Source organism: Gobio gobio (genome assembly GCF_949357685.1).
Source record: "Gobio gobio genome assembly, chromosome: 18".
In the NCBI taxonomy this organism is placed as follows: Eukaryota; Metazoa; Chordata; class Actinopteri; order Cypriniformes; family Gobionidae; genus Gobio; species Gobio gobio.
The window spans coordinates 32731796-32803884 of NC_137111.1; the positions used below are offsets into that span (position 1 = coordinate 32731796).

The 72089-nt window shown below is 38.6% G+C and overlaps 3 protein-coding genes across 18 annotated transcripts in view; 1 reads left to right on the top strand and 2 right to left on the bottom strand.

Moving 5' to 3' along the window:
• The first annotated feature begins 212 nt into the window (after window positions 1–212).
• Window positions 213–24967, top strand: mmrn2a (multimerin 2a). 2 transcript variants are annotated; one of them, XM_079842795.1, is made up of 8 exons: window positions 213–642; window positions 11454–11576; window positions 13226–13332; window positions 13705–13788; window positions 14456–14638; window positions 18757–19193; window positions 19271–20783; window positions 22752–24967. In XM_079842795.1, exons 1-8 carry the CDS (start codon window positions 317–319, stop codon window positions 23153–23155), a joined length of 3177 nt encoding a protein of 1058 aa, XP_079698921.1. In that variant the 5' UTR covers window positions 213–316; the 3' UTR covers window positions 23156–24967. The 2 variants fall into 2 exon arrangements, with proteins under 2 accessions (XP_079698921.1, XP_079698922.1); XM_079842796.1 differs by having other exon boundaries at window positions 13711–13788.
• On the bottom strand, window positions 23453–43532 carry bmpr1aa (bone morphogenetic protein receptor, type IAa). 2 transcript variants are annotated; one of them, XM_079842813.1, is made up of 11 exons: window positions 43261–43532; window positions 29772–29937; window positions 29555–29657; window positions 29357–29453; window positions 28730–28820; window positions 28079–28217; window positions 27806–27998; window positions 27422–27719; window positions 26600–26775; window positions 25746–25876; window positions 23453–25599 (listed from the first exon to the last, which is right to left on the bottom strand). In XM_079842813.1, the coding sequence occupies exons 1-11, from the start codon at window positions 43328–43330 to the stop codon at window positions 25474–25476; spliced, it is 1590 nt and encodes a 529-aa protein (XP_079698939.1). In that variant the 5' UTR covers window positions 43331–43532; the 3' UTR covers window positions 23453–25473. The 2 variants fall into 2 exon arrangements, with proteins under 2 accessions (XP_079698939.1, XP_079698940.1); XM_079842814.1 differs by lacking the exon at window positions 43261–43532 and adding an exon at window positions 37106–37148 and having other exon boundaries at window positions 29772–29934.
• Window positions 43533–58945: 15413 nt separating this feature from the next.
• Window positions 58946–72089, bottom strand: part of ldb3a (LIM domain binding 3a) — a 55160-nt gene continuing 42016 nt past the window's right edge. For 7 of the 14 annotated variants that reach the window (XM_079842808.1, XM_079842803.1, XM_079842809.1 and 4 more), the window contains 8 exons: window positions 68407–68565; window positions 66114–66170; window positions 63336–63616; window positions 62857–63229; window positions 61718–61898; window positions 61495–61615; window positions 61308–61423; window positions 58946–61211 (listed from right to left, as the gene is read on the bottom strand). In XM_079842808.1, the coding sequence (XP_079698934.1) occupies window positions 61122–61211; window positions 61308–61423; window positions 61495–61615; window positions 61718–61898; window positions 62857–63229; window positions 63336–63616; window positions 66114–66170; window positions 68407–68565 (1378 nt within the window). In that variant the 3' untranslated portion in view covers window positions 58946–61121. The remainder of the gene's footprint in view (window positions 61212–61307; window positions 61424–61494; window positions 61616–61717; window positions 61899–62856; window positions 63230–63335; window positions 63617–66113; window positions 66171–68406; window positions 68566–72089) is intronic. The other 7 variants (XM_079842798.1, XM_079842799.1, XM_079842810.1 and 4 more) reach the window with 3 other exon arrangements.

Sequence of the window (72089 nt, forward strand, 5' to 3'; positions counted from 1 at the left end):
CTGAGAGCTGACGGGCCTCATTGTTTCAGGCTCAGCGACCTTTCCACGGGGAGTTAGCTGGATGTGGGTGGGGGGTTCATTTCCGAGGATTGTTGGAGGTCTTTGAAACTATTAAGAGGAGGGAGAGGAAGAGCGAGGTCAGGGGGGGGGGGGGGGTGGACTCTGAGGAGCGCCTGACAGGAGGAGGGAGGGAGAGGATCATTTTCGAGATGGGGGGCGGAGAGTTTCTATACGGCACCACCGAGCAACGCCTTCACAACATCTTGTTCTCTTGTGCTTTGTGCCAGTTCCTGAGCGTTTTGAGACACATACAGATATGGTGGTGCTGAGGTTGGCCGTATTACTCCAGGGGCTGCTTCTCGCAGCACGATGTGAGGTCAGAGCCAGAGACCCGGAGGTAGAGGAGGAGGACGAGCTGAAGGACATGTCGGATGGAGATGGATGGGACCATGGAGTTCCACTGGTAGGGTTTGGAGCACCTCATCACGGTGAAGGACTAAACAGGCAGAACCCTGATGTCTACGGAGCTGTCCACCATCCTCTGGGTCATGGACACCAAGATCCCAGCAGTGGACATCTTTCTCCGGATGTGCCTGAGGGAACAGCTACAACCGAGACCAGGGGCTCTCTACCACGCACTGGGTAAGTGTTGCTGTTCCTCATTCATTCATCATGCTCCATTTGATTCAAACACATAATCACAGTCATTTCTTGAGGTTTTTGTTGAAAAGGGGGTCGTCCACCAGGGTAATTCTGCCATAATCTGGCTCATTACAACCATGCCATAAAAAAACGTGCATGGTTTAATTGGTTTTAGAGCTCATTATTTATCCTGGAGAGCCACCCAGGTTGAAGCAGAGCAGCTTGTGAAGCAATGGCTGTAAAAACAAAGTGAAGTTGGGTTCCTCTCTATCACTTCCTCAAGTTCCTTCTCATCAAAGCAAATGTTTGTAACAATGCCTTTATTATCACATTTGATCAATTCAATACATCTTTGCTGAATGAAAGAATTTCTTTAAAAAATGTACGGCAGTGTATATGGCACATGAGGTCGAAGCAGAGAAGCCTGTGAAGGGCTGTAAAAACATAGTAAAGTTGTGTTCCTCTCCATCACTTCCTCAAGTTTCTTATCTTCCCCATCTCTGTTACAATCAACGTTTAACTGATGTGGAAACAAAACAGGAAAAGTGTTTCAGCAAACATTTGGAAGTACCTGTGTTCACAATTCTGTACTTAAAGGTCTCCACTGACAAATGTCAAGAGTGCCCATATGTTTTCTTTTAACTCTGGCTAATCCATAGTAATTCAGCCTAATTACCTGGAACACATAGGAGCCAAATGTTTCCTGCGCTTTGAGATCAGCCTCAGTTTAATCTTTGCAAAAGAGCTGGGTCGCTCTTTACCTCAACCCAAATACATACAGCAGCAGGCTTGAGTCTCTGATAACACCCTCCCTACAGTGTTTTTATTTAACATGTTGTAATTCATGTTGTGATTAAAGGAAGAACATCTGGTTTGGGTCTGATTAATGGTACAAAGGGGTCTGCCTCTTTCCAAATTGAATTGAATACCTCTTCAACTAAATGTGATTTGAGGTAACAAATATTGTACAGTAATTTATCAATTACACAATTTGTAACAAAAGGAATTCAAGGAATGAAATTCAAAGAAGTTGCACTTCTGTAGGTGTCGTTTTGAATAAAAAATTTTTTTTTTTCAGAATTAAGTAGCAATAAACTTCATCATGATCCGACACATGGGGTATTTACAGAAACATTAGATGATATTAATAATCAATTACTTTAATGCCACACAGAACTCAATTTAAATCACTTCTGTAGGTGTAGTTTTTAATAAAATATGTAATGAATTAACAATAAACATTATCATACATAAAACATACGGGGAACATTAGATGATATTAATAATAATTTGTTTACTATAAATTTGTATGAAATAATTTTCAATTTTATAGCAGAAATTCATTTCCCAAGCTATAATTTAATGCAATATTTTTGTATTTTGTTATTGTAACCTATATCATTTATATTTAATCTTTTATCATTAAAGCCTACATTAGGTTAAACATAAAAGGCTTGTTAAATAACAGGTGGTCCTTAGGGGAGGTGTGAGTCTGTGGATGAAAGAAAAGATCCTTTTTTTTTAGTGATGTGATGTCTTGGCATGCATGGGCAACTCTGAAAAGCTAGAAAGAAAGGAGGAGAGACAAAGAGAGAGTTTGATGCCCAGGTGCAGAGAATCCCAAGGGAGCTTGGGTACTTATGGACAGGGAGGAAAAATATCAAAGGCGACTTTTTGTACTTTTGTAGAAATTAAAATTGACGGAAATAATTTAAATAGAAATTTCACTTCACAAAGTCAAGCTTTCCGAACAGAAACAGCTGTTGGAATATAACAGCAATTCGAATGTCAAAACAAATGACATGTTCTCGTGAAATTAAACCTTGTTTTGCCAAAGTCAAATAATCAAGACAATTGTATTTTATTATCGAAATCCTCTGTATTCATCCATTCATTGTGGATGTTGTGACCTGTGTATGTGGTTTCTATATTTCACATCCTCTCACACACTCTGTTGTGGTTTGAGTTAATCTGCTTTCATCCTGTGTCCGTCTCAGGAAGCTGCTCTAGCTTACGTTCTGGCCCTAAAAAAGTTTTTTTTGCATACAGTTTATTTCTTGGGTCTCAACCAATCTCAACAGAGGTCCCGTCCGTCGAAAGCCTTGTTTCCTTTTGTGCTCAAGTCAATATAAACTCACCACTTCACTAGCTTATAATGTGCTTTATTTCTTGGACAAGAATCAAAAGCATGACATGGATGGGGAGAGTTTTTATCTATTGCAGCTGTTGTACAACAGTGAGAGGCAACGAGAAGCCTGTATAAAGGATCCAAAGTCAAACAAAACCCTCCATTAAAATTCAGCCTTAATATTTCAGCTCTGTGTACAGTAGGATAAATTTCTGCTGATAAAAACATCAAAGCAACTTTTCAAAGCTCTTTGATTTGTCACATGCTAGTATACATGTTCTCTAACATGTACAAGAAAAATAGACTTCATTCAAGATACACTACTACTATTTTGTATCAAAAATGTATCACGGTTTTCACAGAAATATTGAGCAACACAGTTGTTTTTCAACATCATCAAGGAATAAATGACATTTTAAAATAATAATCAAATAGAAAAAGTTACACTGTGCATTTTAGTCTCACAAAATATCTGTTCATGGGTCAAAATTACCCGGAGCATGAAAATGGCTCTTCTATCTTTTTTTTGTTTTTTTGTCAAGAAACCCTATATCGTTTAATTTAAGAATCTTTTTTACTTTCCTCTAAATTACTAGATTTAAACAATAGTTTGTATATAAAATAAGCCCATTATTACATTTAAGTTCAATATTACTTTTAATAATTGTAAAAAATATTTCACAATATTACAGTTCTTACTGTATTTTTATCAGCCTTGGTGAGTAGTGCATTCTCTAAAAATAAGTGATATCTTGTGCATTTTGGCTTCTTAAATAAATATATCTTATCTTAGGGATGTTTAGATGTTTTTATTAAAAACGAGACCAAAAAAAAAAAAAACTGATTAAGAAAATTACTCTGGAAATTCACATGAACAGAGTAAACTATGATACGAAGGGGCTTAAGTTTAGAGGTCAGTCTGTATGCGTGGACGTCCGTGGGTATCTTCGTTGGGTAAGGATCCCAGGATGAGGGAAGTTTGCAGGAGGGAGAGAGCGTCATACACTTCCTTCCTGCGAGGGGACATTAATCGAGAGAAAGCAGGAAGAAAAGCAATGTGCTTACAGAGATGTCCATCCATAGAACTATATGTCCGGAAGTGACATAAAACAAGTCTGATTTATACAGCATATATAATAAACTTTTAGCACTTAAGTCTATATGTTATATGTGTTTAATGTACAAAAGATTTATGACTTATCACAAGCAGTCCGGAATACCCGGTTGTGTACATCACTTTTTTTATATAGTGAAATTGTAGTTCACTCACTCAATGGGTGTGCTGTGTATCTGAAGAAACTGGACTGTGCATACAGTAAATGGAATGGACTGACAAACAAACTTCCTAATTTTTTAAATCAAGGGTGCCAGAATGGCGTTCCAGATAACTCCAGTCCAATTTAACCCCTTCTTGGGGTTACAGAAGACAACGTAAGCCCGAGACGTATAGGCAGATGAGAAGGAAGCCTTGTGCCCCATCCTTTAATCCTTTAATCCCAGTCTGCCCCAGAATGAAGCAAAATCACAGGCTTGTAAACTATAAAGATTCACATGCTTCACAAGTAACTTGTCTTGAGATCTTAAATCCCTTTACCTTCAGATCCTATTAATCAATGATCACATTACAGGCAGCTTAGTGATCAAGACCAAGCAATGCTTGAAATACCCATCCACTCAAAAAGACAACAACAGAGACAAATGCCTTTTACAACTGCAAAACAAGTCCCCTCTGTTTGACATGTTCAGGTTGCATTACCAGAAAAATCATTGTGTTGCACAAGAATGACCACATGTTTTTCCTTATTCTGACACGTTGTATACTGAAAATGTGAGTTGTTTTTTGTCACAGTTTATTCTATTTGGAAACAAGCACTAAAGCTGTTTATTTAAGACTAACTGTGGCATACATGGTATACAATTGTATTTTGTTTCAGCTCAGACCTCGTGTAAAGCTCTGTAGGATAAGTCGTGATGTAAGATCTATGGCCTAAAATGCACTAAGTATTACTAATTGTCCATAAACAGTGCTGTTACTTGTAACCATTGTTAGAACCAATAGTGTTGGAACCATTGTTCTGTTGTGTTTTGACGTCTTTGCTTAACTGATTCATCTGGCTTTGTTGGATATGTCATGGCCTGTGGGTTTAAAACCACACGATACGTTACACAAATTGGGAACTCAACCTGGCCTATTCCCAGTCATTTAGTCATCAAAATTCTTTCAAAAAGTACCGATCCCGTTGACCTGATCTGCCCTACATTCGCGTTTGATTAATGGCGAGAATATTACAGGGTTTCTCATTCTGAAACTCATACCGAGCGCATTAACCATTGACCAAAGACTGAACAATTACACCCCAAACAATTCACAACTCTGCAGTGAATGTGAGGGATTTGGCCGGGAGAGTTTGACCCGTGTTACTTAGTGGACTATGAATCATACATCAAGAGGATTGAGCAAGTTAAAACGACCAATAGCAGGCTGATGTTCCTCCTCAAAGGACCATTTCCAAATACATCTGCCCACAAAGCCTTATCTGTCCAGCCTTTAACTTCAACAAACCTATGATCTCTGGTCGTTCCCATGTTCATTGTTAACGGTTTACTCATAATCAGCAACAAAGACTCGTGTCAAAGATCAGCTCTAATGATGTAAAATAACTGCAGCTCATCATCATCAGCTCTGCCGTGACCTCAGGAAAAGGACCTCACAGCTGGACCCAATGAAATATCAGCTCTCTGTTTTGTCTTTCTGGTCAACCACCTTTGGCCAGTGTATGTAACCAACCTTTCTAAACCTGTGACGTGGTATGGACCTTCTCTGGCCTTTGTGTAAAGCAGTGACCCTTCTGTTTTATATCTGGAGATCCTAATTTCTATGCAGCAGATTGAAGCAGGAAAATGGTGTTTGGACTTGCCCAGGTCAGAAGGGGCTCTATTATTTACAGCATTGTAATCGATGGAGAACCTTCCATCTCCCTCACTGCCAAACAGATCAAGGATGCCATGCTCTATAGCACTATTAACAATGAGTCATGGCCGTTGGCACCCAGATACCTATTCTTTGGTTCCTGGTTTGAAAGGAACTTTTTCATACCTAATGCTGCCTTTCCACTGTTCCTGACATTCTCATACCCTTGCGATAGTCACACAGACTTTAAAATTAGTTGTGAAGAAGCTGTCACTCTCTGCATATTAGAAATGGCAAACTGAAAGAAAAACATGGCTAACCAATGTAAATAAACATTTTACAATTATAAGATAATTATTTAGAGAAAAAAAATAGTCATAACCACCCATTTAGAGACATAGTCGCATATGGTCTTGCGGCAAAAGTTCAAATATTCCAACGCACCTGAAGCTCAAATTGCATCCAAAAATTCGGCATGCATGTATGATCTGAACTCCACTCAGCTCCTGTATTACTTTCCATTGAAAATGAATTACTTCAAGTCTGTTGTTTGTTAGAGATAGTGGAAAGGTGGATTAAGAATACCCTTGACCTGTGGTAGTCATCTCATGGCTTTTCACTCTGGGTTAAGCAATGTTTCACACTTGTCATTTTAAATGGAGGTTAGCACCACTTTTAACCCTTAACCCTCTGGTGCTCTTCGGTCGTTTCCGACCGGAAAATTTTGTTTTGAAATTTAAGATCACTGCTTCATCGGAATGATATGAAACTTGTTGACTTTTCTAGCATTAGGTATGTAAACGCATAAAAAAATGGAGGGCATGATTCGAGCATGCTAAGTGGTCGTAAAAAAAAACGGTCTCTTTGACTCTTGCAAAAATACAAATTCACAGAAAAAAAAATCTATATTTCTATAAAAAAAAATATCTACAACTTTATAATAAATAGTCTTTGAGATTTTTTTAAATATATATATATTCAAATCCATCATCAACAACAACAAAAAAAAAATCATTAAATGCCACCATCGTGATGCCACGCCCCCGTTGCGAGTGCGACACACACTTATCCGCTTCTATAGTATTAGTTAAACTAAAAACTTAGCAGGGATTGCTCTGTAAATTAAATTGAGAATGTAACTAATGCAGATATGCTATTTTAAATACTGTAGCAGTGTTTCCCCTATAATTTTTTCCAGCAGCGGTGCTGTTACGTGCTGGAGGTTGTTACCAAGCCGCGCGTCGGGGGGTCCGGGGACATGCACCTCCGGAAGAAATAAAATAAAAAATAACCCCTTAAACCATGACTTCTGGCAAGTTTTGTGGATAGAAATAGACATTTTGAACATTAAAATCCAAATTGAGCTTTTCATTAGTTTAAAAGTTGACTAGCTTATAGCCTATTTTATTTCAATAACCTGCAGGGACGTTCAAAAAGTTCCTAAGGAGCAAGGGCTCAAATTGTAAGAAAGGGGGCAATATGTAAAAATAAAAAAGTGTTTGGATACTATTTTATGTTTTTGCAAAAAGTCGCATGCTTATCAAGACTGCATTTATTTAATAAAAAATACAGAGAAAAAAAACCCCAGCCTAATATTGTGAAATATAACTACATGATGTTTTTTTATTAATCAAATATATATATATATGTATACACATATCACATATCATACAAGAGCTGCAAGTAATTTTCTCTTTGCCTTTTGTTGTTTGATTCACATTAATGGCTCAATCGTCACCAGGTTTATTAGATGCTGCCCCTTTAAGACACAGATCTAATATTAATTATTTTTAATTTCTCCCAACTATTAATTTCTCCCATTAATTTCTCCCAACTATTTACGCCCATTTAAGCTAAACTGTGTTTAAGTGAATACTCTCCAAGCCTGTCATTTTGAGATATAGGCTATTTTGTTGTGTATTTGATGGTTTAGTCGCGCACATGAAGCATATGTGCGAGTCGGTCCGTTTCGCAGCGTGCGTACACACACACACACACACACACCTTGAACTTGGAAACAGCGCGGATTATTGTGCTTTTCATTTAATCAAACACGTTCTGCAATTTAGCCAAAGTGGAGTGTGCATTTGACAACAATCACGGATTGTGCTGAATCTGACGTTAAATGCATGTTTGGGGAGAAATGACAGCGCGCGGTATGAAGGGAAGGAAGTTGTGCTAGACGATGCGCGAGCATAGTTTATAATAGTTTTACCTCATATCTTCTTTTTTTAATCCTTGGAAGCGAAAATAAAATAAGATTAATATCACAGCCCTGTGATATTGTGTAAGTGTGTAACGGAGGGATTCCACTGGAGGCAAGTTGAAGGACCCAAGTGCAGTTTATTTACAATAAAACATAAATCTCAACATAAAACAAAGACTTGACTAGATCCAAACATAAAACAAAGACTTGACAATAACGAAACTCACCAACAGCGGGTTACAACATTCAATACTTGACAAAGACACATGGCAAACATGAGGGCTTAAATACACACACAGACTAATGACAAGACAAGTGACACCTGTGAACAGTGATGAGACAATGAACCAATGACAGGACAAGACACAAGATCACATGAGGGCATGGGAGTCACATGACAAGACCAGGAAGTGCATGACAAGACTGTGAACATGACAAACTCAAACATAACATGATAAACTAAATGTAACCAAGAACAATGAACAATGAACATGAACCAACACCAAAACACCCTGTGACAAAGTGTAAGCAGACTACATTTTTGTTTAGTTCTCTGGCCATCGTCAATCTCTCTCTCTCTCCTTTACAGTGTGTAAGTGAATGTCGTGATATTACTGATCATGTGAAGATTTTGCAGTGGCGCTGAAAATCCAGCGGCGGAGCTGCGCCGTTGTGAATACATTGTAGGGGAAACACTGCTGTAGTCTATGCCAGATATATATATAGCCTACATTTTTAAATCATTTGAGGCTGAAACATCCATAAGCATGAGTGTTTATTTTAGCACTTCCGTCAGGTCAGTGAAACAACACAGCCTATAAAACATTTAAACGATTTTCAGTAAATAATGGTTACCTCAAGAATATAACAAAATTAAATATTAGTTAGAAAAATATTTGATCCATACTATTTCCCCGCAAAGATGCGTCATAGGCTATACCGCTCTGCGCTTTGAGAGGAATGGGACACAAGCTGAATAGACCTTCTCGAATATCTTCATCTTCATGTTTATTGTGATATTTATATGTGATATTGCAAGGCAACACTGTTTGTAAAATGTCTGAAGAGCGGATTTTATCTTCCACAAGGTCAAGACATTTAGGCATTGTTTGATTATTCACTGCCAGAGAAAACGAAACTAAAATCACCGGCGTGTGTGTGAAATGCGCTATTCAAATAAACCAAACTTGACGCGCCTTACTAAGTTTAATAACAAGAACAAACTGTGTTAAATACAATTTGAAGTAAAAAAAAATTTAAGTTTTGTTATACATTCCCACAGTAAAGGATGTGAATAGTTATAATAGACTTAATTATAAGCAAACGAAAGGAAGAAACGTTTATAATCCCCTGCGAACATGGGTGCGACGTGAGTGAAGATTTGGGAAAAGAAACCAGATGTCCATGTCCATTGGGATAAAATGGACTAGGCCTATTGTTATAATTCAAGGAAAATCGATTGACCAGATCCAGATCACAAAACAGAATGATAAAGTGCTATCTGACCATTATTTCCTTTCTAGGCTAAACAAAGCTTTGTGCTTCACTCCTGTGGTAATATTCACGTGAAACAGCATTCACATACAAAACACTGGGTTAGTAAAATAACGAAATTAATTTTTAAAAGTAGAAAATAGTATTTATGTAAAAAGATATATTAAAATATAAAAAGCTCAACTCTTAAGTGGAAGGAAGATATTTCCCCCTCACGTGCAACCTAGCGGATGAGTAATTACTTGGGTTAGTAAAAATTACGAAATTATCGTTTTAAAGGTGAATTATGTAGGATTTTTGCAGTAAAATATCCAGAAACCACTAGGCCAGTATATTTTGTTCAGTTGAGTACTTAGAATATCCCAAATGTTTCCAACTATTTGTAAATCGTGAGAAATTGCTATTTTAACCAAGGAACCAGGACATGTGAGCTAATTTAATATTTAAAAAAAAAAAATTTTTACATGTGAGCTATGCGTGTGAGGGAGTCGCCTGTCGATTGCGTCATATCTGCGTCACCCTCGGTTTCCGGTTTTATTCAGTGAAACACTTTACTCTCACTGTAGTGTGAACAAGTGTCATAGCAGCCGCCGAGCGGCTCAACACACTCAGATATATCTAATACGCGTTACCTCATACTCATGACTGGAAAAGAGGAAGTGGCGCCGGCAACTGTGTCATAATAAAAGTCCCGCCGGCGACTATGCCATAATAACAGTCCCGCTCTTCAATTGCTCCTGCGGCCTTGCTCAGCTCCACAACACTCGGTCCCGCTCTGCTTCATACTACAGTAACGTTAATAATCGCATCCATGAACATGATTTCTGCCCGAGTCCTATCCTGACTGTTTTCCACCGGCTGTGAGGTGAAGACCACATGTCCCAAGATTCTGCGCTCAAACGTGGCGTCATCACACTACGCCTTTGTTTTGAACAGGCGACCTCTAGTGGACGGAAAAGTTACATAGTGTAGCTTTAAGTAGAAAATAGTATTAATGTAAAGAGATATAGTATATTATCTACCTATTTACCTAATTACCCCCCCCCCCCAAAAAAAAATATTTTGAAGGCCTAGTCTCTATTTTAACCTGAAATACTGCAATAATAATAATAAAAAAATTACAAAAAAATATTTTTGTATAATTTTCAATGGCAAAAATAGACCATAATTATTGCATAAATATTAAAAAATACCATCAAATCATCTCAAAATACAAAATTAAAAGGAAAACATATTATTGAAGAAAAATAAATTGCATCGGTTTTACTGGGGTGGAGGAAGTATAATTTTAAGGTGTTACTTGATGTACATAGAGCCGGTGCAGGAATTTCACAGTATTTACTCTTAATGTTGCTGTAAAGCCTGGTGAGCCTGGTTTCTCCCAAGGTTTATTTTTCTCCATTAGGTCACCTAATGGGGTTTTGGTTTCCTTGCCACTGTTGCCTCTGGCTTGGCGTGCTCAGTTGGGGACACTAAATTTTTCAACTAAACATCGAAATACATCTAAATAATAAACTAAATTAACCATTTAAACTAAATTACTGATCAAATTATTGATCTAAAGCCCACACTGTCACTGTATGATACTTGAAATTTTTCCAGAATGGCTATACAGCTGAATAAAATTATGCTGCATTATTTTCATGTTTAACACTGTAAAGCTGCTTTGAAACAATCTACATTGTTAAAAGCGCTATATAAATAAAGTTGACTTGACTTGACTTGACTGTAAACTGCATTTATTCCAAGAAATTTGAGGAAAACATCCGGCCATTGGTTCATCAAACTAATTTGAGATTACCATGGATGCAGTCCAAGAAATACATTACAGGGCTTAATGTGTCATTTGTAGGTTAATATTTCCCTCTAGATATTGAAGAATGATTGGTCTTGACCCTGAGAACTAGGAGAAAAGGTTCAGCTAAACACAAGCCCACAAATATAACTGTATTATTGCTAAGTGTATTAGTACAATGACCCTCTGGCCTTGACCGAACTGGATACTTCCGATGTTTCCTAACTACAGAATGTACATATTAGGTTGTGTGTCTGACGTTCAGTCTCCCTTCCAGGAATTGGTGTGCGTTTGTTCACAAGCGTGCTGTTACTGTGGCAGTATCCTGTGGAACTGAGAAGTACACCATCAAGTCCCAGAGTCCCTGTCCCAACGGCAGCCCAGACTGCCAGCTAGTCATGTAAGTGAATTATATATCTTGAATGTGAAGTGTGAAGTTTCTGTGTTGCTAGAGGCACCAAACAAAACTGCAAAAATAAGGACTGTTTTCAAATATAAGGTGGGACGGAATAACGCACGGGCAATACCACCCCCCAACAATAAGAACACTTTAGCACACACGCACACACACACACGCACGCACGCACGCACGCACGCACGCACACACACACACACACACACACACACACACACACTACTTAAATATTTGTATATACATGCATATTTTGCAATGAATATAAAGTCTATTGTGTAGTTAGAATAGAACATTTATTTTAAAGGGACCTATTATGCAAAATTCACTTTTACATGGTGTTTGAACATAAATGTGTGTTTAGTGTGTGTACACAACCACCCTATAATGGTAAAAATCCACCCAGGCACCCACTCCTCTTTTTTTCAATCCCCATAAAGCATAAGCAGTGTTTCAGAACAAGCCGTTTGCAGATTCTAGCAGTGTGACTTCACATATACTTAGCCAGTATTTGCACAAACACACTTTTGTCATTTCCTCAGTTTGTTTCAGCAGCCAGGTCAGTGTCAGTCTGTCACAGGTATAGAGTCATGTTTGGCTAGAATGCTGTATTAACCAATCAGCATCCAGTGCTGCAACTATCCATGCGTTAAAGAGACTGTTCAATTACAGATTGCAAACATTTTAAAACGTAAAAAGTTTTTACATCACATACGTCTGTCGCTTCATGTGGCCCACAACTGCTGACAGACTCCGTCCTATTAGCATAAACCCCGCCCTGAGTGAGCTGTACACAGTCAGCCATGTTTATCTCCTCGCCAGGAGCAGTTAACAGCAGCGTTCAAGTAAGAAATGTGTTCTTAATAAAGCTACCAAAGTTCATTCAGTCAAGAGCAGTGAGTGATTTTTGTTTTTCTTTTGTTGTTTGGTTCATATTAACAGCAGATATAGCAGTAGGTACTGTACATCACACTGCTTTGACTTTAATACACAGATCTAATATACACATGCGATTTCTTTACTTGCTGATTACATTCACAGACATAACTGCCTGTGTTTATGTGAACTTTTTGTGTTTTTGACTTAACCTTGTGTGTATTTGTCAGTTTAAGTGCAATAAGACGTGAAAGAGAACTTTGTTTAATACTCACAGGATGCTCCGTCTGACATCCAGCTTTCTGTGTGTGTGCTTTGGATGTGTGTGCTCAGAAAACCATATATCATACGTTTAGACTGATATGGATTTATGAAGAAGAACTGCAATGTCACGTGAGCATGATCGCGATAGAGATGATAATCAAAACCAAACAGATGTTTTAGTTTTTGGCAGAGTATCCGTGAGGAGCATCAGCTCATTTGCATTTAAAGAGACATGCATGAAAACTGTATCTGTAACTGGAACTGTAGGTTTTTCCTTCCACTCAAAAATGGCCATTTACAACATGGTATAATAAAGGATCTGTGAGGTATTTTGAGCTGAAACTTCACAGACACATTCTGGGGACACCTGAGACTTATATTACATCCTATAAAAAGGGGCATGATAGGTCCCCTGTAACATAAAAAATATTTATCATACCTTCTAACTTAATCTACATAGTGCTTAGCTTGACTTAAATCCCTTAATTTGTATGCAGGTACAAGCTGTCCACTCGGCCAGTGTACAGAGAGAAGCAGAAAATCTTCACTGCACTGCTGTGGCGATGCTGCCCAGGGCATGCTGGGAAAAACTGTGAGGAGACAGGTACTGATAAGCTTTCCACAACAATCTGACACAACAGGTCCTAAGGTGATGTTGGAACCAAGAGGTTCTTGCAATATCATGCTTGACTTGCTTCATAAATTGATTTGCTTCTACACAATGGTGTCACCTTTTCCAAAAGTTTTGATTTGGTCTTTCTCTTCTTTTGTATAAATGTAACTACAGAGAGATTTGAATACACTGCTCGGCCAACAGTACTGTATGCAAACACTCACCTTCTAATAAACGGGCTTGGCTCTTTCATTTGTAAAATGGCTTGTGTAAAAGATGCTTTCCACTGGTGAGGTCCAAATGTTGTTAAAAACATAAAAATATATATTACATTCTCTCTGTTTTCTCTGTGCTCTATGTCAGTCACAGATGGCCACGTCTCTGAGTCTCAAGACCCCACCATGGCAGGCAGACCACATCCGGGAGTACATGAAGTGACAGACAGACGTATGTGATGTAAAAACTTTTCAAGTCTTTGAACAGTCTCTCTAAAGCATGGATAGTTGCAGCACTGGATGCTGATTGGTTAATACAGCATTCTAGCCAAGCATGACTCTATACCTGTGACAGACTGGCACTGGCCTGGCTCCTGAAACAAACTGAGGAAATGACAAAAGTGTGTTTGTGCAAATATTGGCTGGCTATGGGAATGTTATTGCCCCACATGGGAGGACGGAAAAGGGCGTATGAGATTTCTGAAGGCAAGGGGCGAGCCCACACAGAGTGTTAACGTGTGTGACCGCGCTTCAGTCCGACCATGGACAAAACAAAAATGGTCTTGGGTAAATACACACATGCACTGGAGCGCAATAGAATAATAGCACGTTTCAGAGGAGGCTGTCAAATCCACAGCTCTAAAAATAATCCTTTGAGCTGGTTGTTGGGACACAAACAAAAGCTTTGGACACAAACTTGGAAATTCCCATGCCGCTGATTAATCTGATACTAGGCACTCATACTAATGACCTTCCTGAGATTTAAATGTACAAGTCAAAGTGCACAAGTTGCATTCATGCAGTGAATAACAAAACTGATGGCAAAGGTAAATCAATCAATACAGTGCCAAAACATCACATAACATTTGGTTGTACTTTTTTTTCTTCTCTCTCTTAAGGATATAACAAACTAAATCAAGAGAACAGAGAGCAGAATGATTTCCAAATGTTTGGCGGTCCACTGAATGAAGCTCAACAACCTGATGTAGAGAATCAAACTGCAACAGAGCCCATCGATGATTATGAGCACGGCCCTCATGCTGGCCATGACCACCATAACAGTCACCACTTTGAGAGGAGAGGTATGTTAAATTTTACATGCGACATACCTCGCAGACTTGAAAAAACTATGACGATTTAAGAAAATGCCTTTTGATCAGTTGCGGCTCCTGGCTGTAAATTTAGGTAGGGCAGATTCTGGGTCTTAGCAATACTTTATATAAAGGCTAGCTACCGTATTCACATGAGCATGTTGAAACTAAACGATTTATACTTTCATTAATTTGCTATGCTACTCCACATAGGAAGAAGAAGAACAGACATGGCAACTAAATACTGACCTGATGCAGACTAATATACACATAGCTGAATATACACTCACCTAAAGGATTATTAGGAACACCTGTTCAATTTCTCATTAATGCAATTATCTAATCAACCAATCACAAGGCAGTTGCTTCAATGCATTTAGGGGTGTGGTCCTGGTCAAGACAATCTCCTGAACTCCAAACTGAATGTCAGAATGGGAAAGAAAGGTGATTTAAGCAATTTTGAGCATGGCATGGTTGTTGGTGCCAGACGGGCCGGTCTGAGTATTTCACAATCTGCTCTGTTACTGGGATTTTCACGCACAACCATTTCTAGGGTTTACAAAGAATGGTGTACAACCGAGGTATGCAGCAAAGTATTTGTGAAGCCACAACACGCACAACCTTAAGGCGGATGGGCTACAACAGCAGAAGACCCCACCGGGTACCACTCATCTCCACTACAAATAGGGAAAAGAGGCTACAATTTGCACGTGCTCACCAAAATTGGACAGTTGAAGACTGGAAAAATTTTGCCTGGTCTGATGAGTCCCGATTTCTGTTGAGACATTCAGATGGTAGAGTCAGAATCCGGCGTAAAAAGAATGAGAACATGGATCCATCATGCCTTGTTACCACTGTGCAGGCTGGTGGTGGTGGTGTAATGGTGTGGGGGATGTTTTCTGGCACACTTTAGGCCCCTTAGTGCCAATTGGGCATCGTTTAAATGCCACGGCCTACCTGAGCATTGTTTCTGACCATGTCCATCCCTTTATGACCACCATGTACCCATCCTCTGATGGCTACTTCCAGCAGGATAATGCACCATGTCACAAAGCTTGAATCATTTCAAATTGGTTTCTTGAACATGACAATGAGTTCAATGTACTAAAATGGCCCCCACAGTCACCAGATCTCAACCCAATAGAGCATCTTTGGGATGTGGTGGAACTGGAGCTTCGTGCCCTGGATGTGCATCCCACAGATCTCCATCAACTGCAAGATGCTATCCTATCAATATGGGCCAACATTTCTAAAGAATGCTTTCAGCACCGTGTTGAATCAATGCCACGTGGAATTAAGGCGGTTCTGAAGGCGAAAGGGGGTCAAACACAGTATTAGTATGGTGTTCCTAATAATCCTTTAGGTGAATGTATATAACTGATAGCATCTTGGTCTGGGGCAAGGATTACTTAAGATAACGTGGAAACAAGCCTGAAATCTGCCCCAATGCTCTCTATGAGAGTGCGCTGCATTTCCATTTTTCACCACAGATTTACATTGGAAGAGCCCTCCCCAGCTCACACATACTTTATTTCAATGCAGGGGATGTAAAAGACCCTGGGCTGTTTAGTCAATTAGTTAGGGCCCTATTATACACCCGGTGCAATGCAATGCCAGGCGAGACGCAAGTGTTTTTTGCTAGTTTTAGCCCAACGCAGTTATCATTTTCACCCACATTGTTTAAATAGGAAATGCACTCGCGCCCATCTTGTTCGCCCATGGGCGTGCTGCTGTGTGTTCAGGTGTATTGTTGATGCGTTGCTTTATTGAGGTAACTAAAAAACGACTAAAATACAGCGGCTGCATTTTGATTCAATGGTTACAAACAATTCTGTATGCTTTGACCATCTAAAATGTACAAATACTGTAAGTGTTTTGCTCCCAAATGATAGCTGCCACATATTGTAAGCTCATTGGTTTTACTAAGGTCTGCGGTTAAACGAAAGCTCGAAATTTTATTCTCACAAACTCCTGTCAGGATCACTGTTTGTCTTGAAAAGGCGGAGATGTGTCTAAATGGGACTCCAGAGGTCAACGCGTCGAAAAGAAAAACATATCATGAAAAACATTATTAGTCCGCTTTTACTCACTTAAGTTAATACTCGCACACTTGCAAACTTTTCTAACTTCAACATTGCAACTTATGGATTTTAATTAAGATTGAAAAGTGTAGTTTTTGATTGCCTACATTTCTCTTTTTACTTCTGCACATTGTAGTTTGTGTCTATTGTGAAGATTACCTTGATGAACAAAACATGTAAGAATCAGAAACTTCACAGAAAGTTCATGGAAAAATCCTATTAGGTTTTTGTTGAGGGGAACCAGATGTAATTCCTGTTGTACTCTATATCGGCAGTTATCCATTTTCCCATATAATATCCTGCATTCAGCAGGTCTCTCTTCCCACTCTCTTGTACATACAAACACTACTGAAAACAGAACATGTGTGTCATCCATACCAAAATAGTTACAAACTAGACACTTCCTTTGGTTGTAATATGCATTGTCAGAGATATTATGGGGATATTATTCTGTCTGTCTCGTCGAGTGCCGGTCTCTCTTATATCCTACTATGCAGAGGATGGCGGATTTACAGAACAGTAAATAATGCTGCAGACGGGAAAAACCTCCATTCCTCTTCAATAACACCTCCTCAATGTCCTTTCACATTACTAATTCCTGCGCAGGATATCCTCTCTTTCCCTGGGAAAAAGTCCCCCCCATACATTGTATGGTTATGAGTGTGATGTAATGGTCTATGGAAATGACACAGTGGTTCAGATATAGATTGAATCCAGCCACACACAACACTAAGAAAACTGCAGCGTTATTGATGTAAGGACACATTTGTCACATAAATAACGCTTGAGAGACTCTTTTAAAATTGTATTCTCTTCCAAAAAGAAGACAAAAGAAAGAAAAAAACCTTTGAAGTTTGAATGGAGAATTTTCCCCTTGTTACCCTGTTGTTCTGGATAGGAGCAGAGCTTTTGTGCCTGCGTGAGATGTGGTTCAAATAGTAAAAACAATGTTGTCAGGGTAATAAAACATGACTCAATCATATATCCTAGACTTTACAACATGAGAAAAAGCAGCAGGAGCATAAATTCTGAAGCTTTTCCAGACAGTGTTTTGACAGCATGTGAATAAAAAGAATAAAAATGGCACATGACCTCTATGTCAGGTTCCCAGCAGGGAACTTATACATGTTGAGATCTCTTTCTGCTGAAAACTCTTCCCTAAAACTTGCACACTCATGATCAAAATGTACCACACACATACTTTATTTCAATGCAGGGGATGTAAAAGACCCTGGGCTGTTTAGTCAATTAAAGGGTCAAAGTTCAGGTGAATGACCCATCCTGAACCCGACATAGAGATGTAAATCTTTCCGACATGATATCAATGTTTCCTCCTGAGCAGCATAGAAAGTCAAACCATGCAAACAACACCACAGGGAAAATGATTATCCAAGAATGACAATAGATTCAGATTTCTATTTTTGGCAATGTGGTTATTATCCTCCAAAACATTATTGTTGCTGGGATTCCCCTCTTTGGAAGTTGCTTAGAACGTTCATAGAAAATAATGTTCAATGAGAACATCTATTTTAAGATTCTCTCTAAACAAGGACAATTCAAAGTTCACGGGCCTCGTTGCACAAATTTGAACCTGGGTGCGTATGTTCATATTTTTAAAAACGGTCTTTGACGTGGAAAAGTGCCTAGCTCCACGTCAGGGTTTAAGCAGACGTACGCACTTTTCCTAGTGGCAGAGAGTCAGAGTAATTCAGTTATTTGGAAATCTCAGCAATTCTTGCCGCTTGCCATTCTCAAGTAAAGGATTCAGACGTTGACTGGTGCTCTTTTATATGTTAATTACATAAATAAGGGCCGTTTACAAGGCAGAGATCTGAAACCATTCAGCTAGGCACAATTACAAGATCATTCAGGATTTCATAAAATTTCACATCTGGAAGAAAGGCGTTTTCTGTGTGTACGTGTGAATCACACGTATGTACATTTGAGAAATGATTGTAAGATCAAATGTAGGAACATTTTATAAATGAGGCCCCACATGTCTAGCCGATGTCTGTCTATTTTTTTCAGACCCTTCTGCTGTGAATGAAGGTGATCCTCACCCTGAAACACCTTACGCTCACAACGAGCTCCTGCTAATTTTGAAAGAAGCTGTGATGTCTCAGCTGCAACCGGTGTTGGAGAATTTCAATCTAACCCTGGAACGGCTCTTTCAGGACGTGGAGGGTTTGCAGCAGGACATGGCCCAACTCCGACAAGATCAGGAGCAGGGAAGGGTCGCTGAGCCTCTAGAGGTTGGTGGTGAGGAGCTCAATCTACAGGAGGCTGTTGAGGTTGAGTTGAGGGAGAGTTTACAGAAACTGGAGGAGGTGAAAGTTCAGTTTCACAACCATCGCCATGAGGTTGAAGCGAGGCTCCACGCGCAGCAAACCATGCTGCACTACAACCTGACAAATTTCAAGACGGACATAGACGTCAAACTCAAACGTCACCAAAAGATGTTGCAGGTCAGAGTTTTTACTCAACCTCAGATGATTTTTGTACACGCATAACAATTGTACTGAATGTGTATATCTCGCTCTAGGTAAACCTCCAGTCTCTGAATACATCAATGTCTGGAGTGATACAGGAGCAAGAGAGGCTGGACGAGGAATTTCAGAAGATTCGGCCTGAAAATAAGGCAGATCCCACAAAGAGTCAGTCTTATGAGAGCACAGCTGTCTGGGAGGCCATCACGCGTCTGGACAACAAAGTTATCAACAACACCGTGAGACTTAGCACCTTGACTGAAGGCCATGAACAAGTGACTGGGAACATCAAGGACCTCCAGAATTGTTGGAGAGATCTGGACAACAAAATAGTCCAGACTGGCCGCAACAGCCAGATTCAGTTTATGGAGACTGGTTTGGAGGTGGAGGCAGCGAAGGTAACAGTCCTTGACCGTATTAATGAGCTGAGCAGCAACATCAGCGTTCTCCAGCGAGCCCTGCAGGAGATGGAAACCGATGTTGACTATCTATATACAGAGTATTACAAGAATATAAGTTCAGCAAGTGGGGAATGTGACTGTATCGCTCTTGGAGTATCTGTGACCCAGTTGGAACAAACTGTAGCTAATGTGATGGAGATGGCGAATGAAAACAAGTTGGCCCTGGAGCGTGAGGCACAGGAGATGGTGGACAATTGGGACAATGGCGCTTGGGTTCCATCCGTGGAAGATCTCAAATTAGGGCTACTGAATGTGCAACGGTCCCTTGCTTTTGAGCAGGAAAAGAGCAGAATGTTACAGCACAATGTGTCCCAGCTCCAGGCCACCTTCCTGAACAACAAGCAGGACATTGAAACACTCCAGGAGCAGGACAGGGCCAAGGTCGAGAAGATTCAGCACCTACATAGCATTTTTAACACTTTGCTTCAGGACGCCATTCGTCACTCGGAGGTGCTAGAGATTTTGCTTGGGGAAGAGGTGCTGGAGTTCATGGAGTGGTCTCATCAGGACCAGAGACGTTACTCTATACCAGAACTGAGGGAGAGCATTAGAGACATGCAAGAGAAGATCAATGAACACAGCCTCGGCTTAACCTCAATGGTGAACTCTTCTACCCCTCAGGTGACGTCAGCAGATGATCCCTCTGTGCTTGCAGACGGGGCCTCGGTGGGCGTCAAAAGAAGACGTGGGAATGAAAGATTTGACCTGTCCGAGGAACAGCCGGAGTACTCTGATGATGACTTCTGGACTTTAGAGAAAACGGTAAAAGAGCTTGGAGCCCGCATCAAACGGCTTGATGAATATCATTGTCCTTCTTGCTGCAACTGCAATAAAACTGCTGCCGTTGGTGGTGCGGAGGGGAAACTGCAGGACGAGGTGGATACTTTGCGTAAGGACCTCGAGACCCACCTTGGCGTTTTTAACAGCATTTTCAGTAACACAGAGGGACTTGCTGGCTCTGAGGTGTCGGTGGATTTGGATAAATTGTCAGCTTTGATGAAGAGAAAGGAAGCAAAGAAACAAAAGAAGAGGGTGCACAAAAGAGCTGTTCAGACATGGGACCGAGTGAATTTTCGCAGTAAGAGAGATGCATCACTGGAGTCTGCAGGTAAGATGATATTTAAACAGTGTCTTGTAAAACTATTCAAACTTTTAATAATTTCTCTTCTTTTTCATGAATTACATTTCCCCCAATGCAAATGTCATCTCAAGGGTTACTCTGTTAAAGGGTTAGTTCACCCAAAACTGAAAATTCTGTCATTAATTACTCACCCTCGTGTCGTTCCAAACCTGTAAGACCTTCGTTCATCTCCGGAACACAAATGAAGATATTTTTGATGAAATCTGAGAGGTTTCTGAATCACCTATAGGCAGCAGCAACATCATTGCAACTTACAAGGCCCAGAAAGGTTGTAAAGACATCAATAACATAGTCCATGTGACTACAGTGGATCAACCGTAATGTTATGAAGTGACGAGAATAATTTTTGTGGCAAAAAACAAACAAAAATAATATCTTTATTCAACACAGATTTAGTAACTCTTAATAAACTTCATCTCATTAGATAATCTGTAGAATCATCAAGATTATCAGAAAATTACCTGGGATTGTCAGAAGGGGAAAAATAGGCCCAAAATTGCCCTGATTATCTTGTCATGTGTAGCCAGCATTAGAAGAATTACACAGTTGAGAAGAAATTGTTGAATAAAGTTATTATTTTTGTTTTGTTTTTGTGCACAAAAAGTATTCTCGTTGCTTCATAAAATTAAAGGATTAGTTCACCCCAAAATTAAAATTTCCTGATAATTTACTCACCCCCCATCTCATCCAAGATGTTCATGTCTTTGCGCAGCTCTTCTTCAGTTGAAAAGAAATTAAGTTTTTTAATAAAACATTCCAGGGTTTTTCATCAAATAATAGTTTTCAGTTGCAACCAAAATGCTGAAGGTCCAAATCAATGCAGTTTCAAAGCTATTCGATGGGCTCGAGGCTCTGCATGCTCCCAGATGAGGAATAGGGTCTTATCTAGCGAAACGATCGGTCATTTTCAACAAACAAAAAAAGAATATACTTTTTAACCTAAATTGTTAATCTTGCCAGCTCTTCAAGGTGCTAAGGATGACGTAATCACGTCGGAAAGGTCACGCTAGACGTAGGCAGAAGTACCGCCCCCGTTTTTACAAAGCGCTCGTGTGAAGACTAATACAAACGCTCTTTACCAAAAACACTACATTTTCAACTTCAAAATCGTCCGATATTGTTGTTTTACCTTTTTTTTTGGTTTTGCTAAAGGGCGTTTGTATTAGTCTTCACACAAGCACTTTGTAAACACTGGGGCGGTATGTCATCCTTAGCACCTCACAGAGTTGCGCAACATGAACAATTTATGTTAAAAAGTATATTCGTAAATTTTTTTTAATGACCGACCGTTTCACTAGATAAGACCCTATTCCTCATCTGAAATCACGCAGAGCTTCTGGAGCCCATTGAAGCGCTGTGAAACTGCATTGATTTGGACCTTTAGCATTTTGGTTGTAATTGAAAACCATTATATGATGAAAAATCCTGGAAAGTTTTCTTCGAAAACTTAATTTCTTTTCGACTGAAGAAAGAAACTAATCCTTTAAGGTTGAACCACTATTCACATTAACTATTTTAACGATGTCTGATTTGTGTTCCGAAGATGAATGAAGGGAGTTTGGAATGACATGAGGGCGAGTGATTGACACAATCTTCATTTTTGGGTGAACCACCCCTTTACAGCGCAGCACTTTAAAATTATTTTAATGTTGTTTTGTTTTATAATTACGGAGTCCCACATGACATGCTTGGAAAAACCAAGATACCATGGCCACAAATTAAGAATCCCCACAACCTCGTTTTAGTTCAATCGTTGCCACAATTTAATATTCATTCATATTGAATCTAGACTAGAGTACAGGTTAGTTGACGTTTCATTTGTATGACAAGAGCACCCCCGCTGAAAGTCATTTGTAATTGCACTATCATGTCCCTCTTTTTCCTTTCTCCCTGCATTCATATTTTAATACCTTACCATTATTTGATTCCAAACAGTGCTTCGTCAGCTCCCAGATAGTCCAATTATGTTCCTGGCCAGCAGTACAGAAGGTGCTAACGGATCTGGCACGATCCTTTTTGAAAGTGTGGCCCTAAATCAAGGACAATTATACTCACCAAAAACAGGCATATTTCGTGCTCCTACTTCTGGTGCCTATCTCTTTTTGGTGACACTGGACTTTGGACCAGGCCCCTCTCTGGCTCAATTAAAGAGAGGTGGAGAAGTAGCTGCCTCCTTACGGCAGAACCCGAGGAAGTTGGGTGCACCTGCAACACGTGTCTGCATCCTGCAGATGGAGCAAGGAGAGGAACTCCGTCTAGAGCTGGTGCAGGGGACTTTAGAGCGCAACAACCCACAAGATAACACATTTGCTGGCCTACTAATGCTGCAGACCACCTGAGGACATGTGACACTCTAAAGGTGCAAAAAGACTGATTGCACTGCCCACCATTTAAAATTTACTTTCAGGATCTGAGAGACTTAAACAACAGCTCATGTTGTTAATAATAGGGACAGGTTATTAAGACATTGAGCACTGTTTGCAAGGGATAAGATTTAGATGATGTGGCCTTGTCTGGTGGAACATCAGAAGTCTTACATATTATATTCCTTACATACCCTGTGCCCTAAATACATTTCAAGATATTGTACTTTTTCAGTAAAATATAAGACGCACGAAAAACACAGAAAAAAAGTGTGTACTAAAATTATATATTTTTTAAAGATTACATGGACAAATATTATACAGAGTATGAGGCATACTTATAAGGCACCCTTTCAACATGGGGCTAAATAAAACAAAAACAGTTTTCCCAATTAGACACTAAATATTGTTTAATGTGTTACACAGAGGTGGGCTGATGGGTGATACTATGGTAAAGCACATTGAAATATCTACAGGCACATATACAGTATGGTCTAATCAACATACTTCATAGCTCTGCTTATAGTGAGAAGGTGCATTGTCGGTTGTCAGGTGAAGAACAGAAGCCATAGGGGATAAATGCTAAACCACTGGAATAGTCACAATGAGATTTCTCGGTCTTTAATGCAATCAAATGCTAACTTGAGGGTCCATTTGAAAATTCCTTTTCAGCCACAGAAAAGCTTTTGATATAGATGATCAGTTTCACAGATTCATTTTAGATAACTTGTATGGTAAAATCTACAAATGTATTTTCATATAGCTACACTAAATGTAGCATTTCTCTAGAATATTGTACTGTATGTTGAAGTTAACCACACTGAGGTGAGAGAATGTTTCCTTTCTTAGAGCTATTATTTATTTTCAGAATATTTGAAATCTTTTCGTTTCATACTGTACTAAAATCGTGACAAAGCACCTTAGTCTGGCACTGACATTATCAAAGCATTGTACATTCACACTTCCTGTCTGTAAGGGCCCAGATATTGGTGTAAAAGCTATTGTGAACTGTTGTTTTGTTACTATTAACAAATCACATTGGTCTTTTCAATGGCACTAAGAATAAACAACAAGTATTCTGGGATACAACTGCATTTTTTAAAAAGAATAATAAAATTAAATCTGCAAGGGAGTTCTGTAAACATGTTATGCAACGATGTGTATTTTGGGATAGTACCAGTTACCAAGACCGTGTTTTGGCAGCTCCAACTTGACTATTAAGCACTGATGACGAACAGATGTTCCTTACGGTCGTACCCTTCAACTTCAGGCAACTCAAAAACATAAACAGAGTTTAAACCATAATTAATAACATACCATCAGAATATCACCAAATCCTTAAAAGTTTGCACTTTAAAGCAAGTCACATTCATACCGATGGCATCCTGTACCAAAAAAAAAAAGAGACCCAGCTTCTCTGAATGAAGGAAACTCAGGAATGTATCAACTGTATCACACCAACCAGAAAGCGCACATCACCCCCACAAACACTACATTGATGTTGCCAAATCGCTGCTAGCAGGAGATCGCTCTCGACTGCAAACATCAGTGAGTATAAACAGTCTTACCTGATTAAAATGAGCTGTTTTGACAGCTGGTTTACTTTCTAAAAATATGGTCAAAGGCATAGTGAAAGATTCAATTGAAAATGTCGAGGATGTTAAAATGACATGCTTTAAACATTGCAAACAATATAATGTTCATGCAACAAAATCATGAATGGCATGCATCTCTTTATCTTTCTGTCAGGGGTCTTGTTATTTAATAAAGAAAGGCTATTTTCAGCAGAGAACATGTTGAGAGAACAACTACTGTATAGTTGAATTAGGATTTTTTAAAAGCCACACAATAGGCATCTAGAGGCACAGGTAATCTTCCTCTAGATGGTCTACAATGGCTGGACGAGATTATATCGATAGTATATTGTTTTGCTCTGTTTTCAGTTACTCTACTAGTATAATATATTTACATGTCATACATTAAATCACAGTATGCTTTACACAGATTCCATGAGAAGTCGACAGCATTTCATCCATATGGCAGGAGGTTTATCCCAGAATCTAAAGAAACGTATTCAGAACAACTGAGTGTATTTTAAGGCAGTGGGGTTTACTTGATCTCTCCCAAAACCTCCAGAAGGTCCCACTCTACTGTTTTTGTCTGTTGCAGTAATCCTCTGATCCAACTTCGCAATGATAGAGCTTTCACAGAAAGCAGCAAAAGCCACCATGTCTGATCCAACAGAAGAAAAGAGCTTGTTTCTCCTGAAGGGGACTATGATGTCAAAAACATGATCAGATTTTAATGTCTTGAGATTCCACCATTTTTGCCAAAGTCTTTTTGACTCGTAGGATGGTCAGTCGTGATGCAGGATTGTGGGCCCAGCATTCTGACATCAGTTTCAACATGGCCCTCAAGCACTAAGGAGACAAACTCTTCTCAGATCACGACATACATTTCAAGTTCCTATGCAAGGCTTCAAATGTTCACTAAATCTGTGCAGATGCTGCAAATATAATTGTAAATATACTGCCATCTGCTGGTCAGATACTGCTTGCCGACTTACCTCATCACTGTTCCATCTATTGGATACGGTGGGCCGCAGTCCTTTGACGCACACAACTTCCAGCATATCCTCATAAGACGGGTCTGATGGCACCATCTCATAATATGGTAGCTGATAGTCCTCAACGATACCTGGGAAACAATCGATGGATGTACTCATGAAGTACTTTTTGAATTCTGTAAACATCCACAACAGGAGCTGTTTTTATTTTAGATAGTTTTAGATCAAAAAATATTTAAAGTTGTGATGTAACAGAAGTAGTGACAGATCTTTTCGTTTGTATTGTGTGAGTGAAATTAATTATCGAAAAGAAAAGAAATGTAGGGCTTGGTTCAATCCATCAGATTCAGGCGGATCTGAATGGAAGCTTGCAGTTAACTATAAGAAAGGGGCGGAGTTTAAGGTGACTAAATGACTAGAGAGAAAGTCCAGAGAGAAGTCTCATTTCACCAGATGACCTTAAGATTTAACAATTTAAATAAAATTAAAATACATGGAAGATAAAGTTCAGTAGGATGCATTTACTAAATAGGTTGAGTTTCCATTTCATGTTGACTTTAAATTGACATGGCTTACACACACACACACACACACACACACACACACACACACACACACACACACACACACACACACACACACACACACACACACACACACACACACACACACACACACACACACACACACACACACACACACACACACACACACACACACACACACACACACACACACACACACACACACACACACACACACACACACACACACACACACACACACACACACACACACACACACACACACACACACAACATTTGACAGTAAATGTTTTCATTGTCTTTGAATACCTCCAGTGACACAGCGTCGGGCCATTTCCCATATAACCAGCCCGTAGCTGTAGATGTCCGCCATGATGTAGGCCTGGAAGTGGTTCTTATTCAGAGTCTCGTCCAGGACTTCTGGAGCCATATAGCGTCGGGTCCCCATACGTGTGCTCAATGGGATGTCCACTTCATTTGTGTCACTGAGACAAAAAACAAAACCAAAGAAGAAGAAAAAAAGAGTTACTTCCTCAAAATGACTGAAGAAACCACTTAAAACTTAGACTAGAAATCTAGACGCACCCTAGCCGCAGCAAATGTAATTTGCAATCAGGGTCGTCTAGCAACTCTCCGTTGGCTTGCGAGCTGGAAAAACCAAACTCTGGTAAGGCCAATCCCATCGTGTATAGAGTCGGTGGGCGGGCTGAACATAATGACGGCAGATTTGTGGCGGTTCCGCGGTGCTACTCATAAACAAAGAAGCTGGCGAACAGCAGCCTTTCAAATCGGCTTTGGCCACGACTCTGGAAGATTTGGAGTTAAGCTTTTCTTTGAGAAAAGAACAAAGAACGGCACTGAAGTCATTCTTAAGAAAGGAAGATGTGTTCGGAGTTTTGCCAAACGGATACAGCGAAAGTTTAATCTATCAACTAGCTCTGCTTCGTTGCTCTGGTTGGTTGTAGCGCTATCCTATTGCGTGCAGAGGGAATTTGAAAGACAACCGTTCATCCCACCCCTCGGATTGAGCCCTGCCAATGGTGTGTTCCCAGACCCAACATCTTGATGTGGGTCTGGCTTGTCAGGCTACTTAAAACTAGCTTTTAAAATGAATACAAAGTGTCAAAACACCTGTTGAATTTCACAGCAAGCCCAAGGTCCGCGATGCAACAGGTGCCGTTTTTCTTTATGAGGATGTTCTTGCTCTTCAGGTCTCTGTGAGCGATGGCTGGTTTTCCCTGCGTGCCGTAGATCTCCGTATGCAGGTGACACAGGCCACAGGCAGCAGAGTAGGCCAGTCTGAGCAAGGCCTGTGTGTCCAGAGTGGTGAACTTCAAATAGTCATACAAAGAGCCATTCTCATGGTAGTCTGTGATCAGGTACAGCTGAGTAGAGGCTCCAGTGCCATTTATGTCAGCAGCAATGAAGCCTTCGGGCAGAATGAAGAGAATCACGTAAACATGGTTTAATACACAATTGAAAACACTACACAATCTTGAAGGACATGAAGTGTACCTAGTATGTTCTCATGTCTCATTAGTACGGTTTGATAGATCTCGGTCTCTCTGAACCAGCTGGCCTCCTCTCGGGTAAAGAACACTTTCACTGCTACCTTCTCCCCCCTCCATCGACCAAGCCACACCTCTCCATATCTCCCTTTTCCAATAAGGCGCACCGTCTGGATTTGCTTAGCAATGGTGCGCTGCACCTATAAGATGTGAATAGAAACAGTGAGAAAAACGAGCTGTTGACACTGAAATCCTAAAGCCTGCATTTCTAATTTCTCACCAGCAGAGGGAGCCCAGAGCCACTGCCTGAGGTTTGAGACTGGTTGATGAGATCTTTCAGAGATTCTCCTACTGGGATAAAGGCCTCGTCCTGCTCCAGGTCTCTGTGGTAGCGCTGCCTTTCTGTCTGCCACTTATACCTGAGGACAGGACACAGTCAAAAATATTTTACATCCATGCCTGACGTCGGAAAGCTCTTTCCCCGACTCATGTTTTAATATCAAGACAAGGCATTCTCAACCCTGGTCCTCGAGGGCCACTGTCCTGCAGATTTTAGCTCCAACCCTAATCAAGCACAGCTGAACCAGCTAATTAAGCTCTTCAGGATTACTAGAAAGCTACAGGCAGGGGAGTTTGATCAAGGTTGGAGGTAAACTCTGCAGGACAGTGGCGGCCCTCGAGGACCAGGGTTGAGAACCCCTGCGTTTAACAGATAGTTCAGTAAACAGACACTTTAAAAGACGTATGTGTTATAAAGGCAAACTTTTAACCATGCAAAGGTATAGAGTCTTGCCCCTACTTGCAGTAACATAAGTGTTTGTCTTTCAACAACAACAGGCCATGATGTGGGTGGCATGTGTTTTCAAAGGCACTTTGCAAAAACACAGCAGCGTCAGTGTGTTTTGCTGCTTCAGTGCGGTGATGATCTCACCTGTAATAACAGATGACAGTGACACAGATGAGGGTGCAGAAGCACACAGACACTGAAATGAGGAAGGCCAGCCAGTGAGGGTCTGGTGGTTCTGCAACGAGATCAAGAGAAAACACGTGTCCATCATTAAAGCATTAGGTTAGCCAGGGTTCAATCAGCAGGCCTGTTCAGATTTTGACTTGCACTGCCACTGCACACATATTTATTTCACAAACAGTTTTGCTGGGAAATAATGGAACACATGCCAAACATTTTTAATAGGTTGTATTTTTAAACAGAATGAATATTTTGGAAGTGAAATATGAGAGGTGAATATGGATAATTGCATTTTTAATAATGAAAATGTGTGTGAAATGTTTTGAATTGAAATATTCAGATCTTAAATATACAACCATGTTGAATTTCATCCCATAAAAATGCAAGCCCTAAAAATACAATGTATTAAAATGCACATTTTTTCAAGCCATTTTTCTTCAAAAGCTCTTTTTTTTCTCCAAAAAATATTTGGCATTATTTTACTTCCATAGTTACCCTAAAAAAAAGTTTAAAATCAACAAGTTTTAATACTTCGCAGAAAATAACCTTACAATGCCATACAACTGCCAGGCAAATAATACTGAAGCTTACCTGAGTCTCGAGGCGGTAACTCTGGCTTTAGGTCTCGATTACAGAAGTCAAACTGGCAGCACTCGATGTTTCGACGTGTCTGTGCAAACTGCGAATCCTGTGAAAAATCCATTTCTCAAGTGAGTAAAACTTACAAAGTCTGATATTTAATCATGCAAGTTAAAGCGCGAGACACTTAAGAGAAACAACTTTCCTTACCTTGCACTGAAAGTGAGAGCCTTCATATTTCATGCAGCCTGAGCTTAAGATAACATCTCCATTTTCATCTTCTTCAATGATGGCGAAGCACTGCCCATTTGTCCTGTTGGGTTTAAAAGAAAATATACTTTTTTTGAATACATATAAACAAAGCATAAACAAATAATCACATTAAACAATGATCACTTAAAAAGGTGCCATAGCCTGTGACACTTACTCGCAGGTGTTGTTTTTAGCATCATCAGGGCAGTGACCTGAGCAGTGGCAGCTAAGGAAGCGGGCAGCATCTTCTGGTGCCACGGTAGAGTCGTCCCCGGGCCTTCTGGAGTCTGAGCCAGGCTTCACTCCAGTGCCCTGCAGCACATGGTCAGGGTTCTGCCCTGCTGTAAATGACACAATCAATGATAAGCTAGGTGCACAGACACACAAAATGACCAGCAGCTGTTAATAAACCCAAAACAAAATGCATTCATACCAGTCTTTTTGTATTATAGTACTCAGTAGCCAGTTCTGGCTGATAGTCGATTGCTTTTGAACCCTCATTTTGTGAATAATGTGGCTGTTCATGTAAACAGTCAAAGGCAGATGTTGTTGAGGTATTCATTTAAACAAAGTGCATTTAATATTTACTTTAATAAATGTTGAAGAAATGTTTATTTAATTCAAAATACACAAGGTCTACATAACATTGGTTAAATTTCATTTTAATAGCACATTAGTCTTTGGTATATTACTGAAATTGAATTGATAATCATTAAATTATTGACTACTAAAATGTAGGTATTGTATCAATCCTAAATAACGCCACCATGTCCTACACCCCCCCCCCATCCTTCGCTTCCCCTCTGTATTTGTGACAGCAAACCTGCTCCTGTTCAAATCCAGACCAACTAGCATGTACAATGAGATCACCATGTCCCTTTCTGTTTCACACCCTCACAAACATTTATTTCATACATCTTTTTATTTGCATTTAAGTTTAAATAAAGGCCTCTGAGACATGTCTCTACTGATCTCACAGTGTCTTCTTATCCTGTAACAGAGCATGTGTATATAGTGCTGTAGTTTTTTCTGTGGAGCATGAATCCACTGCAGATGTTCCAGTCTAGACTTGTCGCTAAAACAGCTAGGCCTAATCACTCACAAAGCAGCAGTTTGAGAGATTGGGCGGCAGGGTGACACGGCGCTCGCTTTATCAGCTGCATTCCATCCTCAGATCCCATTACAACTCGGTCTTATACAGCCTCTCCGTGTGCTGCATATCCTACAATTAGTATGGACTCTCCTCTTGGACTAATTCTATTAGGACTCTGTGATTAAATAGAGAGCTGGGCAAGATAAAGGAGCTTCTGATCTTCAATTCACTGCATAATTCAATGGATCGCCTACTATGCGCATACACTGAAAATGTGATTGATGAGTACACCAAACCAAATATAAACAGTATGAACCTAGGGATGGAACGATTACCGGTTTCATGATAACCACGATAAGGTTACACTATTCATATTAGGATACTCTGGATTACTAAAGAGCCTAGAAGACTTAAAGGATTAGTTCACTTTTAAATAAACTTTTGCTTATAATTTACTCACCCCCTTGTCATCCAAGATATCGCATAGCTGTCAACCCTCCCGTTTTTTCCGGGTTTCTCACGTATTTTAGCTCTTTTCCCGCTGTCTTCCCGTTTTAGTATTTTCCCGTAAAATATCCCATATTTTTACGTTCTGATTGTGTTAACTCAGAACACACAACTATCGGTGTCTGTGAAGTGGCTTGCTCTTGGGTTTACTAGACCTCCAGTCAAGCAGGTGGCAGTACACAGACAGTAGCGGCCAGTGTTTGCCAACCGGGGTGCCGTCTGAAGAGAGCAGGGGTGCCGTGTAAAAGTCCTTTAAATATTTTTTTTTTGTTCAAATTTTTCAAATAATCCTCTCTTTGTAAACTTTGTTCATTGCATGCCATATGTTCGAATATGACCAGTCATTTTCGCCGTCATCACCCGGGTTTAGTGCCGAGCTGTGAGAAAATGCGCCTCTGTGCGCTCATCCGAAAGCGCGCACACGTCTCACAGCGCGCAAATATTGAGTTCTCTTTCAAGTCTTGCTCTTGAACGGACAAACTCACGCAAAAAGTATGTCAACATGTCCATCTTGATGAGTATTCTAGCAGACATAGTCTGTATATGCCTTAAGTAAACTTTATACAGTCGAGAAAGACGATGCATAGCCATGCATTAGGTCTTAAAGGGGCAGCCTTTACTGCTGTCTGTTTAATGTAAACAAAAGACAAGGACATCACTCACGGCTCTTGATTGAATAGCTTTTGTAAGTTTAATAGAATTAATCTTTAATTTATACACTCAAATATGCAATGTTATTTTACATTTGATCAATTTCTGTACCTGAAATCTAATGTTAGACGACCTGAAAAACCTGAAAAGCATAGTTTATTTTATTAGTATCTTTTCTCGATAGTATTTATTTGTGTAGTATTTATACTGCTTGTATTTAAATGATTTGTTCTTATTATTTTCTTTATTTTTATTTGACAGTAGTCCTTTTTTCCCTGAACATAGCAAATACTGAACCGTACCGAAACGGTGAACCTAAAACCGTGATTCAAACCGAACCGTGAGCAATCTGTACCGTTACACCCCTAGCGTAACGCATGCGAGGGGGTGCCACAAAATGGAAAAACATTTTCAAAGGGTGCCCTGACTGAAAAAAGGTCGGGGAAACACTGGCTTAGGCTACTATCGAAGAAGAAGACAGTTGCAGCGGCGGGCGGGAGGAAGAGGGAAAAAGTAGCGGGAAGTAAACTTCAAGGAGAGTATAGTAGATGAGTGTGATGTACGATGATGGATCAGGACGCTGACGGCCAAAATCAAAATATATTGTGTAGTTATAAACTCTTTTTTTTAAGTTTGTGGGTAAGAATCGTGTAAAAAAAAAAAAATCCCTTATTTTGTGGATGGATTCCGGGAAATCTCCCTTTTTTCAATGTTCAATGTTGACAGCTATGAGATATCCATGTCTTTCTGTCTTCAGTCGAAAAGAAATGAAGATTTTTGATGAAAACATTTCAGGATATTTCTCCATATAATGGAATTCAATAGACCCCAAACGGTTCAAGGTCCAAATGAGAGGTTCAGTACAGCTTCAAAGGGCTTTAAAACACATCAAACGGTACCAGACACAAATGCTCGCCTTGCTCTGTTCAGTGTTGCGAGCTCGTGACGTCACGTAAAACGCAATTACGTTGAAAAGGTCACGCTAGACGCAGGCGCAAAGACGTTTGAATACGTGGATATGGTCATACGGTCCTCCTTCCCCTCATTTGTAAACACTGACTCGGTACTTCCGTCTTCCGCCTGAACAGAGCAAGGCGAGCATTTGTGCTTATAAAACTTAAACTTTATTTATTTTTTAAAAAAATGACCGATCGTTTCGCTAGATAAGACCCTTATTGATCGTCTGGTACCGTTTGATGTGGTTTAAAGCCCTTTTGAAGCTGTACTGAACCTCTCATTTGGACCTTGAACCGTTTGGGGTCTATTGAATTCCATTATATGGAGGAATATCCTGAAATGTTTTCATCAAAAATCTTCATTTCTTTTCGACTGAAGACAGAAAGACATGGATATCTTGGATGACAAGGGGGTGAGTAAATTGTAAGCAAAAGTTTATTTGAAAGTGAACTAATCCTTTAATATCAAACCAAACAAAATTACAACCCATAAGGTAATGAAAAATGTTCCAATATGTGACTGAGGACAAAAACAAATAGAAACACTGCAAATCCTAAATGAACAAAATGAGTAGTCTGATACAAAAACAAACAGGAATATTATTCAGCAAGTGCAGAGCATTTGTGTCCATCCTTCCTACGTCCTACTTAAGTAGGTAAGGAAGGATTCTCTATAAATTAGAGCTTTCTGCATTTTGGAGAGATATGGAGAGTCTATTCCTCTTTTCATCCAAAACATATATGTGGCTATACTGAATAGTCACTCACCATCAACACTCGGGTGCTAAACTTCAAGCGCTAGCAATACAACAAATTTTATAAAGTAATCAAATTGATTAAATCAAATTTGATTAACGTGAATGGCAAGGACGGCTTTATTAGTCTGCTTTCACTTTAACACCAAATACACAACTATATACGCTTACTTAAGACATAAACGACTGTGTTTTACGAAGATACTCGCACTGTTCAAGCCCAGTAAGAGAAGCACTCATGCGCTGTATGAGCAGCAGCTTTATGTGCTGACTGTGCTCAGAACCCGTCTCACAGTGCGCACATGTATCGAGTTTCGCTGCTTACTGCACATGAGCAGTTTCAAATCACTTGTTCTTAAATCACAAGGCTTAAAACACATTGTTTCTTGAGACCATGTAATAACTCCAAACTGATGATGACAGGACTGCGGCGCTCAAGTCTGACATCATCAATTTGCGATCGGTTGGTGAGATCTGCCTATTTTAGTGATCCCGATCGAGTCATAGAATGTGATGATCGGCATCCCTACAAGAACATTTTTCTTTTTTAATTTACATTTAAGAAGGAAAAACTAGGAAACTGTGGTGGTCTCCCACAGCAGCATCATTAAGGGGTCAAAGACCGAATGCGTGACAGCAGGAAACATTAGCAAGACGGTCGATCACAACACAAACAAGGGTGCTGGAGAAACACCCTGAGAAAACAGAGCTGATTGAGGCAGTGTAGTTAAAAGTCCAGATAAAGCTTGTGTAGCTGCGAGATGCTGCCTTTGATATGCTCAGTCTAACACAACGATTCTAGACCACAAACTAAATGACACATTTAGCCTCTCAAGTGCTCTCGTTCAGGGTGCGGACAGATTCCATAACTTTCTTAAGTAGATAAAACACTCAGTCTCATGTTACTTTACTAAACTATAAAAATCAACTCTTAAAGAGAATTATACTGTCTAGACTTAATCTCATTCAACTGCTCGCAAGGGATTTCTATGAGGTCATTTCTGTAATTGAGCTACTCATAAAGCAAATGTAAGAGGTTGTGTGGCCTTGAGCCCAGGCTAAGGGAGACAGTCCCCCTTTATGACGGCAGACCCTGATACACAGGGCCAGCATGGAAATTTCACATTAGGAGAAGGCTGTACAACGATCAAATGGGCAAACTCCCAAAGAGGAACACTGGGGATCCCTTCTCCATAACTCTTTACTGCTTTTTTTCTCTATTCTCTCCACTCAGGGTCAGAGCTTGAGGAATGACTTTCTGATTGAAGGATCTTCAATACAATACAGGTTTTCAATACAACTGTACAAATATCCATGGGAGTGGCAGAAAGTGTAACTTGCAAAAATGTTAGGATTTCAAAACTCTAAAGTTCTTAAAAAAGATGCAAAGGAGTCTTTCTGACTGCTGGACTGTGACTGGTTGTGGGCGATGATTGATGTGTCAGACGGGGTCATAAAAGCCTCCACATTCACATGTGTGCCTAATTCTGCCGCCAGTTACAGGGAGGTCTGACAGAACATTTCTCTCTAGTAGATTTGAGCCTACAGCAAAGTTGAATTATACCATTTCCCTTTAGAGCAATTCGCAATTTCATTGACAAGACTATATTGCACTTAAAGGGTTAGTTCACCCAAAAATGAAAATTCTGTCATTAATTACTTACTGTGCGTTCACACCGCCGCCGGCGAGAGTGTCAAAGTGGCTGGAAGTCATTCATTCTCAATGGGAGCCCGGCGGCGAGCTCCGGCGAGAGCGGCGCGGCGCGTCTTGGACGATTTGGGCGTCAAGGAGAGTTGAAGTCAGGTCAACTTTATGGTAATGAGCTATGACGCGGTTCGGCGGCAGCCGGCGGCAACCAATGGGAAATGTAGTAGTGCTCCGCTTGAGATGATTCTAGAGAACGCAGTGCTGTAAACTTCGGTTCCGACCACATTAGTTCCCAAGCAAAATAGAGGAGGTTGATCACTGCTGGTGCGGCGGGTTTGATAAGACGTGCAACATTATTTATCCACCACACAAATGGCTTTTAATTGGTTTATTTCGTTAGCAAACATGTAACTATAATTGTTAAGTTCTTTCCATCGATCTGCTTTTTTTAAACTTTCACATTTAAATGATTTCATGAGGTTATATTATACGGTTATACCCTACTTGTGGTCAGTCAGCACAAATGCCGGTCAACATGAATGTTTGCTTTGCAGCCCCTTTAAATGCCGTTTCAAAAAAGACCAAGCATTCGATCTACGTCAGAGCGGCAGCGCGTCCACGAATCTTTCTACAGCGTCGATGGCAGGGCGGCCAGAGCGAAGTTTGACGCTCTCGCCGGCGGCGGTGTGAACGCACAGTTACCCTCATGTCGTTCGACACCCGTAAGACCTCCGTTCATCTTCGGAACACAAATTAAGATATTTTAGTTGAAATCTGATGGCTCTGAAAGGCCTCCATTGGCACAATGCACGGTTCACTCTCAAGACCCTTAAAAGGTACTAAAGACGTCGTTACAAAGTCCATCTCACTACAGTGGTTCTAAAATAACTTTATGAATCTGCGACAATAGTTTTTGTGCGCAAAAAAACCCCAAATAACGACTTATATAGTGATGACGATTTCAAAACAAAGCATCATGAAGCTTCGAAGCGTTATGAATCACTGAGTCGATTCAGCGATTTGAATCGCCAAATTTCAGCAGTTTGGCGGTTTGACACGCCATCCGAATCATCATTCGGCTCAGTGATTCATAACGCTTCGAAGCTTCATAATGCTTTGTTTTGAAACAGTCATCACTATGCAAGTCGTTATTTAGGGTTTTTTTGCGCACAAAAACTATTGTCGCCGATTCATAAAGTTATTTTAGAACCACTGTAGTGAGATGGACTTTGTAACGACGTCTTTAGTACCTTTTAAGGGTCTTGAGAGTGTAGAGTACCATTGAGCCAATGGAGGACTTTCAGAGCCATCAGATTTCAACTAAAATATCTTAATTTCTGTTCCGAAGATGAACGGAGGTCTGACGGGTGTCGAACGACATGAGGGTAAGTAATTAATGACAGAATTTTCATTTTTGGATGAACTAACCCTTTAATTGTTTATGATCAATCCTCACACATGGTACAATTAAAATAAGTTATACGTGTCATTAAATTGTTAGTGTCATTTCTGGGGTAAATTTACATGTATTTTAAGGGGTTCACCTCAGGGAAAGAAAGTTAAATGCCTACCTGCATTTAAAACACATTTTCTTCTCCCCTAGGAGGAGTGCTAACCCCATTCACTATTCAGTCCAGGTAGAAGTCTACAATTGCTTGGGGGGAAAAAAAACCCTACACTGCACTGAGAAGGCAACTGAGGGCTTTCAGTCGCCAATGTCACCTCTCTGTTTCTTGAAGATTATGTTTCAGAGGGGCAGACACCTGCCTGAAATTACATCTCAGGGGTGCATCTGATGAGCAAGGTAAAAAAGATGTACTATAGAGGTATTTAACTAGCTGTTACACAACTCTAACACTGGGAGAAACAACAGTGCATTGAGAAGTCAAATGTCCTCGCCTTCATGCTGCGTCTCTGGTTTCAACCATCTCCTACTTTTCTGCTGCATCTGTATAAAAATACACCGACAAGGACATTAGACTGATGTTAGATATAATATGAACTCAAAGGAAAACTGAGCTGTTTGAAAATCTGACTACTGTGCATGTTACAAGACAACTTCTCTTTCTCTCATCTAAATTTATTAGAATCAAATAAACGACAGCACCAAAATGGCATTGAAAATATAGAGTTAATATGCAGTGGCAAGTGTTGAAGCCTGGATTAAATTATAGAACTTCTCAACCATGTAATAATGTAATATATAAATAATAAATAAATAAAAGCTTGAATAAAAAATTAAATAAAAAAGGTGAATAAAAATAAAAATAGATTAATAAATTAATTTAAAAAAATAAAATAAACTGCTCAAGTTTTTTTGACAGTGTGGAACAGGAAGGAAGCCATTCGTAATATCTCAAATCTGAGCACACTTATTAGGGGCTTAAATCTGAAGATCAACAACACAAAAGGGTCAAAGTATTTCCGGAGAACACAGAGTGTTTGGAATAGTTCGTACCCACTAGCAATTTTGACAGTGCCATAGAGGAAATTGTTAATGTGCTAAAAAAGGAAGAGAGAGCAGCAACAATCACTTCAACAGCTTCCTTTAGTGGGGGGCCTCCGAAAGGCTCGTGGTTCAGGAGTGAGTCACGATAGGAACGATGTCTTTTGAACTCCCTGGCATGAGTAAACACACATCAGAGATATCAGACAGTGTTCTAAACCTCAGCACAAACTGTTGTCTGCACATAGACAGACATTCAGAGTTAAAATATGTTAACACAAACAATGTGAGCTAAAATATAAAGCTGTAGGCAAGTTTCAACTCAAACTTTTTTTTTTTCCCTTTGCTCAAAAACGGCTTTCCAAGCAATCGGCTGTTGCTGTTTGCCTTCACAGCTCATTGACTGTCCACAGGCAACCATCACAGAAGCCTATGCAGTTCACTGGTTTGACTCAGGGAGGGCATTTTTACTAAACAACGGTATCAGTTTTCTTTGACATCAGTAAACATCACGTTATTAAGCATTAGGAAACGTTTAGATGAGCACATATGATTCCTGCCCTGCTGTACTGCATGAAGAACCACGACGCATGCGCAAGAGTAGAGCCGGCGTTCTGACACATGACCCGGAAGCGAGGAACTTTGTTTAAAAGCAGAGGAAGACGTGCCATATCGAAGCTGTTGAATTCTACATTGATTGTGCTTTAGGTCTTGGCATAGTGCTCAAAATGGTGCTGCATTTCGTGGATGCCTGAACTGTGCTCGACGTCATTTTCTCGTGCATGCGTCATGGTGCTTCATGAGTTCACGTCTGAAGCCCAGAATAAAGTTGAATGAAGTCGCTATTTAGATTTTTTGTTTGAGCACAAAAACTATTCTCGTCGCTTCATAAAATTATTGTAGAACCACTGTAGTGAGAGGGACTTTGTAATGACGTCTTTAGTACCTTTTATGGGTCTTGTGAGTGCAAAATGCATTGCTGCCAATGGAGGCCTTTCTGAGCCATCGGATTTCAACAAAAATATCCTAAAGGTCCTGTTCTTCGTGATCCCATTTTTCAAACTTTAGTTAGTGTGTAATGTTGCTGTTAGAGCATAAATAATACCTGTAAAATTATAAAGCTCAAAGTTCAATGCCAAGCGAGATATTTTATTTAACAGAAGTTCCCTTTCAAAGCCTACAGCGAACGGCCAGTTTGGACTACATCCCTGTACATCCTGCTTTAATGACGTCAGTAGAACAGTTTGTCGACTAACCTCCGCCCACAAGAATACGCTAAAAAGGGGGCGTGGTCTTGTTGCTCCCTCGTGGAGAAGAGAAAGTGTTGCGTTCGGTTCGGTTGCGTTTGTCGCCATCAGACGCTGTTATTTTCATCCCGGAGTCAAATCACCTTTGTTTGGCCTTCAGGGGCTGTAGTTTGAGTGCGTTCATCGCCCCGTTATGGTAAGAGGCGTGACCTTCCCGGGCAACGTGCCCTAAGCTGCTGTCGAATCACAACACGGGAACCACTGGCACAATCAGAACTCGTTACGTATTTCTGAAGGAGGGACTTCATAGAACGAGGAAATTCTCAGGCCGTTTTGAGGACAGTGAAAACAGCAGTATACAGATAAGTAAATTGTGTGAAAAATACTGTGTTTTTTTACACATGAAACATGAACACATGTTATATTGCACACTGTAAACACAATCAAAGCTTAAAAAAACACAAAAAACGGGACCTTTAATTTGTGTTCTAAAGATGAACAAAGGTCTTACGGGTGTTGAACGACATGAGGTTAAGTAATTAATGACAGAATTTTCATTTTTGGGTGAACTAACCCTTTAACATCCTGTGTACCCCCTCTCTTCCAGACTGCAGTCACACCTTTTCAATAACTAGCATATGACATTAACTTTACACATTAACTCATAACGTCAGCAGTCACAACTTTGTTTTTGGCATTGTAAAAATATTGAAATCATTGTAATGCATCACCATAAGATTTTACAATGATGTTTCTTCACTTTGAATCAGAAACTCTAAACAGCGAACTGGGTAGCGCGTAAATATGTTGTTTGTACAGTACAGTAAAGTTTTTTTTAACAAATTGACCAAATGCTAAGGCTGTACGATTAATCGAAAAATAATCGAAACCGTAATTCAGAAACTCTAACCGACCTATTTTTCCCATGTCGGTTATTTCGGTTTTAGTCAAGTGACTCCGCCCCGTCAGTTACATCAGGTACAGTTTGCAGGCACACAGAAAGATGCAGGAGCAGTTATCTTTGTTTATAGATGCCCAGAATCACTATAGTAACTGCATGTTTTACACAGGTGAATTAATTGCCGTTCTTATAGCCTACGCGCTGCCACACACACACACACACACACACACACACACACACACACACACACACACACACACACACACACACACACACAGACGGCGCAAGCCCCGAAGCCAGATCGCTTTCACTTTCGTCCTCATAAAGTTTTTCAAGTAAATGCTTGCCAGTTTAAGCATTCAAAGCGATTGTTCACTATTCAAAAACAACAATCCGGAAAACTTCTCCGTTCAGTGCTATGCTTTTTTCTGTGAAACAGAGAGCCGAGTCGTGTCGCGTCTCTGACAACGTGCGCGCCCTGAAGGCAGACCTCTTTCACCGGCGTCCAAAAGCTTTGTAATTTGTATGTGTTTTAAGGCCTGCCAGTTTGAACATTAAAGCGATTTTAGACCATCAGATGTGTATTATGTTGAACTAATGACTGATATATTGTGACAAACGAACACACAGACAGTAGCTCGCACATGACATGAAGATTGCACGCAGAGAGCAGCGCAGAAACGCAGTGTCAATGTGATATTTAAAATATATCGAGATATTTTTTAAACACGATATGGATTTTGACATATCGTATATATCGATATATTGTTTATATTTAATTCTGATTCCGCTACTTTGCTTGTTTGCCTTCTCTGTGCTGTGCTCGCCCCCGCTCGCTCGCCCCCCGCCTCCTTGCTTTTGTTCCCCCTCCCCTCGCGTGTTGTAATGGCGGCGTCCGGAACCAGCTCGGAGGCTACAGAACTCGTCTTAAAAACAACTGGCTCCATTATATGGAGATACTTCGGTTTTAAGGCGTCGGGCGAACAGCAGACAGATGTCTACTGCCATGAATGCCGACAGTTGGTTCTCAAACACTTGATCCAAGATAGTTTACCTAGGCAGCATTACTTTGCGAGACAAGAACTCCCGCGACTGTACACTACGGAGAGAGAGCGGCTTGCTTGCTGGAGAAGGTTACTTACTATGCCCTTGATTAGAGTTGTTTTATTTTTGAATGAAAATTCATTATTTGCATGCGTTTTAAAGCCTTGCGCGTAGGGCACCATGCGCTTTCCCAAGCGCGCGCACTGTTTTATTTTTACATTTATTAATTAAATTTCGTACTTAAATGTTGCTGTACAGCTCTGAGCTGCCAGTGTAAATCTTTATAAATATATATTTATTTTATATTATACAGTACACTAGGAATGTGTACAAGGTTTTTTAAAAGTAAAGTTTTAAGTTTAAGTAAGGTTTTTCAAGTCTTTTAAGTAAAATAAAGAAAGAGTATTGCAATAATTTTTATTTTTTTTCCCACCTTAAGCTCTTGCTGTTCGGCTAAGAATAGAATAGCAAAAATCTGAACCGAACCGAAAACCGTGGTAAAAAAAAACGAGGTATGTATTGAACTGTGGACTTACTGTATTTTTGCATCCCTACTTTGTTCCTACATGAACTGCCTACCTCTTTGCACTTCAATAAAAAAAAAAGACTTTGTGGTATTTGGCATATTCGTTTTTGGGGGGTTATTTTTCCTGTAAAGATATCGAGATATATATCGTATATCGAGATATAGCAAAATATATCGAGATATATTTTTTGCTCCATATCGCCCAGCCCTAATTCACACACACAATCACCCTCTCATTAATGCATCCAAATAAATGTAATGTAGGACTACTGTGTTAATTTATCTGTATCTGATGTACAACAAGCAGAAATCTGCCACACAGACAATAACTGCTGAAAGTGAACCGTTTCCTTCAAGTATTTTAAAATCACAAAGAAATGCACTTTCATTAGAAAAAAAAATTCCACCTTTAATAGTAGAAAATATTTACAGTTAAAATCAGGAACTTACTCAAAAACCTTGTGAGGGCAAAAAATTTTGTCAATTGACTATTGTTTCTACTTATGTGGTGGAGAAGGTGACGGAGCTATAAGCATCTAAACTTATGTTCCTGAGTTGTGCTGTTGATGAAATATAGGCTAAATTGTAATTCTATACGACAAAAGGGATTGCCATATGTATCTACCGTTGTAGTTTGTACATTTATATGACAACACTGGCAGGAAATGATATTAACCTTTGTCATTTGTCAAACTGTTATGTATGCTACTTGGAGTTTCCTATTGTTACTGTACTAGCATCTTGCGTTGGATCTAGACAACACAGGGGACATTATCATTAATGTTGTCTCACAAAGAAATTTTCAATTTAATCAGAAATTGTTTAGACAGTATCTGGTTATAGATAAACATCAACCATGCCTGTTGTCAGTTTTGTTCTGTGGGAAGGATATGAAAAGTCCTCACGTCCCCTGCACAGCCTGGAACATAACATTCATTTCCACGATCTGCCATTTTCGCTATCCTCGCTTGACACTTGTTTATTCACAATACCTGCAGAACTTCCGCCTGGCCTTGAACATGTGCTGGCATATGCAAATGCTGGGGGCTTACATATTAATGATCCCGACTGTTGCGTAACAGTCGGTGTTATGTTGAGATTTGCCAATTTTTCAGTGGTGTTTTTCACGCACAAGATTTACATATGAAGGAGGAAGCAATGGTGTTTGAGACTCACTGCATGTGATGTTCATGTACTAAACTCTTGTTATTCAACTATGCCAAGGTTAATTCAATTTTTCATTCTAGGGCACCTTTAAATACTCTCCTCCCATAAATTTTGCGTCTGAAAGGTAAACTCCTACAAATGCATATGCAATAAGTTCAACTGCAAAAATAACTCTGCCCATGCCTTTTCAGCACTATTTTTCACTGCACGTCTTTAGTAAATCCTGAAAGTAGTTTTTTAATGCCAAAAGAGGGTTTTGTGCTGGCGCAACCTGTTAATAGATCTGGCCCTAGATGTGGCATTTTGCCAGTTAGAAATACATGTTATTTTAAAGGTGATGCAGAATTAAATGAATGGCAAAACTCAGCATTTTGTTCACGTACCCCCCTCTGTCACCTCACATATACCAGTTTGGGAACCAATGCAGTATGGTGAAAAAATTAGTGAAGACCTTTGAGTTACTGTGTGAATATGATGAGTATTTGATAAGCTCTTTGATAAGAATTAAATATTTAAATGCTTGCAAGTTGAGCTCTCACAGTTGCTCTCGAGATCGCATTCATGTGTTCACATATAACAAGCTGAACAGCTCAAACGAGAAGGCACAAATAGCCAGACAAATTCCAAGCACCATATCGGAATACCTATTATGTGTTTAAGACATGGTTTATGTAATGAGTATGAATATAAGCTAAAGCTACTGTGAAAAAAACCCCCACTTACCTCCAGCGCAGAGCCTGAGAAGAAGGTAGACTTCAGCCAAAACCACAGTGACGGACAAAAGCTGTGCCATTGTCAAACAGCCTTGTTTAAACCGTTGGGGTGAGGATGAGATCAGTGATGACGGCTGCTTGTGATCCTAAAATCCCAGTGAACACTACCAGGTGGAATCAGTTATAGCTCAAGGGACAGAAGAGATGCAGAGGATAAGAGGAAGATGTAGGAGGATGACAATGGCACTAACAACTCAAAGGTCCTTTCTCACGGGGTCCACGGCACTAGAATAAAAAAAAAGACAAAGTACATGTGATGAGCAGATCATACCAGTCTCAATGCATCTTTCGAGATTGTGTTTAAACACAATGTCTACAAACACAGTCCAAAAATTGCTTTGCTTTAGTTACACTCTATGAGGTTTCATTTTCAAACTAGCATACATTTGGTCTGTAATGTAATTGTCTGAACTATTTTTTCATGATCTATATATTTATAACCTTTTTGTAATAAAGTGTAATATAATAGAAGAAAAGAACCTGCAGGGTAATTTTAAGACCCATCACAAATACCTTTAAACATATCTACAGAATAATACATTCAAAATCTTATGAAAAATGACTCTGCTTTTGATTAGGCAATGTTGTAATTTTTCTTGGTAGCACCGAACATCATTGCTCCCTTGTTTTTTCTGGGCTTGACCCCTCAACCCGTCAAGCTGGCGCTACTCTTGAATGCTGAAACATGCCCAAATAATTTGATGAAGGATGTTCCGCAATTACCCCGTTGGCCCCTTCCAGCGTTAATAACGTGATGTGTCTGTTCCCTTGTAGGCCTGTGCGCCTCGCTGCAATTAGTGGCCTTGAGCGAAGTCTGTACTGAGGGGGGGACAAATTAGTGGCGGAGTGGGCCGGTGTCTGTCACTTCTGATTTGCCCAAGGGGGACAAAGAGCCCCGACCTGTGCCCCACTTTCACACATCCCTGACCGGATAACAAGGGAACAAAGCTAGCCTCCGCAAGGCAGGGGACAAGATAGCTGTGCAGGCATCTACATACAGAGACAAGAAGCTGCCGCTAAGTGTGTGTGCTAGAATAAGAGGTACACAAGAAGCAGGATCACAACCAGAAAAAGTTGAGGCCTGGCTGCAAAAGACATGGATGAGACGCCCCCCACAACAGCTTCAAACACTGGAATAAAATTTTAAAAAATGGTATAAAAAGCTACTTTAAATTTGGAAATGTATACATTTTAGACAAGCGCAACAGAACAGATTCTCTCTTGCATCAGGAATGAAATATGGGGATGAAACCATATCTTTCAATATTAAAATAGTGGGAACTGGGAAGAGAGTCAACACAGTACAGGAGGATGTTTAGAGGTGTTAGTTACTAAACTGCCAACGTTTACACTACTATGCAAAAGTTTGGGGTCAGTACGATTTTTTATGTTTTTGAAAGACCCCAGTCTTCAGTGTCACATGATCCTATACTGATTTGGTGCACAAGAAACATTTCATATTTTTATCAATGTTGGAAAAACAGCTGTGCTACTTAATATTTGAGAAATCATGATACATTTTTTCAGGATTCTTTGACAAATAGAAAGCTCATAAGAACAGCATTTATTTTATAATTCTTTACAGTCACTTTTGATCAATATAACATGTCCTTGCTAAATATATATATATTTTTTACTTAAAAAGCACTTCTTAAAAAACACACACACACACACACACACACACACACACACACACACACACACACACACACACACACACACACACACACACACACACACACACACACACACACACACACACACACACACACACACACACACACACACACACACACACACACACACACACACACACACACACACACACACACACACACACACACACACACACACACACACACACACACACACACACACACACACACACACACACACACACACACACACACACACACACACACACACACACCATCCTAAAAGGCCAATTAAATCATTCTGCAATTTTCATTCAAACGTTTCTTATACATGAACGGCTGAGCAAGTTCAGTCATGTCCTGACTTTTGCAAAACTTGGATCTACAAAAAAAAAAAAAAAAAACAAGATTAGAGAAGGACATCACTGACAGCAGCTTATTATACTTCTAATATTAGACTGGTCACATATCCTAATACACTTTGGGGACTTTGATATTAAGTTTAGGCCAAGCAGTTATGTGTCTTGAATTGACATTATCACTATTATTGCTTCAAAAGTATCACGGATCTTAAAGCAATATAAGACACACTATGTTTCAGTGTTTTATCAGACACTCCTGGAGCTCTGCCCTCTGAAAGGTTTTGGTGGCGCCATAAGGAGTATTAAGGCTGGATGAATAGGGGTATTGTATGGTGATGTGTAACTAAGGTGCACCTTTGCAGTCAACCTTATGCCTGACCATGGATATCTCTCGATCCCTGAGGAGGGAGTAATATTTTTCTGTCTTTCCTCATGCGTAGAACTCAGTTCACCACAACATAAACAACAGTTCACCACAGCACACAGGCATTTTTTGGTGGGGGTAACAACCAGAAAAAAGCCAATGTATGATAATATTATGAAATACAGACAATCTGTGAAATAAATCTCACTTTGCCTTTCTTATCACTTCTAACTACAGCCTGCATGACGGTCTGGTGTTTGTCTCCCCCTCGCCCCCGCTCTCTCAGCCTGCTTTGGCCCGGATCTCTGGTCCCTCCTGGGGCCCCTCCTTACAGCAGGGCTCCCAGTACTGGAGGCTGCCTTCCCTCAGTGTCGGCGCTATGCCCGACATGCCTTTCAAGGCCTGCTAGACTGCAGGGCAGACTTTCTGGCTCCGCTGCCATTGTTTGCTTGGCTGCTTTGCGCCTCATCCCAGGAAAGGATTAGCATAAGAATACTTAGGAACATTGAGATGTGCCCCACGACCAACTCTCTCTCTCTCTCCTATCATCCTCACTTCTTCTCATCCTCACTGAAGTCCCACATCTCTTCCTGACACAACACCAATCACTGTCAAGCAGCTGTATCGTGGAGAGTCAGTCAAGCAGAGACTTTGAACATAGCACAAGACTCCAGAGTCTTTGGTGTCACAGCAGTGGATTGCAGGAGAAGAACAAAAGTTAATCTGTGGAGCACTTGGGTGCAATATGAGCTCCTCCGGCCAGATTCCTCTGGAGGGGTAATGGGGTGAGACACCATTCCTAGAACAAAGCCCCCAAAATCTGAGCACATTTTGGCTGAGAATTTAAGAAACTCAGCTCAACAACAGCTCGTCTGTGAAACACTAAATCAATCTCACTAAAGAAGCTAATTTGATCTCAGTGCTTACAACTGGACCAGTTACCACAGAATGACTTCAAAGTGCTGTCTGTGTGCTATTTCTAGTCCTATTAAGCTTTTCCCCTTTTTTCAACTTTACTTAGTGTGTAATGTTGCTGTTTGAGCATAAAAAAGATCTGCAAGGTTACAAAGCTCAAAGTCCACTCCAAAGGGACATACTTTATTTATTAAAATCCCCTTTTCAAGATCTACAACGAACGGCTCGTTTGGACTACAACATGATTTTTCCAGATCTTATGATGTTACAATGGTCATTACAATGGTCGACTCATTTAAATAGTCCCTGCCCACAGAATAAACAAAAAAGGGGACAAGGCCTGGCTGAGCCGCATTAGAGTAGACAGTGTTGTCGCTATGTTGAAGAGAGTTTTTTCCACCCTGTCTCGAAAACCCATTTGTTTGACCTTTCTAAGGGTGATGAACTTAGAGTGGTTTATGGGTGTGCGATATTGACAAAAAAAATTATATCTTAATATTTTCTGGGATTCTCTTGATAATGATAATTAGACAATATTTTGCTGAGTGTGTTATTGTGCTGATATTCTTCATATTCTGTGTGTTGGTAAGTTCACAGCAGTGACAGAAATAATTGTTTTCAAAAAGTTTAAATTGATTATTACCTTTTATGGCCATTTTTACCTTTATAAATGTATTTTATAAACCTAATTATATGCATGCATCATCTTTTATGTCAATTTCATTAATTTAATAAAACGTATTTATAATAATAAAGACACAATTGGCTGTTACCAATCAAATTTAATAATTATCAACGAAATTCTTCTTTGCAATGGAGAGGAAACAGTTTTCGGCTTCATCGAAAACGCCGTATTTTGAACAATCAAGCATGAAAACTTATTCTAGTACACCCCAAAAACTAAATCAAGACTTCGTAAAAGGGTATAATATTGAATTAGTTTTTCTTAATTTTATTAATTAGCCAAGAAGATTTGTCAGTTGTTGAAAACAAAACACTTTGTTATGTTCCAGTTTCATGCCCATCTTTAAAAAATATGGCTGCACCATTTATGGTACAAATATTTGTATAAATATAATAACATTTGTAATAAAATTAGGGATGCACGATATATCGGCAACATATCGTTATCGGCCGATAAATGATTATTTTTGATGTTATCGTTATCGGTCCAATAAGAAAATTTGACCGATATAGTCAAGCCGATAGATAATGTATTATTTCCTTAAGCTGAGACGGACGCGCTGTCCACCATGATGGGTTTGAATTGCTCTAAATATGTTTGGAATCACTTCGAAAAGGAAAATACAGTTATGTGCAACATGTGCAGCGCAAGTCTTCTATAATCTACATAAAATGGTCATGAGAATAGAATAGGCTGTAAAAGAGCGTTGTGTTTCAGCGCGTTTGTTGAGGGAAGAGCGCGCCCACGGAGTTACACCTTCATGACGAGCACAGTCAAGTTCGCTTGTGCATTCACAGCCTTTTGTGCCATTGTAAGTTGTAATATTATATTTATTATTATTCTGTGTATGTAATATCATATAGGATGCGTTTGGTTGAGTTAATAAACGATGCAGTAAAGCACTTCATTGTACCGGTCTTTAGCTTCAGCGCGCGCCCACGGAGTTACACCTTCATGACGAGCACAGTCAAGTTCGCTTGTGCATTCACAGCCTTTTGTGCCATTGTAAGTTGTAATATTATATTTATTATTTTGTGTATATAATCCCATATAGGATGCGTTTGGTTGAGTTAATTAACGATGCAGTAAGCACTTCATTGTACCGCGCGCGCATTTCAAACAGAAATGCACAGCATTAATAACTACTGGGACTGTCCTATACATAACGCCGCAATGAGAATATTTCTGTTATAAAACGTAGTGAATTCTCTGGGTTTAGTTGTTTTTCAGCGCGCTGTTGTGGGAAGCGTCAACAACGCATTCTGACCAGCACAGTCAAGTTCGCTTGTGCATTCGCGTCATTTTAAGCATATGTAAGTCGTAATATTACGTTTTTGTAGTATAAACATCTGATTAAAGTCATATAGGATGTGTTTGGTTAAGTCAATAACCCGCAGTGCTTCACTGTACCTGTGATCATCTTAAGTTTCAGCACGCTCTCAAACAGGGGAAGAGCATCCACAGGAGTTATAACCCTTCACCTATGCGTGATTTTGTGCTAATATAAGTTGTAATATTATATTTATTTTGTATAAATATCTGATTGTTCTCATATATGATGCGTTTAGTTGTTAATTAAACTTCTAAGCGCTTCAGTTTATGTTGTTCGTTCATTCTCTCCAGCTTCAGCGCGCTCTCAAACAGCAACATTATTCCTAATAGACTAGACTAATATTACAGATGTTTACTATTACTGTAATATTAAACTTTTTTTTTTTTCAAAAACACAGAAGCATTATTTTTTATAATTAGCAATTTTATTGTTCTCGTATCATTTCCATCAACAATATGGTTTGATTAAAACCATTTCTTTATCGTCTGTGCGGAGGTTATTTCATGCACTTGCATTCTGATTCTTTATTATGCAGCCTAAGTAATGCTGTTCAATTACTTGTTTGCATTATTTAGGTATATTATTTTTATTTTTTAGACAATATAATTTTTGGTAACATTTTACAAATAAGGTCTCATTTTATTAATGCATTAACTATCATGAACAAACAGAGAGCAATAACCTTTGTTTCTTTTAGTAATAAAATGTTTGTGTTTTGTAACAGTCCATTCACAGTTCATACCTAATGTTAAAAGACACAACTTTGGGTCTGAATATGTTGAGATTAACATGAACTAAAATTAATAAATCCTGTTGAAGTATTGTTCATTCATTGTTGGTTAACTAATACTAACAAAAATTAAACCTTATTGTAAAGTGTTAAAAAAAAAATTTGGCCATAGGAGTGTAAAATTAATTTGAAAAGGTAAGGAATCTCACACTGGTTCAAATAGGCTACTGTAGTGTATAGGTTTGATTTATGTTGAAGTGTTTGGGACATGGCTTTTAATGGTGAGCCTTTTGCTTTTGTAATCAGGCTCTCAGAGTTTATTAAAATTTGTATTTAGATTTATCGGCCAATATATCGGTTATCGGCTTTCAAATATTAAGAATTATCGGTTATCGGTATCGGCCAAAATGTTCATATCGGTGCATCCCTAAATAAAATATGTTACATTGGAATTATTGTTGGCATTTATCATTACAGAATTCTGTTATTGATGTTATTTATCATTACTGTAAGCCAGTGAACTGGTTTAAAAACTTTGTTGGCATGAAATGAAAAACGTGATCATCTTTTCCTCCCAATTGTAATGTAAACAGGATTATTGACCTGCTCTCGTGCCAATGCACACGTCATCAGAGAAGAGATGTTGTTGCGAGAGGGAGGGGACATTCATGTTCTGATCACTGTTCTGTTTTAATTTCATGGATACTTTAAATCATCGATCAGTTCTCTCAAGGTTCTTTCTGAACTGTATTATTATACTTCTCTGTTCTTAACCTGAGTCAAAGAATTTTCTCAATTTCTTAGTATTTACAAAAGAAAAAATATGGAGATGGAAAAGTCCACAAATTTCCCAGAATTACTGGACCGGCAGAGGTTTATTGCAAGTTTATTTTCCATTACCTGCCGCACACATTCCACCGAAGGGTCAGAGCGAGTGGGTGTGCTGGGGTTTGATGAGAGCCAGGTTCAACAGCTACAGAAATCCCTATCTAGTGTTCAACCATTGTGAACCATCTCAAAAATGATGACTATGCGCTGGGATTCCCTTAACTTCAAGGGACACATTGTATCAAAGAGCTGGGCATAATGCCTCATATGGTCTGTATTGTTAAATAAATAGACTTTAGTTGACATTTATTGTATATATTGAGACAAAAAAAGCACAGCACTATCAATCAAATGACTTAGTTTTTTCTAAGGGAAAATTCCTTTTTTCCTCTGTGAAAATTCCTCCCTGTATATTTCACAGCTTTGCATCTGCGGAGCACAAGTCTGCACCACAGGTGTGGGAGAAACTAGGTGGAGCTGTTGCCGTGGAAACAGCTCATACATGGATGAACTTTGCCCTGTAAATGTATTTCTCTAATATGAATTCCCAGATTCAAACATGTGGTAACCATTTGTGGCAGTCCGGCCATCGCTGATGTAGGGAGCATTTCTATCTACTGTGGTCATGTAATCACCACATGAAAACACACTTCTTGCTTGTACTGCAGGGGATGTCTGCCTGTAAGAGAGGCCAAGAAGAACTGATATCTTTTAGCAGAGGTTTTCTTACCGTACAGAAAGATCCATTTCTGTGAAGCATGTTGGCATAGTGTTTGGTAAGCATGGAGGCTGGCTACAGGTGTCATTCGGATCCAGGTGGCTGAATGTCCAAATGGCATTTGGATTCTGGCATAGTACCACAAAACCCTGGTAACAAAAAGAATAGGGCTGGGTTAAAAAAAAAAAAAATAGATTTCTTGATTTTAATCGATTCTCATTTTGATGAATCAATATCGATTCTTAATTCCCAAGAATTTATCTTTTGCTGTTTTCAGTTGATGAATGAACAAAACTTTGTAACAAAAACTTTGCATGCCTCCCATTCAATAAATCGCAAGTTTTGTGCTTTTGATAACAAACAGTTTCATCTTTTAAATTCTGACAATATTATTATGAAATTCAAACAATAAATAGCGTTTTGGTGCTCTTTAATGTTTTCAATTGAAGATGAACAGATCATCTCTTCGCCTTTACTACTAGTTAGAGCACAAAATAAACATGAACATCAGAAGGTACATTGAAATACACAGAACAACTTACTAAAATCCAAAATTCACTGTATTTTTAACCTGTTCTCCAACATTTAATCTGTCCGAATCCATCATGCTTTTATTACAGCCACCATTTAAAAGTTTATATTTCAAAAATTGAGTAGAAACAAAATGATGTCATTAAAACATTGTTATTAGTTTTTTTTTGCAATCAGTTTAATAAACTGAAAAAATGATAGAGTGTTTATGAAGTTTATGGGAGTTTTGACTGTATCTTTAAATCAAGGTAACATGAGGACCCAGTTAATAATTGGAACCAAACCACGCACTCTATTTTTATTATCCAGTGAGCCTAACCTATAGCAACTCAGGCAAACTACTGCTATGTTACAGTACTTGTTTTGAAGCATAGATACTTCAGAGGAATGAACAAGTGAAAGGGGACATTTTGCTGGTTACTTGATGGTTTCTATTTCTATTATTTTTGGTTTCTTATTGGTTTCTATTTCTAGTATTTATTGTGAAGGGTAGTCCCATTCACGCTTACATCTAATAGGTCCAAAATCTGGTGCCACTGGAAATTTAACTTAATATATTTGATATTTCAAATATAGGCCTAATAATTTTGTTGCTAATAGCAGCATTTCAATTTCAGTGTGAAAAGAAAAATGACTTGTAGCTGAAAGTGTCATGCCGCACCTGATAACAGTGTAATTTGCAATATAGCTTTATTGAAAAGATTAATGGGATGGGGGAGAGCAGCTAAAGGGAGTGCAACTGAAAGGTGTGTGTGTGTGTGTGTGTGTGTGTGTGTGTGTGTGTGTGTGTGTGTGTGTGTGTGTGTGTGTGTGTGTGTGTGTGTGTGTGTGTGTGTGTGTGTGTGTGTGTGTTTGTTTTTTATTTACTGTGCACAACCTAGATTTAAGATATATTCTTATCCAAAAATGTAATAAATTCACTCATCCTAACAGAAAGTGAGTCAGTGTTAGACTTCGGCAAGTATGCATGCATGTGCAGCAAGCCCAAATAAAGTTCAACAAGGTGCACACTGTAACTTTAAATAAAATATGAATTGATAAAATTAACATATTTGTTGTTGGACATTTTTAAAAACATGATTAAACCAATTCTTTTGATCGAAATAATGCTATTAGAAGAACAGCAACTTTCATAAAATAATCATAGAATATCTGATCCAGAATTGATACACGTTCCTGTTCAGAATTCCTCTGAAACTCATGGTTTGTGGCTTTGTTTTTCTTAATCTATAATTTAGTGACTGTCTTGCAGCTTTATGTGAACAAGAAATGTTTTGTTTGTTTTGAATAGCCTATATTTATATTTGTTTTTATAGCCAAATTGCACATTGTTTGAAGAACACTAGGCAGGATGTGGAAACGCTGAAAAAACAGAAAGGTGTTGTACGCAGAACTTGACTGAATTACCTGTCAATACACAACAATAAGTATTATTTGAAAAGTTTTGGTTACTTTGGTTGGGTTAGACTTAGGGATGAAACGTTATGGAAATTTAACATCACGATTATAGTGACCCAAATTATCACGGTTAGAGATGCTCCGATCAGCATTTTTGGGGCCGATCATCGATTACCAAGATCATGATATGCCGATTGCCAATCACTGCCGATCACAGAATGGCAGGGGAATGGCAATCTTTTATCTATAATCTTGCAGAGTTTGCACTATTTGTAGAAATGAAACTAACTCTAAATTAACTGAGTCAAGATGTTGAAGAACCACCAAGTGTTTATTTTAGAAAATTAGATAACTTAAGGCTACTGTAGGCCATCTTTCCCAAATAAATCTATATAATTATCTCACCTAAATATTTGATCATGCAGTGCATTTTTGTTTTTAAAAACTATTTTTCAGGTCGGTCTAACATTAGTATTGAGGTAAGAAATTTGTATAAGAAATCAAATGTAAATTAATATTGTCTTCCCTGAATAAATTAAATTAGATTAATCCTTACACTTAAGGTTGCAAAAGTTAGTCATTCAAGAGCAGTGAGTGTCATAAAGGTTCATCAAACAACACAAGACAAAGAGAAACTCAGAGACAGCAGCAGTTTATTCGACTGCTGTCACTTTAAGAGCGAACACGGATACGGTTACATGCAGTTGCACAAAATGTTCACTCGCGAGTCACGACGGGGTTTACGTGCATACTCGTCAAGACGGTCATTTAGTACATACATTTGTGTGTATCTGACCATTTCAGCGCAATTTGTACTCGCAAGCTTTTTGTGAGATGGCCTGTGTGTGTGTGTGTGTGTGTGTGTGTGTATGTGTCTCTCGCCAGACCGTGCACGCGAGTGCTGAGCGGTTTGAACACTGGCAAGACTTAAAAATAAATGTAAATGATAAACTTTAGTGACGATGCGACACTGCCTCGATTGTGTATGTGGCAAATCCTGTGTCAGCTGTGCAGCTCGATTTTAGTGCAGATGCGATGCGCTGATGTGAAGCCATTTGAGCATTTTGAAAGGGAGAGAGAGAGCGCACACGCGGTGATTCACGCGCTCTGTTTGTGAATTTACGTCCCACAGAAAGTTTTCAAATGACTGCGTAAGTTATTTAATATAGAAATATATATTGTACCTCACCTTCAGCATTATAATTATTTTACCCGCACTGGAAAGAGAATGAGACGGTGTCGCTGCATGTCATGCCCTAGCTCTCACGGCAGGTGCGGGTTTATGTGTTATGAGATCGGTTCATGAGATCTGCCTTTTTGGAGACCGCCGATCAATCATCCCAAAGCGATTATCGACCGATCGAGATCGGTTGCCGATCAATCGGAGCACCCCTAATCACGGTTATCAATATATTATCACGTTTTTGTTCAAATGAGATGAAAGTGTTCAACAAGAACAGATGCACACACTTAAAACATTTCAACAAGTTTTATATTTGAAAATCAACAAACAACAAAAAACTAAAGCAGCCTTATGCACTTTTTTAAGATAGATTCTGTGGGATTTCCTTCCTTATAATGGCCGTCGTCAATAACAACACATAAATAATAATAAAATGTTGTAAATATAATCTCTAATATTAAGTCTGTAAATATATTCTCAAGCAATATTCTCATCAGTGTTCAGCAATGATGCATTTAAATCTAGCATATTTTGTGTAAGAGCCCAAACAGTATCCTAGTGAAATAATGCATATCCATATTTCCATATGATTTGACAGTTTATTTTATTAAATATCAAAATGTGTGCATCATACCTGACACCTAAATGAACATTTTACAGTCAGTTTTATGACTGTCATTATCTTCAAATGCTAGTGAAGTTTGAGACATGTATAACGTTACCAATGTTGTATGTAACTTTAGAGACGGTCCCTAAATTTGCCAGCGTTATGCCGGTCATATCAGATGCGCTGTGGTTCTGCTGTGTTTTTTTTTAAAACTATTTTTGCTGCTGAAATAGAACAAAAACAGTCAACCACTGTATGATGAGTGAATCTCCTGCGTACATCACACCTTTATCTCTGCTTTGAGTGTAGATTTCAGCGAGTGAGAGCGGCTGAAATCATCAATTATCATTTGCTTCAGCTTTGGTGCTGACAGTGTTGCCAGTAAGTTACTGTAAAATCTCTTTTAAATGTCTAACAGTGTAGCCCTGTCCCTTTTCAGCATTGCTCTCGTGGTGTTCTGTCTTCCGGTTTGTATTTCCACAGCATGAAGGTAAGATCTTACGGATTTAGGAATTATCTGCTCATTTTAACATCTTCCCAGAATACTGACATTTGTTATGACATCCACTTTAAACATTACAATGCTCATGATAATGCTCTTTCGTTAACTCTATATAATAAGTAAATCCACTTCACCAGCAATGCCATATATACACAGGGCTACCGCAAAAAGTTCAAACACAAAATTCTAAAGATGGCTGCGCATTTCTGACGCAATAAGGTCTATAAACAAGGATTGATGTGACGGCATTCCAGGCCTTACAAGGCACACAAGATTTTTATTAACAACAAAAAAAAAGCACATAATTCAATTTCCTTGATCTCTACAACAAAATGAAATCTAAATAATATGGAAACAGGTTTTCTAGCTCATTACAAGACCAGACAGAAATCTTTTTGGTTGTCTTCTTTGCACTAACCCATCATTGAATTCACCCTATCCGGTGCCACTCTAAATAATTTACTCCGATAGCCAAGAGTATTTAAAGCAGATCAATACCATTAAAGGACAGCTGGGGCATACTGAATAAACAGAGACCACTCTCCAGCACTACACCAAGCTCCCACTGCATAGCTTAATCCAATCTATCTGTATCTGATCTGCCATCACACTAACCAACAGTGGCATAGAAAGAGTTAAAGAAATCAATGGCTCTCCCTCGCTTTCCTACCATCCATTGGAAGCACAAGCGCAGAGGACTTCACTGACTACAGGAATTGTTAAAGAAAAGTCTGTTCATTAAAAGCTCGGTAGAGTGTATCGAATGGCCAAGCTCATCTAGGATTAGTTTTCCACCTTTTAGATCAGAATGATTTGACTAAATGGTGAGGGTGATACATCAGCACCTTTACGATGGGATAGGTGATACACTCAGAGCCAGGTCTGAGGTGGTCATGTGTGTTTTTCCCTCTTGCTTAGCCATCCTGTCTCCAGAGCGAGTACGGGAGGGGTAGGGGGCTGACTTTAGATGGTGCAGCAGCCTGAGGAACGTGAAACCTGATCTATACTGCCTCTTAACCCTCCTGCCCCCATACCCCCCTCCTCCCCTCCAAGCTCCCCGCGCTGCCACCTCGCCACAGACTCCTACTGCAATCCGATCCCTCACACTGTGGCTGAGATTGAAACACACTCCTAGAGGGCTCCAGGGCAATTTAATCTGGGTCTGGCTGATATTTTAAAAAACAAATAAGAGGGGAAAAACATCTACGTTTATTGTTGTAGTATATTGGAGCCTTTTAAGCAATTAAGTGATTGATTTTGCACATTACATGAGGGACAGATCTTTAATGCCAGTGAGAATGAGAGTGGAAATGCTAAGTGAAAAACAGCATACATTTATTTTTAAATAAATACATAAATTAGATTAAAATGGCAAAAATACATCCAACACTACTTTGGTATGACTATGAAATGTAGCCTAATAGTCAACTTTAAGTAAAAAAATAAATAATAATAATATTTAGCGACATTTACAATATTATTTTTGCAGTATAATTTGGGTCTTTATACATGAAACAATACAGAAGCATTTACATTTTCGGAAGGAGATGTTTGAGATCATATTGAGGAGTCTGTGGAGAGATTGAACACCCCTGAACTAAAACATCTCTTCACTCTGGACACAAAGAACATGACCATCACATCTGCATGACAATTAATCATTCATTAACATTCAAAGCAAGACAGAACAAATAATTGCTCTAGCAGTTAGTGTAAATAAACCATCACATGCTACACAACACACACACACACAAATATCAGGACGTGTTTTGCATTTATTAACATTATAGATCATCCAGAAATTGACAGTCATCATTTACGAATCCTTATGTCGTTCCAAACCTGTATGACTTTCACTCGTCAGCGGAACATAAAATGATATGATTTTTTTATTGCATGAAAAAGAGATACAGTGAAAGTGAAGGTCTGCATAACATCTTCAGAAACTCCTACAGGTTTAGAACGTCATGAGGGTGAATAAATGACAGAATTTTCATCTAAGACAACCTGGTTCTGCTCTCTCATCAGAATTAGACCAATATTATAATTTTTTTTGCAGAGGACATTTTGACTCAAGCTGTGGAATGCACAGATGTCTGGCATGTATATACTACGAGACTTTAGCTTTAATTTTGTAAAATAAATCCACTTTCCTCAGACTAAGCCTCTCTCCTCCAGGCCTCTCGAATCAGACTGCTTCACAGGCAGTGTTACCATCTGTTTTTTGACCTCCTCGAGAAGGTAAAGGAGCTGAACAGACCCCCTTCCCCCCAGAACCCATAAATTAAAAGCAGCTTTTGTATTGAGAGGGATAGAAGTAACGTACAGCCACAAGAAAGCAAAATCTGAAGAAGAAGGGAAAAAAAGTACACACTGTACAGTAAAACCAGGAAAATTTAAATGTAATAAATTCACACCCACAGATGCAGACATAAATATAACTTGTAATTTGTTTTGAGGGGCGGATACGTGACAAGAACAGCCTGAAGTTAAAAACAATCCACGAAAAGAATGTATAATCCAAAATATAAAGAAACACGATATTGTTGTAAAAGAAGCATACACCAGTTCCTACATGAAGGATATATTAACATTTAGAGGCAACGCACAGCTGTCAGATTAGAGAAGTTGGTGCTAGCATTACGCGTCTATCGCGTTTATAACTTTTTCCTCGGACTTTTAGAAACAGTGACAGTTTGTCTTCAAACAATAATAATGTAATTTAAATGCCAATATAATAACACATAAAATTACGAGGATACTGTATTATTTTGAGAAAAGACACTCCTTGTTAGTTAAGTGAGTACATTTAAACGTATTTTGACTAGCTAATGGCGATAGCTCACTAGCTATCATACAACTCGCCGCACAGAGAAACAAAATCTCCTAACAAAATCAAGTAATAAACCCGTAAACTCCCACCATTTTTCTCTTTAAGCCTTGTACATTTGTGTACTGTGTAGTGAAAAATATAACAAGTCACGACAGTAGCTTTTGCCTTAGTAAGTCGTTTAAAATATTACGTGCAAAATGGACAATTCAGCGCAACAAACTTTCGTGAGGCAGCGTTAGCTTAGCCAAGCTAACACTTTCTATTTCACTTACCGAAAAGATTCTTCAGTAAATCGTCTTTTCGTGTACTCCGTCAATTTAACGAGCTCTCGACACTCGAATAATTCAGAGGGTCGGTTGTAACGTTAGTTGTGGTCGTGCTCGACTCTCACTGAGGTCCGTTAAAGGTCTGGCACTGACCATCATCGTAGAGTGTACCTCACTCACTGATTATTACACGCAGCAGTCAGCGGACGGCAGCGAGCGCGCTGATTGACCGACTCCGCAGCGCCACCTGCCGACTGAAACTAAACAGTGGCGACGAACGTGTACAACAACTGATGTTATACTGTAGTACAGTAATACATAGCATGTCCTAATCAAAATAATACATATTAATACATTAGATGCAACATGAATCCTGTAGTTTTTAAAGAAAGAAATCTTGCATTAATGCACTTGATTTATTGTGTGATATTTTGCATTTCATTATGTTAATGATATAAAATGACAGAAATCACTCATTGCTCTTTATATGGATGTATTATGTTATTTTAACCATGATACTTAAATACAGAGCATTTACATATTAGATGCATATAAATTATATATCTTTTTGTATGCCATTTGAGTATTCTGTACAATGCATAAATATTTTAAAAGAATATTTAAAACATTTCACTTGATAGTGTGCAAAGTTAAACGGGATGATTATGAATTAGATTGAAATAAAACAAATAATGAATTTAATAATGGGGCTGTCCAGTCTTCAGTACGGTTTTATAATATTTAATCATACATAAGAACAGTGCCCATACATTTTTATGTGTTATGAACTATTTTCAGTTCATAAAGCATCTTAATATTTGTACTAGTCATGTTTAACATGTCAGTGAAGATACAGTTGGGTGTTTTTGGACATATAAGTATGGTATTGGTTGAAATAAGCACAAAGTAAGGCTGTTTTCACAACATCATTTCAGAATACAAAATAAAGAGAACCATTAGCAGAAGTTAGTTTATCATCTTATCTTGAAAAAAAAAAAACACACACACACACACATACAGCTCATATTTAGGTAGATATTACATAAAGTAAATCTTCAATATTCCATAGAGCCACATCACAGTTTGAACTCTCATACAAACTTTGTATTATTCAACAGAAGAAGACTGCATTAAAGACACTGGTTAACACATTGCCCGGTAAAACATACAGTTTTTTCTTATTGCAGTAAGAATGCAAACGTATAAAATTATGGATCACTCTTTTGTCTCCCTGTAATTCCCACATGAATTGCAGATATGCAGATGACAATTATTGATAATACACTGTGTGTAACATGACTGCTTTACATTAAACAGTGTTAAATTACATCTGTTCTTGAAAAAAGCTAGATACCCACTCCTGAACCCATCACTGCTACAAATGTAATTTTAAATAACGTACTAAAGTTGTGTAAAAAAGAAGCTAACAATTTATTAAATTTAAGAGAGGCAATTTTGACATGCAAAACCATTGTTTGTGTTAGTAATATTCAAAACAAAAAAAAAACAAGCCAAAATCAAAAGTAGCCCTAAGAACACATCTTAACTGATGTGATGTGGGGGTTAGATTAATTTAGATTAATATGTGGCTGTGAAAATATACTGACACATCAATGACACAATCTTAAAATATGTCTAAATAAAAGCTATCTTGTTCAAGTGAATTGTATGCATAAAATGTTCAATATCACACAGCATTTAAGAAAACACAGAATTTGACCTTGATGTTCTTTAATAGTAGCCATGTGGCATGAAACAAAACCTTTACTGTAACCCTACAGTTGCACGTCAGAGAGAGTAAAAAGAACAAAGTCTCAGGTACCACTTTCGTTATTCATTTTAAGGATAAACTAAGAATACAACTTGAATCCTGTGTATGTGGCTCTGTCTTGATAATTCAATTATTTATTAAATTAAATTAAGAATCCCCATTCTTGGCAAGTAAATTATCTTTGCAAATTTAGAACAGCACACCATTTGCAAAGATAATTTAAGAAATTGAGGTTTTGCACGCAATAAATAACAGAAAAAAACATCATAGGTGACAAGGCCAAACATGAACAGTTTAGCCTTGAGAGCTGGGCATTATACAGCTCATACTGTGAGGGGAAACAACTGATTAATTAACAGAAAATCTGTGTTACCTTTTCAGATGCCCTGCAAATACGTTATTTTCTTTAAATTAGTTGATAAAAACATTATGACTAATGTTGACATCTCCCTTGCATGCTTTCACACACACTAAAAGCACAAATAAACAAAATGAGTAACACATAAATCACCCATTCAGCATTAAAAAGACTGCACAACAACATACGGCCTCAATCTATTTCAAATCGACTTGCAAGTCTGGGATCTATAGACCTCATTGTTTATGAAAACAAATGCAATAATAAAAACACATTTAAGTTTACTTTAGAGTTTAAGGCATAGTAAAATGCATAGATTTTTTTCAGGCTGTTTCTGGTTTTAAAAATAATGTCTGGTCATGAGCTATTACATATGCAGGCAATCTTCAAAACCTATTTATTTCAACACGGTTTTAGTCACTAATAGCGTAAAAATAGTTTGTTGTATAAATTCACTAAATCAAAAAAAGTGAAAATGTTATATCTCTTAAATTACCGTATTTCATGTATGCAAATATTCGGGTTATAATAAACTATAACCCGTACTCTATGTGCACATTGGATTTGGATTAAAACATTTCAAAACACCTAGTTTATGTATCATTCAGTCATCCTTTACTTATATGCTGTTTAATAAATGATATATAGTGAATCTTTATATTAGTTTTTGTGTCATTTGGATTGGCACTGATGTCTAAAACCACAAATGCAGATGTTACATTAATTGCATTTAGTTCCTTCACTGACGGCTTTTGATGCACTGTTGAAGCATCTACACATTGATGGCATGTGCATGCTTCTTGCATAAGGGCTTGTCCTTCTTGGAGTAGAAAGGTTGTCCTTCCAGGTTCACATGGCACACCTGAATGTCGAGACAGAAACGTGTCATAATTCCTCGGTGTTGAATTATTTATAAACCATTTGGGCAAGTGCTATAACAAACTGATTTTGAACCTACCGCACAAACAAAGCAGGTATCATGCCATGTGTGGCCAAGAGCTTCAATAAATTTGTCTCCTGCCTCAACTGGGAAGTCACAGCCGTGGCACTTTGTGCTGAAGAGTGAGATATAATCTGTTGACAGAAACAATTAGGGATGTAAATTTGCATACACCAAACTTAGACATAGCCAGGGGCTCCCATACCTTTCTCACAATACGGCTCGCCATCCTCCATATGGAAGAGGCTGTTTCCAAAGGGCTTTCCACAAGCTGCACACACAAAGCAAGTGGTGTGCCAGGTCTGCCGCAGAGCATGCATCACTTCCTATTGAGCAGATGTTGAGTGGATTAACTGTCAGTTCCTGTGATGTGTGTTCACAATCATTTCTGTGCATGTGTGTGCAGTGTTAATAGGTTTTCGACGTACTCCCATGATCTTGGTGTTGCAGCGGGCACAGGTAGGTGCAAAGAACTCTCCATAGCAGTTCTCACAGTAAACATTATTCTGCTCCTCCACAAAGCTGACATCAGCCAGAGACGAATGGCAATAATGGCAGTTGAACTCCTCTGGATGCCAGGAACGACCCAATGCCACCAGGAATGGTCCCCTGAAGAGACAAAAACATTGAACATTGTCATTTATTAGAGAGTCCTATTAGTTCAAATTACACTACCGTTCAAAAGGTCGGGAACATTCCACTTTTTTTGTAATAAGTCTCTTTTGCTCCCCAATTATTTGAATAAAAATACAGTAAAAACAGTAATGTTGTGAAATATTATTACAAGTTAATATGGTTTTCTATTTCATATATTTAAAAAAAAAAAAAAGAAATGTACTCGTGATGACAAAGTTGAATTTTCAGCATCATTAGTCCAGTCTTCAGTCACATGATCTTTTAGAAATCATTCTAACATGCTGATTTGGTGCTCAAGAAACATTTCTTATTATCAATGCTGAAAACAATAGTGCTGCTTAATATTTTTGTGCAATTTCTTTCAGGATTTGAAAAGAATCAAATTAAAATGAGAAAAAATTTAAACAATGTAAAACTCTTGATTTAATGATTTAACTTTTGATTTTATGCAACCTTGCTCAATATAAGTACAAATTTCTTTACAAAAAACAAAAACAAACTGACCCCAAACTTTTGAACGGCAGTGTATATATAGTGTTTAATAGAATTTTGATGAAAAATAACGTTTTCATTTTTTTTGGAACACGGGGCAAAACAGTGTCACCAAAACTGAGAAAGTAGAAAAGCTAATATTAACATTAAATATGGAAATGTTAAATATTTAAATGCTTATTTCTCCTTTGTTTAGATTATCATAATTGTATTTATTTAAAATAGATTTTTATATTTAAGATTAAACACCTGGGTTTGTGATAAAGGTTAAAACAGTCAAATAAAATGCATTTAAAAATAAGTAAAATGAAGGCATGGTAAAAAAGAAAATCCATGACCTTCATATAACAAAAAAAACAAAACAAAACTGAAAGCTGAATAAAAACACCTATATATTACAAAGGGTCTTGTGATGAATATTGCACAAGTGTAATCATACCTGATGATGTTGTTGCAGGATCCACACAGAGGTGTTCTGTTGCTGGCTGCAAACCGCTCTGCCCTTTGAGCAACTCCACGCGCCACAGGTGGGAAGGGAGCGGGGTTGAATGGAGCAGGGGAAGGGTTGAATGCAGGGCTAGGTGCAGAGGGAGCGGGAGCAGGGACGGGTTTGGGGATGTAGGCTGGTGGTGGTGGTGCCCCCTGAGGAAGAGGCTGCACTTTGATATTTGTGGTGGTGTTGGGTTTGCTAGGGTCAAATTTGTGGGCAAAGTTATCATCAGTAACCCAAGGAGGCCTGTTGGAAGACGCTGGAGCTGCGGCAGGAGCAGGTGGAGGTGGAGCAGGTTTGTGAGCCATTGGAGGAAAAGGTGCTAAAAGATGCCCATGAATTAGTATTGCATACATACAGTACAGTCATCCAAAGATAGACACACACATACAGTGAATTATATACAATCACATATGTGAAATGGCTACCTGAGGCGGCTGGATACGCTGTGGGCATAATGGTGGCAGTGCTGACCACTTTAGGTGGAGGTGGACCAACAGGGATCTGGATGGAGCTGTGCTGCATGGGTGACGGCTGCTGCATGGGTGACGGCTGCTGCATGGGTGACGGCTGCTGCATGAGTGGCGGCTGCTGCATGAGTGGTGGCTGCTGCATGAGTGGTGGCTGCTGCATGAGTGGTGGCTGCTGCATGTGTGGTGGCTGCTGCATGGGTGGGGGCTGCTGCATAGGTGGAGGCTGGCCGTAAGGACTACAGAAGGACAGACCAGAAACTCGATAACATTTCAGATCAAGTGAGAAGCTACTCCGCTTTTTCCTAAACAATTTAAAACTTTAAAATTACACTTCCAAAGCCACATGCATTGCATTCCAAACATTTTGCATTCTCTGGCAATCAAACCCAGGACCTTGACAATGCTCAACTGGACGCATATTTAAATTATAGGATTAATTATAATTCATATATACACCGATCAGGCATAACATTATGACAGGTGAAGTGAATGTCTCTTCATCACGGCACCTGTTAGTGGGTGGGATATATTATGCAGCAAGTGAACACTTTGTCCTTAAAGTCGATGTGTTAGAAGCAGGAAAAATGGCCAAGCGTAAGGATTTGAGCGAGTTTGACAAGGGCCAAATTGTGATGGCTAGATGACTGGGTCATCTCCAAAAGGGTCATTGCCTCTTTCAGCAGGATAATGCGTCCTGGCACAAAGCAAAAAAGGTTCAGGAACGGTTTGAGGAGCACAACGAGCTTGAGGTATTGACTTGGCCTTCAAATTCCCCAGATCTCAATCCAATCGAGCATCTGTGAGATGTGCTGAGCAAACAAGTCCGATCCATGGAGGCCCCACCTCGCAACTTACAGGACTTAAAGGATCTGCCGCTAACATCTTGGTGCCAGATACTACCGCACACCTTCAGGGGTCAAGTGTACTCCATGCCTCGATGGGTCAGGGCTGTATTGGCAGCAAAAGGGGGACCAACACAATATTAGGACATAATGTTATGCCTGATCGGTGTATATTAATTATATTATATTTTACACATTTACAACCTTTAACCTATTAATTCCCATATTTTTTTCTTCAATGAGATTAATTATATACAGCCATATAAACATACTGTGTAATTCTTTAGCAAATTGTAACTGTATTTTTTTCTAATTGTCACGAAAAAGATGTTTTAACTACATTACCACTCAAAACTTTGGGGTCAGTATGATTTTTTTAAATAGAAATTAATGAAGGTAAAATAGAGAAATACAGACATAATACAATTCAATAAATATAGTAAAATTACAATAGATAACGTAAATGTTAGATCAAATTAAATACATTTTTAATAGAAATTAATATTTTAATTCAGAAAGGACGCATTAAATTGATTAAAAAAATTACCGTAATGACTTTTACAAACATAAATAAAAAGTCATTTAAATGTTGTTCCTTTTTAACTTTCTATTCATCGAAAAATCCTACGGGGGAAAAATTAATTTTCTCTGAATCTATAAATATTGGTGTCCGGGACACTGCAAGCCTGGAGACTGAAGTGTACACCATTACTTTTTAAAAGCGTGGCCTAAAGAGGTGTTATAAATGAATAGTGCTCACAAATGGCTGTTGAGATTTCTTCTTAACTGAAAGTGGAAACACGAACCCGGAAACAGAATTAAATGCGTCAGAACTTAACAAGCTGCAAATAAAAATGTTTCTTGAGCACCAAATCAGCATATTAGAATTCTAATGGATTGGATCAACCCAATCAAAAATTCAGCTCAAATTACAAAATGACAAAAAAAGAATTAATCACATTTTAAAATAAATTAAAATACTAAAGTTATTTTAATGTTTTTACTGTATATTTGATCAGATAAATGCAGCTTTGGGCAGCATAAAAGACAAAAAAAAATTAACGTTTTGAACAATAATGTGCACGCCTACCATTATTAAACATGTAATTTACAATTTACAAACATTTTTTAAAAATCTATAGTCACCTAAAAATATCTAAAAATGGAAAAAGAGTAGTATAGCATTCAGCAACTTTAGTTGCCCGCAGGCTTAAATAAAGTTGCACATTACACATAAATGCACATTCAGTTCTGGGAGACTTTACTGCTAATATTACCCAAGGATGTCTGACCACATAATCCATCACATACACATTTGCGAGTGTCTTACCTTATGTTACATCCCTTCATTACAATTTTAAATGCAAAAGTTAGTGTTCTTTTAACAGAGTCACTCTTAAAGATAAAGGTTCTTTATTGGCATTGATGGTTCCATGAAGAACCTCTAGAGTGGAAAGTAGTGGAAAAAGGTTCTTCAGATTATTAAAATGTTCTTCACACTAAGAAAAATGGTTCTTTTAGAAACTGTTAACTGAAGGTTCTTTGGGGAACCAAAAATGGTTCTTCTATGGCTTCGCTGGGCATTTTTGGAACCCTTATTTTTGAGAGTGAAGAAAGAACAATAGAGAAAGTAGAACAGTGTTAGAAGACAGAGACTCCATTGTTTTGAGCAAAATGACCAGGTTACACAAGTCCTTTACACTCAAAAATGGTTATAACACGAAAGGTTAAAGACAAATACCCCAAGCATAAGTATCCTTTGAGTCAGTTGGTTAAAAAAAAAAAACAGGAAGGAAGAAATAATGTTATTGGACATGTGACAGGCCACACTGGCACTGGGAGGAAGAAAGAACGCTTGCTGATTGAATGCAGAGCTGGACCACAGTAGTACCTGGAGATGGAGGTTTTGTACTGAGAAGTGTAACCCATAGAGGTCTGCAAGCTGAAGCTATAGTGTAACAAAAACAAAAATGGTGGACAGTCAAGCTTATCGACCTGAGAGAGGCCATGTGCACTCATATCTGTACGACTGTCAAACTGATCCAAAGATTGCATGTTTTTGTGTCAAACAGGATCAGATACTTTAGTTTTTCAAATCCAATACGTATGGAAATAAAAAGAATATGCAATATCCCTTTAAATAACTACTCAGATGTGTGTTCTTGTTTTCTCTGAATAAAACAGTAGTACATTATGAGTACAGTATACAGCATAAGTGAATATGGCAACAAATAGACCACAAACAAATCATTTAGATGCAGACACACACAAAAACAGAAAAAAAACATGCTTTTAAAAGCAAAGATCCACTTTGTGGCAACAGATATATTTTAGTAACTAGTAAAATAAAGGCCAATTTAACCCAAGATGAATATATTTCAGGACTGAGTCTGCCTGAACATTAATAGTCTTTATGTCACCTCCTATGAAAAAAATGAAAGATAGTCATCTATATCTGCATTAAAAGATATATGGCTGTGGTTTCTTATAAATAGATATCTTGAATTATGAAGAGCACTCCAGTCTGCATGCAATCAACTTAATAGACCAGTGTTAGCAATGGATACATACAAAGAGAGCGTAGTTTCTGCCATGTCTTAAAAATAAACTTCCTTAAGAACAAACATGAGCATTAGTGTAATAAACATGTAATAAAGGCCCATGGGAAATGGGTTTCAATACCCAGACATAGAAACTTACACTTGACGTACAACTTGGTATAAAAGATAAAACAAAATCTCAAGAAATAATAAATATTTAACACTAAAATGTAATATTAAATACAAGAAATCAATTGTGCTGAAAGGGGTTCTACTGTATACTATTAAATTGGAGAGGGTACACGGTTAAATTGGAGATCTGAGCCTTGACTGGGACATGTTAGAAACTTACAAACATGTCCTGAGGCTCAGATTACAGCATCTAGTGTAGCAGTACAAATGTAGTACTCTTTAAAAGAAAAAACATGCCAGGAAAAAGTACTTCTTAAGCCCTAGAGGGAACGAACGTGTTTGGTCATTTTATCTCTGGTTTCATTAATGCCCTGGTATTACTGTTATTGTTGTTCATCATTCAATAACACGAGAAGAGGGTTCATAGAAGTGCTCACAGTGATCTTAAGCTTAAAAAAGTAGTTCACGGAAGTATAGAAAGTATATATTTGTATTTGGGTCAAGTCTTGGTGTTGAACAATACAGTGATAAAGAGATGGCAGTCATAAAAGCAGAAGCCAAAAACAAATAGTCAACCTGGCAATGGCAACATGGATCAAAGCAAATGTGAATTTCTAGCTTCTTAAGGGGAAGAGTATTAGTAGTTATAAGCAGTACCAAATGAAGCAGCTGCAACAAGAAATAGGGTTAAGACAAAGAAGATCATATTAGCGGATTAAAGACAAGTTATTGATTATAACATTAATAGGACTGGAACATTGGCTTTGCTTTGAGGATCAATGGACTTTGTCCTACAATCTCTCAAATGTTAGGCTAAAATCTAATAGCAATGACATCGATCACATGTCTCCACTAATAGAAGTGAATTAACATTGGATTAACTCGCTAATGCTATATGTGCTACACACAGCCAAACAGATGACCTGCAAGTCAAAAAAGTAAAAACAGGAATAAATACCCCTACCCTCCACCAAAAAATAAAATAAAACAAAAAACATATATATATAAAAAGCAAAAACTTAACATAAACATGAATATACATACACTACAAATGTTTGAGGCCGGTATAGAATTTTGAAATGTTCCTGAAAAATCAAGGCTGCATTTATTTGACTATTGAGAAATTTTATTACAATTTACAAAGAAAAACCTTTTCAATTTTCCAACATAATTTATTCCTTTGATGGCAAAACTTATTTTTCAGCATTACTCCAGTCAGTGTCACATGATCTTTCAGAAATCATTCTTATAGGTCAATCAAGAAACATTTCTTATTATTAATAAGAACATTTTGGTGGAAACAGTGGCACTTTATTTTGTGTCACTTTTGGACAAGTTAATGCATCCTTGCTGAATAAAAGTATGGCTTTCTTTCTTTTTTTCCAAAAAAAAAAAAAACTACTGACCCCAAACTTTTGAACGGTATGCATTGCATGTATACATACCACTGGTGAATACAATAAACTAAGTAATAGTAAAGCAAGAAACAAAATGCAGCACATGCAACTTTACCTGATTGCAGTGGTTTGCTCAGGAATCTGCTCCGCATCAGGCTCAGGTGCCTGATTGACTATCTGCGGCTCCGAAAGGAGCTCATTGGGCGAAGCAGCGATAGTAGGTGCACATATAGATGCAATGCTGGTGGAAACTGGAGCATGCTCAGCAGGAGCACTAGATACAAGGTTAGGTTGCAGTGATGTCAGAAACTGATGAAGCCATAAATACAGACAGCAGCCATGCTCAGGCCATGTATGTATATATGCCTTCCTTTGAAAGTTACATTTTGTCATAAGCAGCTTCATTCTCATGCACACAACATTTTTAGCACAATGCAAGGATGTCCATCATGGGGGCAGGAAATGTTAATTGCTTCTCGTTAGACTACTCGTCTATTTTGTCATTGAAGGATGTCTCGGCAGCAGAGACAACTGTAAGTGCTATTCTAGGATAAAGTAAATGAATCCAGACATTAGGGCTACAATCAATTATGTGCTCGATCAGGGGCAATGAACTGCAGATGGCAGGACCTCACCATTTTAAAGTGACGCAGTATAGAGGTTATGTAAACCCTCTTAGTCTGTCCATAAAACACAAATCAGTTGTTAGAGAGCAGTAGATTAGTGATAAATGATACTCCCCTGTGATCCGAGCAAAGAAAGGTGCATTATTCACAAATAGACATTTATTGTATCATTTGGCATCCCCTATACACAATCATGACGAATATATATTGGGGTTGGAGCCGCCCAGGCAGGAGAGAGAAGATAATAGGCAGGCACCTAGCAGCAGCAGGCCTGGTAGTGGACCGATGACTGACCCCCTTCACACTCTCCGCAACCTTCCTTTCTGACCATCTCTCTCTCTCTTACTGACTCAGTTTATGTTGAAACTGCCCACAGGGAGGGGCGAGGGAAAAGATTATTTAAAGCTGAAGTGTGTTTTATCTATTTCATTTTATTCCATCTTAATATGTACCTATAAGTAAACCATTCCTGATGACTGACACTACATTTACTTGAGCATCCCGACCAGGCAAAGCAGCAAAATTTGCTGAACCAACACAATCTCATGAGAAAATTTTGTATGAAACCTAACTGGTTTAGGAGCATTAGCAGATCATACTAAAATATGTACGGATTAGCAACTAATTTGCGAAAACATAAAATATTTATGAAATGCTACGAGAGTGTTAGCTTAACCAGCTGTGTGAGTTTGGGCCTGGGCCCAAATTTTGTTTTTGTTTTTTACATTTACAAGTCTAAGTGTGAATGAAATGGGTTTACACACTTCAGCTTTAATATCATTCTGTGGATTATACTGAGTTATGGTGATGGAACAGAGAGAAAGGTCTGTAAATGTTGGTTGCAGAATTTTTTGAAGCCTTCATGAAGATTTAAACACTTTCTGTGGTGAACTTGTGTGCTTATTGAATCCCTTTCTGTTATTTTGAAGTGTACAATGTGAGAAAAGCATGTATGTGTGTGAATTGGAGGTGTGTTGTGGCAGAAAGCAAACATTTGCATTTATATTTAGCATTAAATCATTTTTAGCAAGCTGTGAGAGACTGAAATTAGAGAAACGATTTGAATAAACATCTGTGTATAAACAAAAAAGTATAACGTAGGAAATTATTACATTACTTTTTAAGTCTCTCTCTTCTCTCTCTCTCTCACACACACACACACACACACACACACACACACACACACACACACACACACACACACACACACACACACACACACACACACACACACACACACACACACACACACACACACACACACACACACACACACACACACACACACACACACACACACACACACACACACACACTATATTTAGGTCATAATGTCCTAACACTGTATTCCTCAACTGGCTATGGTGTCAAACTGTGACACTTTTTAGTTATATTAGCATAATTTTGAATCTCAGCACATATTCGGAGAACAATGAAATACAGATCACAGAAGCAGACAATGCCTTCAGAAGGAGGGGTTGTAATTGAAACATGTACTTAACTACTCGCAAACGTTTGACTTGCTAATTCATGGAACAGGACCAGAGAGCAAAGAGAGTCAAGACAGGCAGAGGGTAATTCAGACAAGATACTGCAGTGCCACCTGCTGGCATTATACGCTTGACACATAGTTTGGACATAGGGAAAGTGTGTTCTCATCCTAAGAGCAGGTTAGTGCAACACAGTCTCAAGAAAAGCAGCCTATAACACATAGACTATCACTGTTCCTCTTTTTACATTCACACATGCAAATTAGCATGAACAAAATTGGCATAGTAGAGGGTTGCGAAGATAGACTGAATGAAATATGACGTTCGTGCAATAGTAACATCCACACTGTAACGGAACTGTAATGCTTTGAATGTTGGATAGGTTAAATTTTTCCAACCCATGCAGTTGTTTTCAATTGTATAACTGAAACTGATTGTTAAAGAAATCTATAATCACAAAATGACGGAGAATCGTGGTATTGAAAAGACGTTTTGAAAGTTTTAAAAAATGCCCATTTAGCTGCATTGATCTACTTACAATCAATTGTGACAGGAAACAACCATTATGAGATGGGTTAAAAACATCGATATAAAAGAGGATTCAGGGGAGGATTTCTAATATGAGTAGAGAATAGATCTCAATGAATAAATTAGTAAAAAAAAAAAAAAAAGAAGGTTGTTAGATACTAATGAAGTATTGAAGCACACTGAAAGATTGCAACACACAACATAAGAAGTACAGACTAATTAAGCAGAGCAACAACAAACATACAATTCAAGATTCATACAGAGCTGCTTGGACCAAATATGGCACTACAGACAAGATATTAGCATGACGGAAAACAGAAATTTGTCACAAAACAACAAAATCATTGTTTCATGACAAATTGGAAAAATGGTGGCACTCTGCTGACTTGACATTTCAATATTTAAAAACTATAATAATAAAGATAATAATATTCTAAGTCTAAATCATCAATCAAGCAACATATTATTGATCAAATATTATGTGAGTGTGAAACATTTCCAATTATACAGTGTTGTTATGGTCAACTAAAACCATTCAAAATCTTTTTAATTATTTGGAAGTTATCTTGCTGTTTGTCTAAAAGACAATAAAAAAATAAACATAAAGCTATGATAAAATATAAATATTAGATTTAAAAACTTAAACTTAGGCTACATCTATGTTACTTCAGACATATTTGAAATGTTTTGTTTCAAAGCGTTCCCCGTCCACACTAGTGTTTAAGCGATTTCCAAAATTTGCTCATCCGCACTGAAAATGCTTAAATCCTTTTACTGCGTATATGTGTAAAATGTAAAAAAAAGCTCACGAGATGATACCGAGAGCAGATGTAATAAAGTTATCACGCATCCCACCTCTCACTGTTGCGTCCAGCACGCATTCAAAACTTTATAGTTTAAAACGCAATTGTCGTGTTTTTCCGCAGGACAGCAATTGCAAATACATTTTTGCAGGAATGTAATATGAAGATTCTACAAAGGAACATTTCTCTTTAGCAACACTATGAAAGTAAATAGCAGGCACAACAATGCCGGTATAACCATAGAGATATATGGGTACAATATGTGTCACACATGACTAAACATTGGGCCATTGTTTTCAAATACCTCCGTTTTCACAGTCCACACTACAACGCGAAAAATTAAAACTACGT

Excerpts from the sequence above, each read along its gene's own strand:
- mmrn2a (XM_079842795.1), top strand. The coding sequence starts at position 317 with ATGGTGGTGCTGAGGTTGGCCGTATTACTCCAGGGGCTGCTTCTCGCA. Across the intron at positions 643-11,453 it reads GGCTCTCTACCACGCACTGG|GAATTGGTGTGCGTTTGTTC; the intron begins GTAAGTGTTGCT and ends TCTCCCTTCCAG. Across the intron at positions 13,789-14,455 it reads ACATGAAGTGACAGACAGAC|GATATAACAAACTAAATCAA; the intron begins GTATGTGATGTA and ends CTCTCTCTTAAG.
- bmpr1aa (XM_079842813.1), bottom strand. The coding sequence starts at position 43,330 with ATGGCACAGCTTTTGTCCGTCACTGTGGTTTTGGCTGAAGTCTACCTT. Across the intron at positions 27,720-27,805 it reads GAGACATGAGAACATACTAG|GCTTCATTGCTGCTGACATA; the intron begins GTACACTTCATG and ends TTCTGCCCGAAG. Across the intron at positions 26,776-27,421 it reads CTTGCTGTGAAATTCAACAG|TGACACAAATGAAGTGGACA; the intron begins GTGTTTTGACAC and ends TTTTTGTCTCAG.